The sequence below is a fragment of the Urocitellus parryii genome, chromosome X (genome assembly GCF_045843805.1).
Source record: "Urocitellus parryii isolate mUroPar1 chromosome X, mUroPar1.hap1, whole genome shotgun sequence".
Taxonomy (NCBI): Eukaryota; Metazoa; Chordata; class Mammalia; order Rodentia; family Sciuridae; genus Urocitellus; species Urocitellus parryii.
Genome location: NC_135547.1, coordinates 60,446,834 through 60,518,922, shown reverse-complemented (window position 1 = coordinate 60,518,922; position 72,089 = coordinate 60,446,834). Strand labels below are relative to the sequence as shown.

The 72,089-nt window shown below is 38.3% G+C and overlaps 2 protein-coding genes and 1 pseudogene across 2 annotated transcripts; 2 read left to right on the top strand and 1 right to left on the bottom strand.

Moving 5' to 3' along the window:
- Window positions 1-15,100: 15,100 nt before the first annotated feature.
- LOC113176344 (prothymosin alpha pseudogene) lies at window positions 15,101-15,430 on the bottom strand (annotated as a pseudogene).
- A 1,651-nt stretch (window positions 15,431-17,081) lies between these two features.
- On the top strand, window positions 17,082-27,889 carry Nxf3 (nuclear RNA export factor 3). Its single transcript, XM_077793627.1, has 20 exons — window positions 17,082-17,085; window positions 20,342-20,516; window positions 20,743-20,896; window positions 21,510-21,593; window positions 21,699-21,803; window positions 21,926-22,003; window positions 22,118-22,187; window positions 22,343-22,431; window positions 22,799-22,908; window positions 24,545-24,581; window positions 24,930-24,998; window positions 25,084-25,139; window positions 25,278-25,385; window positions 25,506-25,564; window positions 25,685-25,797; window positions 25,892-25,934; window positions 26,512-26,584; window positions 27,068-27,250; window positions 27,666-27,726; window positions 27,836-27,889. The coding sequence occupies exons 1-20, from the start codon at window positions 17,082-17,084 to the stop codon at window positions 27,887-27,889; spliced, it is 1,725 nt and encodes a 574-aa protein (XP_077649753.1).
- Window positions 27,890-35,595: 7,706 nt separating this feature from the next.
- LOC113175801 (protein BEX1) lies at window positions 35,596-35,973 on the top strand. Its single transcript, XM_026380141.2, has one exon. The coding sequence runs from the start codon at window positions 35,596-35,598 to the stop codon at window positions 35,971-35,973; it is 378 nt and encodes a 125-aa protein (XP_026235926.2).
- The last annotated feature ends 36,116 nt before the right edge of the window (window positions 35,974-72,089 follow it).

Here is a 72,089-nt window from a genome sequence, read left to right as displayed (position 1 = left end):
AAATGACACAAAAGGTAAGGATTCTCACTCTCTCTTTTTTTTTTAACTTTATTTTATTTATTTATTTTTATGTGGTGCTGACGAATCCAGGGCCTTCCACGTGCAAGGTGAGCGCTCTACTGCTGAGCCATAACCCCAGCCACTCACTGTCTCTTATATTGCAGGGGCTGTAGGTTGGTTTAATAGGGACTTGGATGAAAGCTGCCTAATATAATGCTGGTCTGAGACTCATAGGTAATATAAGAATGGTTGGTGTTTTCAGTGTAAAGACCTTTATATGTTTTCACATACAGTTGATAAAATGTGTACTGGAACCCAGTTCTGCTGACACCCAAGTCCTGTGCTATTCCTCCATATTAAGTAAGGTATCAGTCTACTCCTCCTCACTTCCATATCAGAGTTTGTTCACTTTGTGTTCCAGTGTTAGGAGGGCCATGCTCCTCCTCCTTGTTTCAGAACTGTACACAGTTATCTTAATCTGAGTTCATGGAATAGCAATTGCCAAATATTTTTGATTGTCAGTAAATATGGAAAAAGTATGAAAGAGAGTACCTCTTTTGAGCCTGCAATTACTCCTTTAGTAATGTATCCTGTTGAAGTGATTAAGCACATGCAAATGGATTTAGATACAGGATGTCTGTCCTTTCAAATTATTTGCTTCAGTCTTCTGGCAGGGAATGAGTTTAGAGGGAGAAGGACAGATTTCAGGGGGGAGAATTAATCAAGTAGGGTGACAGACACAAAGGGACCAAAGTTCACACACTCATGTTCTCTGTTTTCACAACTCTAGGATTCTACCAAGGGTTTTGTTTTGGATTAATGGGATACACTCATACATCAATTCCACTGAATGATTTTCACAGTCCTTGAAACACTATCTACTCAGAGGAAGGCTCAAACTCTATGTATCCCTCATCCTTCTTTTTCCTCATCAGAGGCAATGGTTCTACTTCTTTGAACCAAGCCCTAGTGCTTTCTGTAAATGGTTTACATTAAGGATGAAGTTTGGGACTATTTTAGGACTTTATAGGGATGATCTGTTGGAGCTCTGGTACAAGTCTATAGGTTTCCAATATATCCCAGCCTTTTGGAAACCCATTCATCTCTGTTTTGACAGCTACTTCCTACAGCTGCCAGAGTTCCAAATGGGAGTAGGAGGCAGTAAAAATAAGAAATGTTTCACTCATAATATTTAAAAATATTCCAACAACTTTATAATTTTAAACTATTATAGCTCACTATGAAAATAGCAATGGTCTGGGAACACTCAAAGAAATATCAGTAAAAAAAAAGGTGAGGGCATTCAGACCCATGATGGCTTGAGGATGCAATAGTAAAAAGCTGTAAAATAGCCGGGCATGGTAGCTCATGACTGTAATACCAGCAGCTCAGGAGGCAGAGGCAGGAGGCTCACAAGTTCAAAGCCAGCCTCAGAAACAGCAAGGCATTATGCAACTCAGTGAGACCCTGTCTCTAAATAAAATACAAAAATTAGGGCTGAGGATGTGGCTCAGTGCTCGAGTGCCTGCCCATGAGTTTAATTCCTGATACCACCACCCCCCAAAATAAAAAAGCTGTAGAGGATTGTACATTTTACTGTTGGACAAGCATTCCAAATGCTTTCCCTTATTTCCTTGACCTATCCTAATTCTTATATGCTGAAATAAGTTATGAATTTAATAACAGGTTACCTGAATAAAAGTTAAAATTAAAGAATATGCAATTTAGAGTAGCATTTGCTTACATTAGCTTTGGCAACATTAATTTCCTATCCTTCTGATTCCAGAGGAAGTATGGTGTTCTGTCTGCCACCTTAAAAAAACAGTCAATTTTTATAATCCTCATATTCATGTCTCTTGGTCCTAAGATGAGGATTCTACACTTGCACCTCTACCACCACCACTGCCACCACCACCACCACCATCATCAAAAGTGCTTGTTGAGTGAGCATCCGTGGGGGAGTGTAAAATGACCAGTCACTAAGATTTGCTGGTCAATAATTTCTAGAAGAGGTCTCTGGGTATATAAACATTCCTCAACCTTCATTCATAATCACCCCAGTAAGGAGGCATATTAGACATCTTTTTCTTTATAAACTCCTTTATGACTATATCATAAAATTTTAGATGAAGTTTTCCTTTGTAGTGACACAAACTACTATAATATTTACCATCCCCCTATCCTCAAGAATTAATTTTCAGACCTTTGAGGGCAATATTGCTCCTGTTGAGATTGCATGGTACATTGTGATGAATGCAAAAACTGGAACCTCATTTCTTCCATATACTTGCTGTGTAACACTAGAATACTTTCTTAGCCTTTATTAGGCTGCCTTTGGTCATCTCTAAAAGATGTCTCATGATTGTTCTCTTACACAACTATAGAAAGGGGTAAATGAAAAATCCTATATAGAGTAGATGGCACATAGTAGAATTTCAACAAATGTCCAGGATACCCTGGCCCACTTTTATCCCTCCCAGAGAAGTAATGACTGCTTCTTACACCAGTTAAACTGCCATAGAGGCCACCTAGAAATGAAGTAGTAAGATGTAGCATATACTCACATTATGAGTCAAGGACTAGAGCCATTTTTGTGTTGCAGGGTGAATTTGCTGGGGGGATTTTGGGAGTAAGAATATTATCATCATTGCATTAATTTAATTTAATTCTTCATCATTTTCCATCCCCTTATTTGATCTTCTAGAATGATGTTGGATAAACAGTTTCCCATTGAGCCCCAAATCAAAAGAGAGTGAAAACAAAGAGGAGGCAGGAATCACCAGTTATTTACCTTTATACCAGACGCATTACCTTTTATAGGACCCTGCACCAGGATTTCATCTGCATTATCAGCTTATTCTATGAGAGAAGGGTGAATACTCACATGGGAATGATGCTAGAAACATGGAATCAGGTTTTAAGTCCCAGAAAGCCTCACCTATAGAAACTGTTGGATGTCCTTGGGGGAGAGAGTTATAATACTGTTTCTTATGTTTTTGAATGAATGAATGAATGGGCATTTTATTGCACAGTAGCATTGAATGCTATTTGGAGGTTAAATCTAAAGTTAGCAGATACTATAAGGCCACAAAGCTCAGAGTTTCAACTCAACCCTGCAACTCCATACAGAAGCAGATCAGCAGGATTGACATTAAGTTTCTCAATAAGTCCAGTACAACCATATTTCCTCCACAGTACTTGCCTCCCTCAACACCCAGATTTCAGAAAGCCCTCTGCCCAGACTTATGACTTACAGGTACTTGCTCAGGGAAGAGTCTTATTTCTGATTCTTACTAGATGACTCTAAAAAAATTATTTTCTACCAGTGAGTTTGACTTTGACATCTGTAAAATGGGAATAATGATGCCTTCCACACAGTGTTATTTTGAAATATTGAAAATGTAACCACGCATTTTTAAGCTATGAATATATGTGATATCAGAAAATAGTGAACGCTTGATCATTTTTTCCTCTCTGAAAATAGTGTTTCTGAAATTTTTCTAATAAGGTAAATTTGGGACTATTTTGATATTATGAACCCTTGACTATTCTTGTATGTGGTGCCCAGGCTGGCAAGCTCTTTCCCTGGCTCTAGTAGTGGGCCTTGTGAGAAACCTCTTTGCTATGTAGCTGTGTGGTTAGGAGTATGTGCTTTATAATTACACACATCCATGAAACAGGATATTGATATCTCACTAGCAGGGTTTTTTGTTTGATTGTTTTTCAATTTTTTTGTAGTTGTAGATGGACAGAATGCCTTTATTTTATTTGTTAATTTTTATGTGGTGCTGAGGATTGAACCCAGTGCCTCACGCATGCTAGGCAAGCACTTTGTCCCTGAGCTACAGCTCCAGCCCACAAGCAGGATTTTTTAGGAGATTAAATCTAGCTAATAATGTGAGGAATCTGGAGCTGACTCTAAACAATCAGCTCCATAGATAGTAGCTGTCTTTTCTTCCTGCAGCAGGGAACTCATGTAGCAACTTGACCTGACCCTTTAGTCTGGGTCTCTTAACCAGATGAACATCAGAATCACATTGGGATTCTTTTCTAAACCCTCACCTGAAAATCCCTTGTTGGTGGAAATAGTAATTCTATATGAAGTGCCTTCAAGTTATTAAGCTGTATTAATTAATATGAGCCTCAGAAAATTGAAATGTTCTTTGGCACTTACAGTGTAAACTCTTAATTCCACCAGCAGTAGATATTACCAGCTTTTGCCTTTATTGAAAATCTGCTTGCTTATTTTCTACAGACCTGCCCCATTGGAATATTGCACTCAGAGGGTCATTAATCTTACAGACTCATAGCTCTTGTTCCTCTATAGTAGTTTGCATTTTAATAGCTCGAAGGGGAAAATATTTCTATGATTAATATGAAGGAAATTTGAAGAGAATCAAAATAATTTATTAAATAAAATTAGGCTGTTGATTCTTTTTGCTCCAGATGCAAAATCTCATAAATCAAGTGATGAGATGGCAAATGACTGATGATGCCTTATTCTTAATAAGACACCATTCAACTGGATCTGATAGCCCCAGTGTGGGCTCCTGGAGCTGCCTCTACTTTACTCCCTGAATCATTTTCTGTGGACTTAGATATGCTCCATCTGTGGCTCTGAGGGTGTGTGACTTCTGGGAATTAGTTATGGGGAGAAATGCTAGGAAAGTGCTGGCATATACAGAAGCCATGAGAGGATGGGAACTTGATGCAAAAATGAGTGAGAATCATGGCTCTAAATCAGATTAATGAATTATAAATATGATGACCAATAACAAAGGTGGCACATTTCCTCTCCTGAAAGCCATCTGGAATCCCTGTCAGAGGCTGATGCTGCCATGTCTGTGTGCCTTAGAAACTGGTTTCTGATACTGTGAGCAATGACAGCATTACTGTTACCTTCATATGGCTAAATTAGGGGAGGTCATGAGGGAAGGTTGACTCCTTTGAAGGGTACAGGTACTCAGGGTTACTTTTAAGACCTCACTAGGTCTAGGGTTGTGGCTCAGCGGTAGAGTGCTCACCTAGCACATGCGAGGTCCTGGGTTTTATCCTCAGCACCACATAAAAATAAATAAATAAAATAAAGGTATTGTGTCCAATTATAACTAAAAAATAAAAATAAATTTAAAAAACCCTCACTAATGGAAAAGAACAGTGTCCTCCAGCTGAGAGGAGGACAGGAGAGACATTTAGAGGGGTGCAACAGGTATCTCTTATAGCAAGAACCATACACTGATTCTTGGGCTAGACCATCAACACTGGCTGCATCATGCTGGCCTGGGGCTTTAGAGGATTTTAAATGCTTCCAATAAACTAGAACTAGAACTTGACTGGATCTGCTGAATCCCAATTCTGTGCTCTCCTCAAGAATTTTCCCAGCTTACTTTTTGAGGAAAAAGAGATTGATACCACTCCCTTAAAGGGGTAATTCTGAAAATGGACTACCATTCTGTGTGTGTAGAAAACAAGCCCCATGCAAATAAAACCTCATCAAGTTACTGAGACCCTTGGATACTTGGAAAATGGATGGATCGTGGAACAGATTGTCCAGAGCACAAAATGTTTGGTACATAGGCTGGGTTCATGGGAGTGGGGAGTCTTGGTCGCAAGAGGAGGTGGACTGTTTTTGAGGGTGTTCTGGAGGTATGATTTTTATCCACTTTTCTAAATAGCTCCAGCATTACCTGGGGCCTCTCTTTCTTCTAGGGGCTATATTTGGCTCTGAGCCTCTGTTGCTATGCAACAGCCTGCCTCTGAGCTCAGAGCATGATTCAGAGAAACTGGTCTAGACAGCCGTGTCCATGGAGTCCTAGAGAGGAGATTAAGTGTGGGGGTGGGGAAAACTATGGATAGCCATTGCAGGAGTGAGGTCTTGGGGTCTGGATGGCCTGCTTTGGGGGAGGGGACATCTATACAGTGTGTACATGTCCATCACACTAGTAAGGAAAGAATATAAATAAAGGAGATGGTCAATGAACAAAATATAAACAGGGAGTCAGCATCAAATGTAATGTAAATATGACTTTTCCAAATAGAATTGGCAACATGCTTTCCAAATTGTCTCATGAATTACTATAAAGTATAACATCCCTTTTCTCATTTAAAAAATTAGGAGTTTTCCCAGCAGTTTTGGAGACTGAGGCAGGAGATCATGAGTTCAAAGCCAGCCTCAGAAACTTGGGGAGGCCCTAAGCAACTCAGCAAGACCCTGTCTCTAAATAAAATATTAAAAAGGGCTGTGGCTGCGGCTCATTGGTTAAGTGTACCTGGGTTCAATCTCCAATATTCACCCCCCAAATTAGCTGTATTAATTCTTAAAAAAGAAAACCAAAAGCAAAATGGAGACATGGTCTTTTGTTGGTGACATCCTTAACTGCAGCTTTAGAATACTCAGATAGGGACCCAGCCAAACTCAGCCAGGAGGCAGATGGGGATCTAGACAAGGTGGTATAATCTATGGCCTTGCCTAATTTTATACCCAGTGTCAGCAATCCCTCTAAATCCATCACTTTTTGGCCTCTTTAAGCCCTGTGGTAGAAAAATCCACGCTCTGTCCAAGATGTAGAGAAAGCTGCACCTGTGATTATATATATGGGGTTGCTGAGGGCCATTACCAAGTAGGAATGACACATCAAAATCTCCTTGCCAGCGTACCCCATGCTGCTTAGAGGACATTCGATGGGACATTGCATGTATGCTTTAGTAAGATGACCCTGCTCAAGGTGATCGAGGGTGGATCCAGGTTTGAGGAAGTATCCTGCAGGTTTGAGGAAGTATCCTGGTCCTTGGGTTTAGGGTGTTCCTGGTTTAAGGCGTTTCCCGGTTTAAGACAATAGGGGTTTTAGGGAAGTTGGAGGTTGAAGATTATTGCTGCTGGGATTAGGGTGTTCCTGCTGCTTGTTCCCATTGAGTTCTCGTGAGGTTCAAATGGGATTTGGAAAAAGCCTCCTGGAGGAGGTGATTGGGGGCGGCGGCATATTGGAGATTTGGACAGAACGTGTTCATTGGAGGCCGGTGTGAGTTCAGGAATAAAGAATTGCTGTTTGAATCTACAAAGCTGTGTGGTGGCTCGTGATTCAGTGCCAGCGGAGACATTGGCATGGGGTTATAGAATCTGAGATCTAGCAACAGTTTTACTGTGGTTCAGTCATAGAAACACACACACACACACACACACATCTACTATATAAAAGCAATTATTTTAACGTGATTCTACCCCCAAACTGTACATTTTTCACATATTTCATAAAAAACAGCTGGGTGTGGCGGTGCACACCCATAATCCTAGTAGGTTGGGAGGCTGAGTCAGGAGGATCGTGAGTTGAAAACCAGCCTCAGCAACTTAGTGATGCTCTAAACAACTTAGTGAGACCCTGTCTCTAAGTGAAAAAATAAAAAAGGGCTAGGGATGCGGCTCAGTGGTTAAAAACCCCTGGGTTCAATCCCTGGTACCTAATAACAATAATAATAATAATAATAACAACAACAACCAAAACCAATAAGTGTGTATATGGTAAAAATTCTCTCCTTGACCAAACTTAGTTTCTTCTGAACCTTCTGTTTGACTAGATCTTATTCTTGGGTGCTCTCCTTGGCCTGCTGAAGCACGTCTTAGCACAGAAACTTGCTAAGTCTATCACTGTTTCTTGCTCATCTGATCATTCTTGACATATGATCCAGTTCCTCTTTCTTACCCTTGATACCCAATCACCTTGGCCTGCCTTTAGCAAGAATCTTGTTAAGTCAGTTTAGCAAGAATCCCTCTACCCCTCGTTCTGTCACTTGGCCAAAAATCCACATTTGCCTTTGTTGTATTTGAAATTGAGCTCATTTTTACACTGAAGGCTCTTTCTTGTATTGCACTATACTGAATAAATTCTCTTTACTAATTTTAACTAGATTCCAACTGTTTCTCTTTGACATGTACATTTTTCTCTGTTAATCAGTTTACAACTTTTCTCTCTTTATATTATTATCTTAATAATTTCCTGATTATAACATTTAAAAAAAATAAGGGAATATATTCATACAGTGTCCTAATATGAAGGTGTCCCTCCCACTGTCCTAATATGAAGGTGGCTTCTGTCATTAGATTGGTACATATTCTCCAAATACTTGGTTAGAAGTCCTCCTACCATTACATAATGACTTACTTTGATACAGATTTAGGTGATCAAAACACAGATACCACTTCCCTCCACATTTTTTTTGTTTTGTTTTTGGTACTGGGGATTAATTCCAGGGGCCCTTGACTACAGAGCCACATCCCCAGCCTTTTCATTTTTTTTTTTATTTTAAGACAGATCCTTGCTAAGCTGCTTAGAACCTCACTTAATTGTTTAGGCTGACTTTACACTTGTGATCCTCCTGCCTCAGTCTCCCAAATTGCTGGGGTTACAGGCTTGTTCACTGCATGCAGCTTCTCTTCACCTTTATACAAGTATTAACTTGTATTTACATATATACAAGTATATATTCACATTCACAAATTCTTCAAAAATTATAATCTCATACATAGTCATGTTTACCTTGCTTTATTGCTTACTATTGCCTATCTCAATCTTTACACTTTGTTACGTCTTATGGGTTTGGTATATTGTTTTTGTGGATGTATATTTTATGTGAATTCCTTTTTTTTTTTTTTTAGAGTGAGAGAGGAGAGAGAGAGTGAGAGAGAGAGAGAGAGAGAGAGAGAGAGAGAGAGAGAGAATTTTTTAATATTTATTTTTCAGTTCTCGGCGGACACAACATCTTTGGTGAATTCCTTTTTGCTGTCATTTATCCATCTCTTTCTTGGTTAAAAATGTGCTTCATATTTTGAGCATTTCAGCCTAATGTTTTAAAACATATTTGAGAATAATTTAGCCTGAGGTTTCACACAACTTTTACCTTTTATTTCAATTAGAAAGTGTCTTTAGCTGGGTGTTGTGGCTCCAGCCTGTAATCTGAGTGATTCAGGAGGCTTAGGCAGGAGGATCACAAGTTGAAGGCCAGCCTCTGTAATTTAGTGAGGTCCTGAGCAACTTAGTGAGAATCTGTCTCAAAATTTAAAAATAAAATAAAAATGCTTGGGGATGAAGTTCAGTGGTAAATCATCCCTAGGTTCAATCCCCAGTTCCAAAAGACAAGCAAACAAACAAAAAAGAAAGTGTATTTAAATTCCAATAATTTTTAAAATATATTTTTAGTTGTGGGTGGACATAATAGCTTTATTTTATTTATTTATATGTGGTGCTGAGGCTCAAACCCAGTGCCTCCACATGTGCTAGGCAAGTGGTCGCCAAAACCCCAGTCCATTCAATAATATTTTTATTTTAAAAATACAGTTCACTATAATAGAAATTGAGCAATATCCTGAGGAGGAGCAAGTGTCAAGACCCAGGAGGTTAGAACATGCAGAGTCCTAAACATATGGAGATTTTATGGGGATGGATGGAAAAGAGGGGACAGGGAGCCTAACAGTCAGAAAGGGAGCAGAGTGAGCTCTGAGAAAATGAACTGGACATTCCAGGATCTGAGAGATCAAGCTGTGGCCTCAAACTCTGATTGCAGTATTATTTGTTTGCTTTTATTTGTGATTCTACAGAATCTTGCAGGAAGTTTGTGTGAGATCAAATCCTTGCCAGACTGAGGAGATACTTGGTTGGAAGTAAGTCTTCCTACTATTACATAACCAGCTATTTTGATATAGATTAAGGTGCTAAGAACACAGATACTGCTTCTCTCCACTTTTATTTTTTATTTTTGTTGGGAGTAGAAGACAATGTCAAACCTTGCATGATCTAGGTTTGAAGTCAGCCCTTGAATATAGTTCCTGAGACGATGAAGGGCTCACATCTAATCATTACCTTTCCCTGCTCAGAGTTTAAAGAAGAGAGATAGCATAAGGGACTATGTATGCTGGGAAATTTTATGGTCATTAAGGGAATGAAGCCATTTAAGCCTTATTAACAGACAAATAAGATTAATAGAAACCATACTTACAATCTTAAGTAGCAGTTAAGCATTGGGCGGAGGGTGGGAGTTACAGGCAGGGATCAGAGGTATATAGATATTTGTTCAGTTCAGAGATAGATTCTGGGGCAAATTGTTGGGAGTGAAGATTAGTACACAGAATCCAGAGGTATTCTAAGGAAAGACACACAAGTTGTTTGGAAGTGGGGGTTGGAAAAGGACATCATTGAGGCCATTCCCCCTGGAGTTCTTTCTACATAAAACCTCCTTCTCCATCATCAAGGTGTATTGGAAATACATCTTGATGATGTGTCCATGAACTTGATGTTTTTGTATATGATAGACAAGAAGGGAAGTGAGCTATGGGAAATAATCCCTCCTTTTGGAGCTAATTTCATATGAAGTTTACAGTTCATTCTCCCTCTAACCCTATCCCAAGCAGAATGTACCGGGGCCCAGAAAACAAAGAGAAACTGTACACAAACCTTCCTTCCTGGGATTGACATTTGCTGCCTTCCATCTTAATCAGTCCTCCCACTCCATTCTCTGTACCATGCCATAATGCAGACAATCTATCTGTGCCTTGATTTAGACATCTATGGTAGACTCTGCCCCCCCCCAGATCTTTGATAAGCATGGATTGCAGATACTATGGAAATAAGATGTGCCATGACCCAGGAAACCCTGAATTGTCACCCCAGTGTGGCCATTTAATCCTGATGTCAGTGTTTCTACTCACAAGGCCACTAAGAACACACCTGTAGTTGTAGCCATCAAAGTTGAACTTTTACTTATTGTAAGAGGAAGAATGCACACCACTGAGAATGATGAAGTGCCTCAGTAAGAAGGTATTATGGGGGCTGGGGATGTGGCTCAAGTGGTAGCGCACTCTCCTGGCATGCGCGCAGAGCTGGGATCGATCCTCAGCACCACATACAAATAAAGATGTTATATCCGCTGAAAACTAATAAATAAATAAATAAATATTTTTTAAAAAAGTTCTCTCTCTCTCTCTCTCTCAAAAAGAAGGTATTATGGATGACATATAAGATTTGGACTTGTGTCAGGTGATTTTGGGATGGACTCAAGGAACTACAGAATTGCTCTTTGCTAAATGCTGGCAGGAAATAGGATTAATTGTATGATTTGATATCTTTAAATGTTGTACAGAAGAAAATAATAGAGTAAAACTAAAGCTGCAATTGTTAAGAAAGTAATAGTCACGTATTAGCCAGGATAAAGGAGTGTTCTGTCATATTATAATTTGCATGGTTGTGCGAGGTGTTTTTTTTTTTTTTTTCTCACTTCATCATGGGTCATAAAATGCTTTTGTCTAATGTTTTGTGTTATCTGGGAAGGTCTATGTTCAACAGGACAATGCCAGGACCCAGCTATAAGTGCAAGGCCATTTTGGATGGAGAATGGTTAAGTGAAGGGGAAGAGCATACTGAGAGACTATGAATATTCTTCACAGGACAGCCAGAGAGTGCTGAAATAGGCAAAGCTCAGTGAAGATGAAGGCAGTTAAGATGGCTAGGCTAGTTATATTGATTGATAAAGGACTTACATATTTTTGCTCATTTGAGTGCAAGGTGAGCAAATGTGAATACTGCCATGATAATGGAATGAGGGAATAAGTCTAGATTTGCCTTACCCCACTGTAATGCTCCTAACAGTTCCTTTTTCAATGAGACCAGCACAGGAGAAGGAATTCAGCTCATCCAGGGGGTGAATTTTATGTAAGGAAGTGAGACAACAAGTGAATCCTAGACTTCCTAGACTGTGGGCAGCCAAATAAGGCTGAGGACCTTAAGGTTTGGGTAAGTGAGATATGGCTGTTTATGCTCATAAAGTGAAATATCTCACACAACTGAGATTTCTGCAAGGGAGTACTACTCATGAATGGCATTTTCAACCTTTTACTTCTTTATGCTCAGTTTAATGTTCAATATTCTAAAGTATGAATACACGATTTTGTCAGTAGAAAGTCAATTTCCTGGGGCTGGGATTGTGACTCAGCCATACAGCGCTCGCCTAGCACATGTGAGGCCCTGAGTTCGATCCTCAGCACCACATAAAAATAAATAAAATAAAGATATTGTGTCCAACTACAACTAAAAAATAAATATTTTTTTTAAAAAATGAAAGTCAATTTCCCTTTTACTATAGACATTTGACTCTGTACTTTATCATCCTCTACTCATGTGTTCCACTCAACCATATATTTTCCCAGTTTCTAAAAATGGAAACTTAGTGGGATGACAGTATACTTATTTTGAGAAAGTAATGGATAGTGCTTAAGCTGTGTCTTGGTACATTACCAAATTAGTTAGGTTTAAAGATTTTGTTCAAAATTCCCATGAGTATAAACGGAAAAATGCTAATTTCAGCTTTAATTTCTATAGTTTCCGTTACCTATAAGCAATATGTTGTATTGTGGATTTTAATTGTAATGCTTTAAATGAGATTATTTAATTTTGTAAAAACAATTGTATCTGCCAGGTTTTTCAGGGTATATTGCAATAGTTACTTCGTTTTAAATAATGCATTATACATAGCTTACCCTCTCACTAGATATCTATATACTATGGTTTAAAACTGCATGATGTGGTTTTAGATTTGGAATTTCCTCCCAAATCCTCATGTGTTGAAAGCATGATGCCCGATGCAGCAAGGTTCAGAGGTGGGGCTTTTGGGCAATGATTGGGGCTGTGACCCCTTCAGTGGATTAACCCATTTTATATATTGATAATTTGAATGGATTACTAGGTGGTAATTGTAGCTGGGTAGGTATAGCTGGAGGAAGTAGGTCACTGGGGCATACCTTAGGGCACTATATTTTGTCCCTGGCTCCTTGTTTTTTCTTCTTTCTGCTTTCTGGCTGCCATGAGTTGAGCGTATTTCCTCCATCACTCTCTTTCACCATGAGGTTCTGTCTCACCTCAAACCCAGAGCAATAGAGTTGGCCAACTATGGACTAAGACCTCTGAAACTGCAAGCCCCAAATAAACTTTTCCTCCTCTAAGTTGCTATTGTCAGATATTTTGGTCACAGTTGTAAAAAGCTGCCTAAAACAGAAATTGGTACTGAGAAGTGGAGTTGTTTCTGTAATTATACCTGATCATGTGATTCAGAAGCCTTTGGAACTGGTTAAGGGTGTAGTTTGGAATAGCTTTTTTTTTCAGTGCTGGGGATTTAACTCAGAGTCTCAGGCATGCTAGACAAGCATTCCACCATTAAGCTACACTCCCATCCCTGAGGGTGGAGTTTTGAAAAGTTTGAAGATGTAGGTTAAAGAAGCCTTAGAATGTTTTAAGCATAGCTTAATGAATGACTCTGGTTGGAACTCAGAATACTGATAGAAATGTGGCCAGTAAAGTCCATGCTCATGAGGATTCTGATGGGAACTAGGACTCAATTTAGAATTAGACTAGAGGTCTTGCATGTTATATCCTGGCAAAGAATTTGTCTACATTTTGTCCATGTCCTGAGACTTTCTATAACATTTAATTTAATGGTGATCAACTAGTTTCAAGGAAACACAGCATTCAGGTGGTGGCATGGGTGTTGCTGGCGGATTTTAGCCAGGTTTACTGTGAGAATAAAGAGCAAAAAGAAGAGAGGAAATATTTTTAAAACTCACAGTATGGCCAGAAGTGTACACATAATATTGGAGTCAAGAAAGTCGTGGTGGCCAAAAAGATTACTGCCACTAAAAAGAAGCCAAGTACTTTGTACAGAGACAATAGGAGAGATGCTTTGAGGCATGTCAGGAACCAGAAAAATCACACCCACTGCTGGATTAAGAGTGTAAAAGTGAAAACTCATTTGAAAAGAGACTATAGGGGCACTGTGATTGCACAGGGGTGCCTAGGAAGTTGTTTCCCCAGGATTCATTTCACTGTACTCAGCTTCCTGGGCACTCAAGGCTGCTTTAGTCATGGTCCAAGAGGAACCACTTTAACTGTTGGCAGACCTTGGTATAGTCTATGAGGTGCTGGTATTGCAGGAATTTAGGATGCTGGAGTTAGTGACTCATGTAGGCTTCCATTGATAATATTGATATTTCAAAGGAAGGCCTGGGAGATCCAGCAAAGTGTAGTGGGTTAGAAACCCTGTGGACAGCCCCTGAGAGGGTGATATGTGAAACTTTGAGAGTGAATCCAGAGATGTAGTGGAGATTCCAGGAATTAAGAGAATGCCAGAAACATATTATCTGCCAAGGAAAACTTCAGGCAGTTAGAAGAGCCAGCTCAAGAAAGAGGCCATGTGGGTTGCAACTGGCAAAGCCCATAGGGGTTGGACTGGCTAAATTCTTTGGGGCTCACATCTCACCACCATGTGTCCTGGATGCCATCCTCCCATGAACTGAAAACTCTGAGTCCATGATCCAAAATAAATCTTTCCATCTCCAAGTATATTTTCCCAGCTAGTTTTTTTCAGCAAAATAAAATTCCGGTTTATTATTGGACAACATTTTTTTCACACATACATCAAACAGGCCAAAAATAAATAAATAAATAAATAAATAAACAGCAACTTCATAGACAAAAAAAAAAAAAAGGAAAAAAAAGAAAACTTTTTTAATCTTTGGCCTTTTAAACCATCTCATACAAACCAACTACTTACAGTATAGTTAAAGTATATGCACAAAAAAAGTTACTGTAATGCTCAGAATAAGATTGTTTTTGCTTTCTTTTACAAGGTTTTTTTTTTTTTCTCCTTTGAGATTATAATGAACATGGTCACATCACAAGTAAAGTCAGAAGTAGGACAGAGAATGCTCCAAAGGCTGGTTTGGTCATCTGAGATCATTAAAAATGGCTGACCCCTAACAATATGTACACAAATATAAAATGTAAATAAAAAATAAACAAATTTTCCTTTTTAAAAGTACTTTTAAGAAAAAAAGCAGGGCCTTGGAAGTTGTGGTTCTTTTTTCCTCCCCTGTTGCAAATTCACTTTGTGGTTTTGGTTGAGTGGTAAAGAGCACATGTCATCTGCGGGTGGCACTGCCCGTGGTGGGCGATCCTGTGGGCCTCTCTTCTGAAAAGTGACCACATTTAGATTCTAAGATGGGAAATGAAGGGTGAATAGGTCACGGTGGCCTTTTATTTTTATTTAACTTTTCCTTTTTTGCTGTCTAGTCATCCTCATCAGTCTTCTGCTTCTTGGTATCAACATCATCATCCTCGTCATCTTCAGCTGCCCGTTTGCCTGTAGCTGCCGCAGCCTCCTCATCTTCATCTCCATTCTCTTCCTCACCATCACCTTCCTCCTCCTCCTCTTCCTCACCACCCTCTTCCTCTTCTTCATCTACCTCATTGTCAGCCTCCTGCTCTCCACTTTCCTCATTAGCATTCCCATTACCAGGGGCGTCTCTTCCATTCTCTGCCTCCTCCACAACTTCCTTCTTCTCCTTTAAGTCCTTGGTGGTGATTTCAGAGCTAGTGTCCACGGCCCTATCTGACATGGTAGGGCATGCCAGTCCCAGCTGTTTTTTGTCACAGCAACAAAAAATTGACTAATACACTAGTGTACAAAAGTTAAGGGCTGGGATGTGTCTCAGAGGTGAGCACTTGCCTACCATGCATGAGGCACTGGGTTCGATCCTCAGCACCACATAAAAATAAAATAAAGACATTGTGTCCACCTATAACTAAAAAATAAATATGTTTTTAAAAGTTAAAAATGTAAACTCTTGACTCAGCAGTTTGTTTTTTTGATTGTGTGATTTTCTGTCTTATATTTCTGTTTTAGTCAGCTTTTTCACTGTTGCAACTAAAAGACCCACCAAGCACAACTTTAGAGGAGGAAAGGTTAATTGAGGGCTCATGGTTTCAGGTCTTAATCTATAGAAGGCCAGCTCCATTCCTTGTGGCTTGAGGTGAGGCTGATCACCATGGCAGAGTGTGTGGCAGAGGGAAACAGCTCACTGAGATCAGAAAGCAGAGAGAGAGAGAGTCTACACTCCGATATAAATATATATACCCAAAGCCATGCCCCAATTCTCACCTCCTCCATCCACACTCTACCACTTCAGTTACCACTCAGTTAATCCCTATCAGGAGATTAAATCATTGATTGGGTTAAGACTCTTAAAACTCAATCATTTCTCCTCTGAACCTTCTTGCACTGTCTCACACAGGAGCTTTTGAGGAACACCTCACATCCAAATGATAACAATTTCCTTCACCCAAATGCTTACACATTCTCATATGCAGATTTATTTTCAGCTCACTCAGGGGCTAGACTTCCTCTCTCAGGATATAGAGACCCAACAAAAGGTATAAAATTCTAGAAAAAATAATGGTTGATGCACTTAAGTCCTGGCCCTCCCTATTTTCCCTTCCTCTTACAAAAGCCCTCTGGCCTGAGACTTCCAGAACTATAGAGCAGTTAATCCAGCCATTTAACTACTTTCAGAACATTCTGTTACTTTACCCTAACTTAGGAGAGCCTCACATATTACATGACTTTAATAAAGCTGTTTATGGAGGGGTCACCCCCATTATATGGGTCTTAGTTACACTCTGTTTCTCCAGGTAGCATCTGAGTGACTCGAAACAAGCTCCTGAACCTGTTAAGTCTCAACAACTTTAGAAAGCTGGTGATTTTGAAATCAGAGCCCCTTTGTGAGAAATAGGTGGCAAAACAACGTGTAATGTAACAAGTACAGTGCCCATCCTACAGTGGGTACTCAAAGTTCTCTGGGTGCAGAATGAAGGAATACAATGTAATGTAACCAACACAGAGACTGGAATGCAGAGTTCCCTGTATTTGTAGCAACACATAGCTGGGCCTCAAACCTTCTAGTTGGCTTCCTCTGCAGGAGGTGGCTCAATTGGAAACAGCTCCCTGGGTGTGAGGCTGGTAGTAAACTCAGGAGGCAGTGAGAACAGGAAGTCAAGTCTCCTCTGGCCCCAGGGCTCTCCTCTCTACGCCCTTGGGGATGGAACTTCCTGTAAAGACTCCATCTTGTTAGTCTGGCTCTGACAAAGTGAGTTGGAGCTTGCTCTCAGCTTGCTCAGCAGCCTTCCTCAATCTTTCAGAGATTCAAATTGTCAGACGACACAGATTCCCTGCAGAAGGACCTCGTGAGGATTTTGGTGGCCAGACACATAATGGGTGAGTTGGTCAGCATGAGGCCTTGGTCTCAGGTCCCCAAGGGGTATTCTGGGCCCCTCCCCCATCCATAAGAAACCTTACTAAACTTTAAGATGCAAAGGGGATTGTGGCAAGGTCCCAGGTTGATATTTTTCATAAAGACAAGTGTCAATTGAGGTCTGAGATACTTTTTATGTTTTCACATGGAAAACCTCTCTTTGGCTTGGCTGAAGTTAATTATTTTGTCCTATTTGAGGGGAAAGTCCAGGGTTTGAGGAATGGAGAATGTCACTTGAAAGATGGGATTCCAGCTAATGGTGGAGGAGGGCCAGGGAAGCTACCTGTACCCTTGAATTTTTACACCAACCATTCAGGGTAGATTGTATTTATTCCCATAGAAGTTTCCCAAGCCTTGTTTTATGTGCTAGCAGATGACCTATCTGGAATATTATATGTGTAGCTTTTATGCGAATTCTTCCATATCAATTAAGTAGATTTGTTACCCAGATTTTAAAAATAATTTAAGATGAGGTTTAACTATCAGATTGGCTTTGAGTTCCTGGGCTTAGGTGATCCTCCTGCCTCAGCCTCCTGCAGTTGCTGGGACTGCAGGCATGTACTAACATGCCCATCTTGTTACTTATATTATTTAAATCTTCACCAAATAGGTGAATTTTTGTCTGCAGGCTGTATCTGTTATTCAATGAAGTGTGTTAAAATTTCCCCCAAACTGTGAATGTATTCATTTCACCATTTAACCAGTTTTTTATTTGTATATTTTGGCTCTGTGTTCATGCATAAAAATAAAAAATCTTTAATATCTTACTGTTGAATTGATCCTTTATCCTTATGAATTCTCCCTATTTTCTCTAATTATTTTTTCATTAAAGTGTAGAGCTATACAGATTTTCAGTTAGTGAATGGATAGAATGGTTTATTGTTTTTTTCATTACTTAAAAAAACATTTTAGACTGTGGATATAGCTCAATGGTAGAGCACTTCCTAGTGTGTGAAGCCCTGGGTTTCATTCCCTGTATTACCAAAAGTTGATATAATAATTGTACATGTTTATGTGTACAGTATTTTTTAGCTTAACTATGCATATACTTTATTATTCAAGATTAGTTTTTCAGAAATCTATATTTCTGTTGAGTTTCATTCCTATTTTTTGCTGATTCTAAGACAATCAGTAATTCAAATTTCCTTTTTAAAATAACTTTATTTATTTATTATTATGTGGTGCTGAGGATCCAACCCAGGGCCTCGCCTGTGTTAGGCGAGCGCTTTAGTGCTGAGCCACAACCCCAGCCCATTAATTCCAATTTCAAACATAAATTATTCTTATTTTTTCCTTGACAAAAAACAAACCTTACATACCACATATCTTTGTTTAGCAGAAACATAATCTACTTTTCTCATGTGCAGAGTTGTTTTTCCTTTTTCCTATTTTTATTTTTAAAATTTGATTTTTTTAGTTATACATGATAGTATATTTTCCCATGATATTTCATTGCATTTATACAATGTGTAATGATCACTTCAGGGTAATTGGTGTAGCCATTGCCTCAAATTTATCATTTCCTTAAGTAACATTCAAAATCCTCTCTTCTAGCTATTTTGAAATATACAATTGTCATCAGCCACAGTTACCCCACATTGCTATAAAACATTGGAAGTTATTACTTCTATCCAACTGTACCCCTGACCCATTAACTGTCCTTTCTCCAACCCCAGACCTTTGCACCCTTCCTAGGCACTGGTAACCTGACATTGTATTCTCTATTTCTATGAGGTCAACTTTTTTAGTTTCTACATATACGTGAGAATATTTTGCCATGTATTTATTTAAAAATTTTTATATCATGTTTCTTTTAAGGAAAATTTGATGAAATATTATGTAATGTGACTCTCTCCATATATCAATTTAGGGTATTTAATTTACTCTGCTTTTATGAAATTATAAGATATAATTTGGATCAAATAGACAATAATAATCTATATACACATTTGCCTGTTCTGAGTTCTTGCCCTCTTCTTTCCTTTGATGTGTTTAAAATTTGTAGCTATTAAATTTTTATAATATTTGGCTGAATAAACATTCTTTGGCCATCCTTACAGTGTTTGCCCTTAGGATTACAATGTACATCTTTGCCCCATAGTGGTCTAATGTAATAATTAGTTCTTTTGCAAATTCTCAAACAGTGCAGGGACCTTGGAACACTGTGATGTTATTAACCCTCCCTATTTATTATCATACATTTTAATTACGTATAGATAAAAAACACTCAAAAGAAATTATCATTGTATTATATAATCAATATTCACTTAGATTTGCCTCCATATTCACAAATGTCACTCATTTTCCTTCCCTGAATCAATGATCCTCCATCTGGGATCATATTCTTTTCTATATAAAGAACCTTTAAATACTTCCTTTGATTTGAGTCTTCTGGCCAATTTTAATTCAGTTTTTGTTATAAGAACATTATTATGAAATGTCTGATAAGCAATGTTATCCCTTAAAATACGCTTTTTTTCTATTAATGTTTTTATAGTGACTTTATTTGTTATTTCTTAGAAACTTCTTAAGGAAGATTTCTTCATATGCTGCTTCTCTATTGTTTCCTGATTTCTGGCACTCAAAGTAAACATGTGCTAGATACACTTACTACATCTCCTGCTTTCCTCTCTTTTACAATTCTCCATAATTATGTATAACTAATATTTACTCTGTATTCAATCTTATTTTCCATTTTTCTAGTTCTTTCAAGAAGGGAACTTGGCTTTTATCTTTGAACCATAACAGCAAACTTTCAGGGTAGATTGTTTTTTAATATCTTCATTTAGTTTTATATTGTGCTGAGGACTGAACCCAGTGCCTCACAACTGCAAGACACATACTCTACCACTGAGCTGCAGCCTCATCCCTCAGGGTAGATTTTTATCTATCTCCTCAAGAAGAGGAAGGAGATAAGAGAGATAATAAACAAATTGTCCAAATTACCCAAACTGAAAAGGGCAAAGTATGGAATAAGAACATCACAGATCACATTCTGGCTTATGATACATTCCTGTTTTCTTCACCCCACCCCTCACCTTGAGACTGGAATCACCTGATTTCACCTATGATTGGCAAGTGATCTATCATGGAGCTTCATCTCCAGACTTATATATTTCTTTTTAGATTATAAAATACAGTGATATTTCTTCATATGCTATTATATTTTCCCAGAACTTTTTCTGGCATTTACCACTGATGTGTTGTTTTCAATATAAGGTCACAATTCCCAAGCTAATACCCTTCAAAGAAGAGCAAGATGCTGGGGTATTTTTCGAAGGAGATTTCCAAATTGGTCTGAACCAGTCAGTGCTGCCATGAATATTTCATCCCACCAGCAGCAAGAAGGAGATTCAGCCATGAGTGATGCCCACATGGATTCTGGAGTTAGATAGTAAGTGACCAGTCATCAGTATGGCTAGAATAGACCATCCAGTGAAATATATAACCCTGTAGTTAAATATGTAATTCTTTCATGTCTCCAACCTGGAAGAGTGAGAAATGATAGGTTCAGATTAAAGGTTCAGCAAATTTTCATAATCCTGGTACCAAGCAGCAAAATATGTATGGAAAACTGTCTAAGCAGTAGGGATTATTTCTTTTTCTTCACTTCTCCACAGCACTCCCTATGTCATCCCATCCCATCATTGGAGAAGCAATTTATACAAACAAGACCAGACCCATGGTAATACGGAAAGGGTGCAAAAACCTCCAGAGCGAAGAACCGAGGGAAACAGGCAGAATGGAACCTTGGGGAGCTGGTTCAAGATCACAGTGAGTGTTGTGGCAAAATGGACCAAATATCCAGAAGAAGAATGGGGACAGTTGTATTGGACTTGTATCAGGACGCAAGGTTCATTTCTGGGTGCAGGGGAATTGGTAATTTATATTTTATCACTAAGAGTTAATATCCCGGGTCATGTAAGGGCAGATTAAGAGAGAGAATATAAAGGGGACAAGGTGACTGCAGGGAGAATAGAAATGGTTGCATATAAGCAAAGGAAAAAATCTAACACTAAGGAGATTGAACAATTCCACACCAGATTCTTGTTTGGCAAAAATTTAATGTGTGTGTGTGTGTGTGTGTGTATGTATGTGTTTGATTCGATTCTCTGGGGTCCTTGACAAGGAGGCAGGCCAGATCTGCCTTGGGTAAGATTTCTTGGGAATTTACCAAGTTAGTTCATATTAGATATCTGACATTTTTTATTTGAAGAAAACTATCTGAATTTTTAAAAAAGATACTTAAGAAGTCCATGTCTGATATAAAAGCTAAAAATAATGGAATTTGTCCTATCTTTAGAAATTATTTTAAAGCCTGAAAATGGTCTGAAAGAAACATGCTTGTATTTAAACTTAATGTTTCCATCTTTTTTTTTGCTCCTAGATTCCATTTGGCATAAAATATGAAGAGAAGTGGCTGCTGAATTTGATTCAGAGCCAGTGCAGTCTCCCTTTTACTCCGGTTGAGGTAAGAGATAAAAGTAAGGGGTATAAGAGGAAACAGGACAGAAGAAGGCTGGAAGAGCAGCAATTCTGACTTCACATTCTATTTTTCTCACCACTGTCACTGTAGTTTCACTATGAGAAAATGCAGGCCCAGTTCTTTGTTGAGAATGCCAGCATTGCCTTCGCGTTGAAGAATATTGGTGATAAGATTCGGGATGACGATAATGAAAAGGTATGTGTCAAGGGGATAACCAGAGCCAATCAAGGGGGCAAGAGGGCAGGCCAGGGGTGATACCTTGTTCTTGGGGTTCAAAGTTCTTGGTGCAGACCCAGCTCCTCATGTGTTATCTGCAGATATCAATCTTTGTCACTCCTTCTGAGGTACCCTGCTCTATTAAGGATCTGCAGTCAGAAAAGGTAGAGCAAGTGAAGGTAATGTAGACTCAAAACAAGTTGTGCACCAACAGCCATACCCCCTCTGTCTTCCCCGTATATTGCCCTACTACCTCTCCTCAGAGCTACTGAACTCCATCTTTAACTTTGCAGTTAACCATGAACAAACAATGTGATGCCTCCCATCAAGCTCTTGACATTCAGAGACCCCCTGTTGAACCAAGTATGGCTGATGGCTGTAATTCTGGGGTAGAGGAGGGCAGATGGGTTTGCCTGGGAGGGATATTTAGGGATTGTCACTTGGGGAAGTGTTGGTGTTGGAATTGGGCCAGCTGGTCTCCTCTCAGCCTTCTGATTCCCACCTCTTGCTTCCTGAAGACTTGATGACCCACGCTATTGAAATGGCACCGAATCCTAGAAAGCACATGGTTACTTCCTTGAATATTCCTGAAGAGAACAAACCCAATGTGAGACCTTAGGCTTAATGATGTTATTGAGGGTGGGAGAGGTTAGCTAGCAGCCAGACTGGTCTCAGATATTCCCCACTAGAGCCCTAACTCTAACTCTTTCCTCATCATAGCTTACCTTGCCAACCTACCAGCTGGTTGGCATGATGGATACTATGCCAAAGGATCTCAGTATTGAAAACCCAAATGTCTCCAAAAGTAAGGTAAGATGTAAGACTCAGATCACTATTTGAAGGAAAAGTGGAAGGACTCATCAGGGTGGTGACAAGAGGCAGAGAAGTAGATTGTTTGGCACAAAAGGGAGTTGGGGATGCAGGGCCCTTCACCTCTCTTTCCGTAGTTCATGTGTTCCTCCACATAATTACAGGTGAAGTCTGCAGGGAAGATGGACAGCGGGAAAGGGCTGGAACCAGAAGAGATGTGTGCAGACAGAAACTCTCTGTGCACCACCTTCCTGGATAAGTCCAACAACATGAAGTCAGTTGTAACCTTTGCTACCCACTGGGACTTCAGCTGCCCCTGATGTGTCCTTTTGCAGAAGGAGGCAGCCTTGGTTCTCTGGGAGGACCACAGGCTCCACCCTCTCCTATGTCTGTGTTCTCCAGCTGTGCCCACAGGTCTGCTTTGCCTCTTCTGACCTGCTTCCTTTTTCACCTGGTCTGGTGTATGTTTTCCACCTCTCTGCACCTGGCCTCCTCCAGCATGCTCTCCTGGGATAGGAGTAGTTTCCTTTCCTATCCTGAGAAGGTCCCTTCTTTCGCTCCACAAAGTTCTCCCCACCTGTCCCAGGCTGACATGGAGATTTCATGCCCTGTGCCAAGGGCCAAGGCTCTAGGTGGCTACCATCACAACATCTGTTCCTCTAGGTCATTGGTGGGAACTGTTTTCTCCTTGGGGAGAAACATGGGTTCCCTGAGTCAAGGAGCCAGAGGTGGGCCACTGACAGCGAGCAGAGGCCTTCCCAAGACAGGAGGGGAAGGCAGAGGGCAAAGGAGGGGCAGGAGGAGGAGGAGCACAGTCCGCTCAGGGGCACTGCTGCTCCCTCCCCCACTCCACATCCCACATTTAACCTGGTCCCTCAGAGCAGCCCTGGGTAGCCCAAGTCAAGATGCTTCCTTGGGCAAGACACTGACTCAGACAGGCACAGGTGCACAGGGACCACCATGAGGGAACCTGGTGCTCATAAGAGGGGGCCACAGACCCTCTGTCACATGCTGAGCTGGTGCCTGATTCTTCACTATTGGTACTGGGAATGACACTTCCCCTGGGGGCGGCTCCTTTTCCCATACCTGGCCCCCTCTGGGCCCACACAGGAGACAGAGGCTGAACTTGCATCCTGTGGGCCCCAGCCCAGCAGGTACATATTTGCATTCCTGCCTGGGGCCCCAGGGCCAGCCAGGGGCAGGTGAAGGAATGGGTTGCAGTAGGGCAGCTGGTTTCTTCTCACTTCTGCCTTGACCTCCAGCACCGGGGTGGAGCATCTTCCCCTACCATTTGCTTTGCTTCTCATTGTCTCTACTTTTCTTTGTCTCCCCCAACTCTCCCTCCCCTATCTTCACTCCTTTTTGGTCGCCATATCCCTTCCTTCCACTCCCTGCCTTATTCACCCCACTGCTCCAGCATTTTGTGGGTCAGGGAGATGACTTGGACTTGGCCTGGCCAGGTCATGCCACGCCCCACAGAATGCTGGATATCCAGCAAGATAGCAGAGCCCTGGGCTCCCACCTCATTCCCTGCTCCCTGCAGAGCCTTCCTGGGGATCAGGAAGAAGGTAAGGGAGGCATGGAGGGGAAGGAAGCCCTGGAGCCTCAATGCAGCTTTGTCGTGGCCCTTGTGAAATGGGTCATGGCAGTGGAGGTGGGAGCTCCCAGGGAGAAGGAAAGGGAGGAGAGCTAGAGGAGAGACAACTCTCTCTGTGTCAATCAACAGGAAAGGCAGTTATACAGTTTCAATTGTTTTTGTCTATTTTGTTTTGATTTTAAATATCTTTAGTCATTTATTTCAACTGACACATAAACATTTAATTTGCACATATTAATGTGGTACCATGTAATACTTCCATATACACATACATTGTATGACTTTTAAATCAGTTTATCTTGATTTTTGATAGCTCCATCCTGGAATTGTTTCCCAAGTTATTATGTCTGGTAAGTTTGCTCCTTTCTCATTGACTCCTCTAATGGGAACTTATGCTGTTTCCAACCTGCCCTGAAACCCTTTAGGTCTTGCCCAACTCATATTTTTGGATCTGACACTTAAACCTCAAAGGTATATGGAGAGGCAGTACAGACCCATATGGGAACTTTACAAAGGCTCTGACCTTTCTTCACACAGGGACCCATTGCCATGACCCTAGCTGTGGTTCTGTCCATATCATTTCCATGGCCTTTTCACATGGGATTTGTGACCTAACCCTCTCCTGGACTCATCCCTTTCTTTAACCATCCAACATCACTTCCTTTTCCTGTACTGATGCCTCCTCTTGCCTTCCCCAGGATGGGCAGGAGTCACCTAGACCAACTCTATGTGGCATTGAAGCTCACAAGAAGTTACCAACTTGCAAGGTGAAGAGAGAGGCTCATGCAGGGTTTTAGGTGGTACACAAAGAGCACATAATAGCTATGATCCCAAACGTTCATTTTATTCCAGGGAAGTTTCTTTGGATCTGACATACTGAAGAATCTGGTCCTACAGTTCCTACAGCAGTAAGTCCCTCTGAGGTTCTCTGGACTTGGGGGATGAGGGAAGTAAGGCCATATTATCATAGGGCTGCTTGATGAAACTTTTAAGTCTCATTTGGGGTCCAAACCATAGAAATAGACTATTCATTTGCTCCCCTGCAGGTATTACTTGATCTATGACTATGGAGACCGAAAGAGTCTCCTGGGCACTTATCATATTGAGGCCTGCTTCTCTCTGACCATTCCGTTCAACCCCAAGGATCCAGCCCTGTGAGTATCACAGCTCAGACTCTGGTCTATGGTAGTGTGAATCTCCAGCAGACATAGTCCAGCTCTTGGAAATATGTGCACCAGCTAGACCTACAACTCTTATTCCTCTTTTTCTCCTAGGAACAGCTTTTGTGAGTATTTCAAGTATAACAGGGATATAAAGAAGCTCAAGGATTCCTGTAAGTGTGTGATGGGGAAGACTGGGCAGCAGCATAAGGGGGTATGAAGGGGTCAGTCATGGGGGTCAGGGGCAAGGGTATGGCAGCCCCCCTCATCTTTGCTTGTCCTGTCCTCTACAGACCAGTGGAAGCAACTGAAGCACACAAAACATGACATCTTGGATACCCTCTGCGTGCTGCCCAAGACTCGGCATGACCTCAGCTCCTTTGTGGTGGACATGTGGTTCCACACGGTGAGCACCTGCTTCCTCCCTGGGGTGGGACCAGAAAGCTGGAGGAGGGTAGGAGGTTAAGCAGATCCTGAGTTCCTGCATTGCCCCCTTTCAGGAAACAATGCTCTGCTTCTCTGTGAATGGTTTGTTCAAGGAAGGTGAGTGTCTATACAACCCCCTCGGATCACCTGCTGCTCCCTCCCCTGGGTGGGCACCCTCTCAGAACTCCCCCAGCTTCCCTGATTCTGGGCCTTTCCTTCCTGTTCTTCCCTGGGGGCTCTTCCCTCGGTGCTCCCACTCTGCCCACAAAGCATCCTGGTCTGAACGTGGTCCGTGCCTGTCTGCCCCACAGCTCCGGTGTGTGTTAGGGACATAGGCTGTGGGGTTCCATGGCTCTCCTCCCAGGTCCTTATTCTGTGGCCTTGGACCAACTACTTGACCTCTCTTTTTTTGCCATTTTTAAAATGGGGCTAGTAGAACCCATCTCTTAGGCAGGTGTGAGATGAAGATCAAGTGAACTTTTGAAGTGGTTTTCACAACATATATTAGGGGACCCATTGCAGGGAGTAGACTGTTTCTACTATTGCCCTCCCATTTCTGCCAGAACTTTGTGACTCCAAGTGAACAATTTCTGGTTCTGGTCCCTTCAGCATAATACCTTCCCTGGGAAACACTGTGTAAGCTTGTAAATCACGTACAACTTTAAGGGGGTATTGTTGTTTGTTGTCCTTGAAGTGGAAGGAAAGTCCCAGGGCTCTGTTCGTGCCTTCATCAGAACCTTCATCGCTATTCCTGGAAGCAATTCCAGGTAAGTGCTATATTGTAAGTGGGAACACTCTACTGAGCCTTAGCCTGTAGGTGTGGGAATGTGGTGGTGCAGTCATTGAAAACCCAAAGTATAGTCAAGTGCTTCAGTTCTTTCCTGATGCAGTACTCACTTGCTGTGACTTTGGCCAAGTCATATGACCTCTCTGTAACTCAGTGTCTTTCTCTGAAAACGGTGATTACATTTTTCACTCCCTTCTAATATTGTAAGGGGCAAATGTGAGTGTAAAATTATTCCTGATTCATAGGTAAGTCTATAAATCATGTAAGCTTGTTGACAATCTTCAAAGTTGGCCTCTGGGAGAATGTTAAATGATACCAGCCAAAAAATGTTGGGCACAGTTGGGGGATATGTAAGGCATCTGGTTGCTGAGCAGAGGTAGCAGGATTGTTGTTGGGGAAGATTTTTGTTAGGGAGTGGGGCTGTACATCTTTCTAGTCAACTGAGGGTCTGCTTCTCTTTCAGCCTGTGCATCATCAATGATAAGCTATTTGTGCGGGACCCTAGCCCCCAGGGGAACCAGAGCCCCTTCTGCATCCCTATGGCCACATGTTCCTCCACCTCTGTGCCTGCCCTCTCCGAGGAGCAGCAGGAAATGGTACAGGCTTTCTCTGTCCGGTCTGGGATGAACCTCAGGTGGTCTCAGAAGTAAGTGCTGGGTCTACATAATGATTATATATTTGCTGGGTGGATCAGGGGAGTGAATTATGGAAACTTGCAGATAATTGGTTTTTGTTCTTTATTTCACTCAATATCATACTGAATGTTTACCTTCCATTACACAGTAAGCTACCTAGTTATTTTGAACAAGTTTATGATACTTCTAAATTCTATAGACCCTGTTCCTTTATTACAAGACATTTCACTTTTCAGGATTTCCAACTCCCCAGTGACATACTGTGACACAGAGGTTTTTTTTTTTTTTTTTTTTTTTTTTTTTGCTATACATGTTGCACTACACATGGAGGTATGTTTTTGACATGTAGATTAGAAATGTCATTGTGTTATTGGAGTATCTCCTCTTGGGTCCTAATGGATGTCTCCTATCCTTTCTCTACCCCAGATACCTTGAAGAGAACCACTGGGACTACATCAGAGCTACACAAGTTCTTACTATGCCCAAGGTGAGGTTTGAGGATTCAGGCCAAGTGAGCAAAAGCCAGGTGGCCTGAGGATGAGGCCATTGACTTCTGGCTCTGCTGATCACCAAACTCCTTTCTTCACTTCCTGTAGGTAAAGGGCATGGTCCCAGAGGAGACCCTCAAAAAGATTGATCCTGAATCTTAAGTACAAAACCCTGAGAGGAAATTCCTGGGTGTTGTCATCTTTATCTTCTTCATCTTTGTTGCATTTGTTGTTCTAGTATGTGTTTTTCTCTATGACTGACCTGGTTGTGACTGAAAGCCAGATTCTAACTTGTAGGGCTAACTCTCATGCATCCAAAGAGTCAAGTGTTCCATGCATTTGCTCCACCTCCCAGGATGCCTGTTTATTTTCTTAATAAGAATGATGTTGTCCATTAAGTTAAACCTGCAAAAATCCATTTGAGACAGGCTTTACTTTCTAAGTTCTGCAGAGAAAGAAACGGATACTCAGAAGGAGCAATTCCTGGGAAGGAGTGGAGTAGAGACTCAAATTTTGGACCCACATTTAGACCAGAGCTGTGCCCCAAAGAGCTGTGTGGCTTTCTAGGCTGGAAGTGCTCTCTAACACTGTTAAACTTGGCCACTGGTGTTCTAGGTCCCTAGTGCATTAGTTAGATAGTTTTATGCAGAGAAGTATTAGTTTCTTAGCCATACAAATTTAAGAACAACCCCTTTCAGGGGAAATGGCATTAAAGAGCACATGGAATCCTATGAAAAAAAATGCCAACATATAAGAACTGTCATACTGTTAATATCCTTGATAAGTAAAGAAAAGGCAGAGAGAAAGGTAACTGACATTAACCTTGAATTGCCATTAGAAGCAACGATAATAATCACAAAATCTATGAAACTCTGTTCAACCATAAAACTATGAAAACATTAACTGTGAATGTTAAGATACTAATTTAGAAAAGGAAATTAAATTGCTATTTTCAGAAAAATACATTGCATTTGTATGTATGTATGTACATGTGCAAGCATGTATCATATATTTTTATTAGTTTTTTTAAAGCTGCTCTAATAAAGTACCATAAACTAGATGGTTTAAAGCTACAGGAATTTATTTTCTCACAGTTCTGAAGGTCATAAATCCAAACTCAAGGTGTAAGCAAGGCCATGCTTCTTTCAGAGGCTCTAGGGGGAATCCTTTCTTGGCTTTTCAGCTTCTGGTTGTTAATGGTGATTTTATAGGTGTGGTAGCATGATTCATATTTCTGCCTCTATCTTCACATGACATTCTCCGTGTCTTCCATTCTTCTGTTCCTTTAAAGATCACCTATTATCAGATATAGGATCTACATTAATATAAGATGATTTAATCTATTAATATCTAAATAAGGTCACATTCTGAGGCTACATATGTGCATATCTTTTGGAGATCACTTTTCAATACCCTCCATTGTGTCCTCTGGCCTGTGAAAATTCTCATCTGTCTCATGTGAAAAATGCATTCCCTAAATCCTGCCTTATTTGAAAGTTCATACATTTTGGTATCAACTATTAAGTAAAATATACCATCTAAATATCAACTAGGGTTGGATGTGTAGTTCAGTGGTAGAGCACTTTCATGTGCAAAGTTCAGGTTTGATTCCCAGCACCACAAAAAAGTAATGGCTTCCGAAGTCCCAAATTGCATCATCTAAAGTATCTAGATCAGGTTTGGGTGAGACTCTATCATATATGAAGGGGAACAATTCTCCATCTGTGCAAGTGAAATTTAAACCAGAAAATTCTGGTTATGAGATTATCAAGGAAGGATCTGTCCACTGATGGAATAGGCATAGGATAAACACTCCCATTCTAAGAGGGAGAATCTGAGAGAATTAAAGAATTCACTAGTCCCAAGAAAGTTTTAAATCAATCCAGGAAAATTCTATTAGGTTTCAAGACCCAAGAATTATCCTCTGTGGCTTGATGCTTTGATTTCTGGGATTGTGGAGATGACCCTCTCTGACCTCTGCCTTTATAGCTGTAGCTCTGGTCTGAGAGTAATCCTTCCTTTTTCTTTATGTCTAACAGCCTTCCTTTAATTTGTCCTCCTTTCAGGTAAGGTTAGTAGTGTTTTTGTTTTGTTTTGTTTTGTTTTGTCTTTTGGGGGGTGGGTAACGGGGAATTCAACTCAGATATTTGACCACTGAGCCACTTCATCTTCCCTATTTTGTATTTTATTTAGAGACAGGGTCTCACTGAGTTGTTCAGCACCTCACTTTTGCTGAGGCTAGCTCTGAATTTGCAATCCTCCTGCCTCAGCCTCCCAAACTGCTGGGATTACAGGAGTGTGCCATGTACCTGTCTAGTAGTGGTTTTGGTGAGAAAATTATTCTCAAAAACCTTGTAAGTCTCTAGTATATATCAAGTGGATACATGCCATCAGATAAGAGGGTTCTCCACAGATCCTTTCCAGATAATTTCCTCTTTATTTCTGGATTCTGCTGAGAATGTGCCATTTTGCATTTCTTTTTTAAAAATCTTTTTAGTTATAGATGGACACAGTACCTTCATTTGATTTATATTTTTTAAACATGGTGCTGAGGATTGAACCCAGAGCCTCACACATGCTAGGCAAGCACTCTGCCACTGAGCCACAACCCTAGCCCAATGATTTTACATTGCTTATACATCCTTGCCAATATTTAATGCTGTTGTTTTTTAGATCTTGGACATTTTAATAGGTGTGTAGTGGTATCTTGTTTTCAATTTGCATTTTCCTGATGATATATTATGTGGAGCATCTTTTCATGTTTACTTGTCATCTGTACATTTTCTTCACTTAGGTGTTTAGGTCTTTGGCTCATTTTTATGGGGTTATTTTCTTACTGCTGAGTTGAGTTCTTTGAATATTTTGGATAATAGCCCTTTATAAGATATGCTTTACAAGTTGTCTACTAAGGAGTGAAATTGACTTCAGACTTCCAAAATAAGGAAAAATATAAGGACATAAAACATGGTAATGGTGGCTTTGGGCTGGAAAGAATGGGGGGCAGTAAAAAAATGATAGCAAAAATACACGGGGTTTCTCATTGAGGTGAAGAAGTTATTCTAAAATTGACTATGGTGATGAGAAAATATATTTATGAATATACTAAAACCAACTGTCTTGTACATTTTAAATGGATGAATTTTGCAGTATATGTTATTTTTCCACAAAGCTTTTGAAAAAAAAGATATAAAGAGAGACTCTTTTAGCTTTCCATCATTATAATAAATACTTCAATAATGAATTTATAAAAAGGGTTATGTTGGTTTTTAGTTTTGGAGATTTCATTAAATGATCATGTAGAACTGTTGTTCTGAGGGAGAACATCATGGGGGGAGTGCATGGCAGAGCAAACATGCTCAGATCATGACCAGAAAGCAAAACAGTGAAAAAGGAAGAGATCAGGGTCCCATAATTCCCTTTGAGGGCATGTTCCCAATGACCTAACCCACCATTAAGCCCCATATATTGAAGTTTCCACCACCTTGCAATACTACCACACTGGGGACCAAGCCTTTAACACATGAGTCTTTTCAACATTCCAGATACAAACTATAGCAGAGATTTAACTGGACTTCCTTTTAATTGAATATGAGGGACAACGTAGAGGGATACTAGAATGATGGCCAAGTTTTTGGGTTGGCCAACGGGGGGACTGTAAGATGAAAAACAAAGGGGAAAATGAGTGTAAACTGGGAAAAAGTGGAGGGGGGATATCACCTGTAGATCAGGAACACTGAAAGTTTCTGAGGGGTGAGAAATCACAGTATCTCTTTGAGAATCTGCCAAGAAGTATGTTTCTTAGTTTCATTTTTCTGTCAAAATACCTGAGATAAGCAACTTAAAAGAAGGAAGGATTTATTTTGGTTCATGGTTTCAGAGGTTTAGTCTATGGTCACTTGGTTTAGTTGATCCTGGGCCTGTGGTAAGACAAAGATGTAGAGTATGTGTTGGAGCAAAGCTGCTCACCTTGAGGTGACCAAGAAGCAGAGAGAGGTGGGAGGAGGGAAGGGAAAAGGGCCTTGGACAAGATATACCCTCTGAGGGCACACCCCAGTGGCTTCCTTCTACTAGGTCTCACTTTCTAAACCTTCTACCACCTGCAAGTAGCACCAACTGAGGACCAATCCTTTAATACATGAGCATTTGGGGACATTCCAGATCCAAAATATAACAATCCCTCTCTCCCAAAAATGTAAATATACAATTGCTCCCTACACACATAATTCTGAATAACATTTAAGCAGTTCCATAGACTTCCAGGTCGAAAGAAGGCCAAATTTACTCAGGCTGACCAGCAGGCAGTATTCCTTGGGTCCTCGCATAAACATATAGGGGTATGCTGGTGGGTATAAGCACTGGTGGATAATAACTCTGCAGCAAGACTAGGCTCTTCCTCAGTGACCCAGAGGTAAGGAAGTTAGGGTGAGGGTCCCAGGAATCTCCACCTCCACATCCAGCAGGAAGTTTCCAGAAAGTCTTCCAACTGGGGTAGGTGAAAAGGGGGAGAATATCAGGGACAATGATGCACATGTGTAATCCCAGATACTTGGGAGGCTGAGGCAGGAGGGTCATAAGTTTGAAGCCAACGCAGCATCTTAGCAAGAACCTGTCTCAAAAAAAATGGAGGGATGAGAGTGTAGTTCAGTGGTAGAGTACTCCTGGGTTCAATCACCAGTATTGCAAAAACAAAACAAAAGAGGGATAGGCAGACTTAGGAGCTCCACTCTCCCCAAACACTTCTGTACTCTTCTTGTTTCTTGGAAACTCACTACAGAAGTGTACATGGGAATCATTCTGTTTTTTGGTTTTTTTTTATATGGGAACAAACCTCCCATCTATGCTAGTAGGTCACTAGGTGGGAATTTGGGGAAGAAATGAAGAAAACAAAGGTATTTACTAAGGTCTTATGTCCATTGATATTTTTAGAGTAAGCAACAAATTCAGTAGCTTTAACATAGGAAATGATGAAAAAAGTCAGGGATCACCATGGTTGGACAGAAGTGAGGACAATTAAATAAGCCCTTGGACACAATAAATTATTACCCTTTGTAGCATGGCATGTTGCTTCTCTATCCTTGTACTCTTTTCAATAAAACTCATTTTATGAGACTGTGATAAAACCACTGAAACAGAATGCTGGCACAAGACAAAGTACCTGGTGAAAACTTAGCACATAATACCTCTAACATGTGGGTTAAGATAATATGTTTGCCGAGGTTACCTTTCAGGGACTTGAAGGCCACTTTTGCTGAAAAACACTAACTCTTCACTTTGGCCTAGAGATGTCTGATGTGGCACTATAATGGGATGAAAGGCCTGATATCTCTGCCTTCATATTATGTCTGAACCCTTTGTTGCTGTAAATTTTAGTTCAGATTCTATTCAACTCTTTTTTTTTTTTTTTTTGGTACCAGGGATTGAACTCAGGGGCATTCAACCACTGAGCCATATCCTCAGCCCTTTTTTGTATTTTATTTAGAGACAGGGTCTCACTGAGTTGCTTAGCACCTTTCTGTTGCTGGGGCTGGCTTTGAACTCGTGATCCTCCTGCCTCAGCCTCGTGATCTGCTGGGATTATAGGCATGTGCCGTCATGCCTGGATGTAGACATGTTAATTGACTGATAGAGCTGGTATGTGTTTTCTTTATCCTTGTGCTTTTTCAGCAGCTATAGCAGCCCAAGAACCCAAAGTCCTTCAGCCTTATCATAAGTCCCAAATTGAGCTACAAGGTCAGAATGTTTGCATAGGATGATGGCATCACCTACACATGTAACTCAACAGTTCCCAGGACAATTTGACTGTGACTACATGGTGGTACAAGTCTCATGCAAGAAGAAACATCTTTCAGAATTACGACCCTGGCCAATGAAAAATTGCCAAACTTTAGCCCATCCAAGAAAATCAATAAAAACTTGAACCTCCCTTGATTCAGGAAGGAGCCTGATTTCTTGACCAAGTTTTCTCTCTTCAGTTGAAGCCCCAATTAAAGCCCTGTCTGTATATGCACGCTAACTTAATTTCATTTCTATATTCACCGAATCAAATGCTTCAATCTCCTATATCAATCAGAGGCTCTAAAATGTAAGGGTAGGAGAAATAGCAGTTTCCTAACCTTTTGTGAACCAGGGATGATTTGACTGTCTCTGCATCCTTCAACCTACCTAACCTCACAAATCTTCTTTGCTTAGATCATCATAATCACCCATAATAATAGCCATTAATTTTCAGCAGTTGATGTCAGTTGTCAGCAAATATTTTTCTGCATTTAATGAATGTTCATTAAAATAGAATAAAACAGAAACATTTATTAACGATTGAAATTTGTCCCAGAAGGAAAATAAAATAGATTATTTACATAAAGTGCCCATAATCTGACTACTGAACTTCTCCCTGAAATTGTACTTAACAGATGATTTTAGAAACACAGATTGTTAGGAATATTCCCTCTTTTTTATTTTCCAGAATAATTTCAAACACTCTAGAGTGTTCTAAAAATGACAGTGAGTGGAACCCAGAAGAAAACATCTTATGTGTGGTACAAATGAACATAAACAATGAATTTTTATTTTTACTTCCCCTAGCAAATCATCTCTTTCAAAAATAAAATTCTCTCATTTCCATTTTTTGAGGCATTCTAATTTTTTTAAAAGAAGGAAACAAAAATTATTAGGAAGCATATATACAGCTAGGAGATTAAAGCAGAACAGGCCAAGGCCAAGCTAAGGGGTGGGGGATGCAGGGGGAAGGGAACAGATCCTCCCTGGTAACTAGAGAAGGGCCAACTCCAACCACAAGATGGTGATGCCACTTGTGGGGCCTCAGATTGGAGAGGACCTAGATGAGTGACACAGCAGTGCGTGTGGGGGCACTGCTCACAGACAGGAGGGGGGTGTCTTGTTGACTGCCCACCAGTTGGTGTTGGGGGGATTGGGGGGAGGGTGAGCTCTGGTGACGTTCAGCCTTCACGTGACCCAGAGCTGCAGAGCGACGCAGCCCAGGGTGCAGTCGTCACTCGCGTCTGGCTACCAGCTCCCCGCTGCCCTGCGCACGGCGGGCTGGCAACGGGCCCGGGGAAAGCGGAGCAGGTAAGGGCCCTGGGGCCCGCGCGTAGCGGCCAAGCCAGCAGCATCTTGTAGGCCCAGCGCGGGTGCAGGAGGACAGCGCGGCGGAGCCCCCTGCCTTCTCCACACCCCAGCATTCTAGAGCACATAAGTAGTGGCGCCCTGGCGTCGGGGTGCAGGGCGGCTGAGGCTCGGGGGAGGGGCAGCAGAGCAAGTAAGAGCAGAGGGAAAGCACTCTGGAGTCCTGCGAGGAAAAATGGTGAACGCCGCGGGGGGGGCGGGATGGCGAGGGTACCCGGGGCGAGCATTTGGCTACAGCAGCCCCCTGTGCCCCCACCTCGGTCTGCAGGTCTGCGGACCAAGAGTCGCGGCGGCGCAGCCGGCGGCGAGAATCCGGAGGAGCAGGAGGAGACGGCAAGGATAGGCCCAGGTTTGTGCGAGGGGCACTGCTGGGAGGCGGGGGGGGGGGGGAGGAAGGTGTGCAAAGTCAAATTTTAGACCCCACCCCCCAATTTCCCCATCCCTGCTCCTCCATTTTACTGCCTGCAGAAATCTGGGGATAGATCAATAGGGAAAATGGTGGTTTGGGGGGACGGGGGGGGGGCAATAGGGAGAGGGGAGGGCTTACATTGGAGGCCCCCTAGAGGACAGACAAAGCCTTTCAGATGGGAAAAACGAAATTAAAAAAATACGTCGATATCCAGGACACTGAATAGTGAAAGATGAGCAGTTGGGGACTCTGTCCTCGGTGCTGAAATGTCCATCATAAATTCATGAATTTTCTTGCCTTTTATCTTCTAGGAGTAATGGAATCCAAAGAGGAACAAGTGGGAAAAAATACCAACATGGAAAATGCCCCAAAGAAAAAGGAACAAAAGGAGCAAGATGATAATAAAGGGGAGCCCTTGGCCCTCCCTTTGGAAGCTGGTGAATACTTTGTGCCTAGAGGAAATCGTAGGCGGTTCCGTGTTAGGCAGCCCATCCTGCACTATAGATGGGACCTGATGCACAGGCTTGGAGAGCCACAGGCAAGGATGAGAGAAGAGAATATGGAAAGGTTTGGGGAGGAGGTGAGACAGCTCATGGAAAAGCTGAGGGAAAGGCAGTTGAGTCATAGCCTGCGTGCAGTTAGCACTGACCCCCCTCACCATGACCATCATGATGAGTTTTGCCTTATGCCCTGAATCCTGATGTTTTCCCTGAAGTCAATAGGGAGACCCTTGCTTCCTAAACTAACATGTTGTGTTGTACCGCTGTAAGCCTTCTGATGTCATTAATTCTCTGGGGTCTCCAGTTACCAGCTTCTAATTGAATGTTTGTGTTTTTGACGCAGTCTGTAAGATTTTTGTCAGCAGAATTTACCTATTGCATGGAAAGATGCTCATTATATATTGTGAAGTTAATAAAGCAGTTTAAAAGCAAACAGTGTTTTTTTTATTTTAAAGCTTATATGTAATCTAATTACATAAAATGTATAAAAATTAAATATACAAAAGGATTAATACAGGAACTTATTGCTGTGAGATGGGTTGATGTGGCTTTTTTATATTTTGTGTCCTTTGAAAAGAAATGAAAACAATTTTATTGACCTTATGAGAATACTAGGGTTACTTCATAAATGCACATTGACTGAATTTGGATCTCTCTGCCAGATGAATAAATTTAGGAAACTTTTTTTTATGAATTGGGATGCAACTGGCTTCACACAACTTAGACAAGATCATGAGTGTGTGACCTCTATTTTTCTGTTTTCACCCATTCTCTATTATTATGCAACTCTCCTATCAGATTTTTCCTTTCAGATACTTAACAGAGTGCCCAAAGATGAGTCTTAATAGCCCAGCAAACCTATTCCCCTCACAACTACAATATCTGCTGATCATCCTGTGATTTCTGCCTGATAAGAAATAAACACTTAAATAAAATAAATAATGACTGAGTTAGGATCTCTTAGTTCTTAGTTTAGTTCCTAACTAAATAACCATAGATATGTAACTTCCCTATTCTAGAAGACACTCCTTGCAAATCCTAAAAGAAAACTGGTTTGATTCAGTAATATCCTAGCATTTCTAAAAGTATGCAAATCTTCCATCTGTTCATGAATCACCTGCAGACATTATTGAATTGTGGATGTATACGAAGATCTATGATCCCACACTAGGCCTATGAATGAGGTTCTAGAATTTTCATTTTTAGAATATTTCCCTTGGGATTCTGATGTACATCCATGTCTAAAGGGCTAGTAGTGTATGTGTGTGTGTGTGTGTGTGTGTGTGTGTAAAATCTCAATTCTTAAATAGTAACTATAATAACAACAACATACAGGTGATTATGTAAATTCAGTTGAGAAGCACTAAAATACACAGGATGTGTACATTAAATAGACCTTTAGGTTTTATACTTAAAATTTTAAATTTAAAGTATGTACACTAAGAAGTCAACAGTGGTCATTTCTTGTGAGGTATTGAGTGATTTTTTTTGTAATCAACTACATTTTTAAAGAAAATGAATTACATGTACAAAAAAGAAATACATACTAATAACAGGTCCAGCCTCAAAAAACTTTTCAGTGAGCTACAAATGCAATGAAGACACTTAAAAATTCTCATTCATGGAACTCAGACATATAGATTTCACATTATCCTTAAGAGTGGTATTTAGGTCCTGGTTTAATTACCTCTCCTGTAGAGTATAGGGACATTCTTTCTCTCCCTCCTTCCCGCTCTCTCTCTCTCTCTCTCTCTCTCTCTCTCTCTCTCTCTCTCTCTCTCTCTCTCTCTTTTGGTTGGTACCAGGGTTGCTTAACCATTGAGCTACATGCCCAGCCCTTTTTATTTTGAGACAGGGTCTTGCTAAGTTGCTTAGGACCGCGTAAATTTGCTGCAGCTGGCTTTGAACTTTGGCTCTCCTGCCTCAGCCTCCCCAGCTGCTGTGGTTACAGGCTTGCATCACCATGTCCAACAGAGACAATCTCATAAGTCTTGCTTTCTACTTAGTAGAATACAGCAAAAAAGTAATGGGATGTCACTTCTGAGATTACATTATAGAAGATTGTGATTTGTGTCCTGCTAGTAAATTCATCTCTCTCACCCATTCTCCTCACTGCCTTCTGCTGGCTTTGATGAGACAAGCTGATGTTAGAGAGGCACACACAACCAACAAACTGAGAGTGTCCTTCAGGCTACAGCCAGTGAAGAATCATGACCTTCATTTCAAAAGCCCTCAAGGAACTGAATTCTGCCAAAACAACAAAAGGTATTTTGGAAGCAGATCCTTTCTCTCTGTAGTCTTCAGATAAAACCTTGGCCCTGGCCAACATCTTAATTGCAGCCTTTGTAAGACCTTGAGGCAGACTACCCAGATTAGCCACATCCAATCTTCTGTCTCACAGAGTCTCTGGGATAAAAAAGGTATATTTTTAAGCTGCTAAATTTTGGGGTAATTTGTTACACAGCAATATATAGTTAATACACTATCTATAAATGATAATGATGTTTAAAAAACAAAATCATAGCACTGTTTTCACACATTAAAATGGACAGTAACTTAATGGCCAGTGTTCAAATTTTCAATCGTCTCGTATTTTAATCCCAAACTGTACAAATTAACACAAAATTAGATGTCTGAGCAACACCATTGGTCTCATCTTGTAATAAAATTATAGGACTAATCTGATATAAAGCTGGAAAAAGTGTGTGTGCTTGAAAAAGAGCCTCATATGTACAGTCCTGGAGCCACTACTCTGAAAGTCTAGCAAATGCTATGAAAAAAGCTGGTCTCTATTACAGCAAATTATATTCCAAGATTTTATAATTATGTCTAAAGAAATTTAATTGTCAGATGTAATTTAAAAGAACCAATAAAAATAAATAAAAAATAAAAAATTTTATTCTATGGATAAATAAAATTACCTGTGAATATGGTAATGAAAATGTTGCAGATATCTAGTAGTCCAATTAACATAAAAAAGCTAGTTTGCTCTCTTCAATGAAAATTGACAGTAGTGTGAGGGCCAGGGAAGGGCAACTCACACATAACACACGGAATGAATAAAAATAATCATTTGATATTCTTATATATGATATGCTCGAATTCGGGACCCCCAAAAGACCATCAGAGACAAGATCTATGTAAGCAGCAAAGAGGTGTTTATTGCTAGCTAGCTCGGTCCTCCACATGCACACAGCAACTGGTGATGCTGAAAGACCCCGAGCCCAGGGTTTGCAGCAGTTTTATACACTTTTTGGGGAAGGCAGGGACTTCACATACATCCTAGCATCTCTTAGCAAATAATCACACACCGCAGGAAAATCATAAAACAACTCTAAAACATGATTAGTACAGTCACTGGTGGGAACAAGTTGCGTAGGGGTTATTGGTTAGTACAAGAGGGGGATTCATTTGAACTGATTTTTGGTTTAAGCCACGAGGGGAGTATTGCTGAACTACATGGTTTCCCAACATGTTATCAACCACCATAAACTACTGGGAGGATCATCTGGCATCTCAAGTATTTTTCCTGACTCATGCTGATTGGTGGTTGCTAGGGGGTTGCTATGGGTCCTCACCTAGCCTGACTGAGTCAAGGACACCTGGTGCCACAATCTCTCCTGCTATCTGCAGACAAACAACTCTGCAGGGTGGGTATGTGCCTAGGAGTGCTCTGTGGATTTTTCCAAGGATAAGGGCTATGCTCCCTTCCTTGGACAAGCATTGCTCTGAGGTAGAGGCTGGTTTTTCAAAAATAGAGTCACATCAGTTTCTCAATATCAGCATTTTGAAGAAGTCTTGAAAAAAACAGCTAATTATTTTTAATTAAATTTGTCACAATAAACTGTTTAACTCCAGAAGAAAAAAAGTCTACTAGGGGCTGGGGATATAGCTCAGTTGGTAGAGTGCTTGCCTCACATGCACAAGGCCCTAGGTTCAATCCCCAGACATACACACACACACACACACACACACACACACACACATCTGCTAGAAAAAAATACTGCCAGGCTGAAAATGTTGGAAAGATGATGATATAAATCATAAAATTACCAAAAACTTTCATGGGTAAGGGTGGGTAAGTAAATACTTTCAATAAAAAGGAATATTTCTATACTATTAAAGGGAATTTGAGACTGAGACCATAGGATGAACCAACAAGCATATGAATCCATTTCATTATCCAATTGATTGAATGTGGCATTGTGTATATAACTAATAAAATTTTTTTCAAGAAAGCCCAAAGTTAATGGATTAATATAAATGGGTGGAGGATATAATTTGTGGGTTCCATGGACCTCGAATCTTAGAAATGTGAAAGTGCTCTGGGAGCTATGAATTGGTAAATCTGATAGACAATGTACTTGGTTTTCCATTTCTATGGATAAATAAAATTACCTGTGAATATGGTAATGAAAACTTTGCAGATATCTAGTAGTCCAATTAACATCATCTGGAAGTACTCACATGGAGGCACAGCCAAGAAAATGCTGCAGGGAAGAAAATGATAATAACAATTTGCCTGTGTTAACAGGATCGTGGAGATCTTTCAAACGGCTTGAGGTTGAAACAGAAGTAGAAGTCCATGAACAAATTTACAAGATTATATATAGAGAAACTATGACATAGAAGGTACACATATAGTGTAAGAAGCAGCATAAGAAAGAAGGAAAGAGGCAAGAAAAGCACAACACAGAATGAGTTAGAGATTCTGACTATAATATTCAGATTGCCCAGTGAGGAAAATAGATACAGAGCAGATATTAATTAGTAGATGTTCAAGTTAATAAAATATTAAAAAATAATTTCAGGCAATTGGGAATTTATAGCATTGTGTCCTAACAAAACTAGAAAATAAAAGTGTCATTGGACTATCAAAGGAGTAAAATTCACCACACACATTATGACTCAATGTAATCAGTTATTGGAGTTCATGTCAAAGTTTGGTTACAAAATATAGTTTTTACAGCACCAAAGGAAAAATAATAGATGGGAAAATATAAATGCAAGTTTAAAAAAAATATTTGTTTTTTAGTTGTAGTTGGACACAATATCTTTATTTTATTTATTTATTTTTATGTGGTGATGAGGATGGAACCCAGGGCTTCACACATGCTAGGCAAGTGCTCTACTGCTGAGCCACAACCCCAGCCTAAAATGCAAGTTTTTAAAGCACTTTATAGCTATGATCAGACAGAAAAAAAATCATATGCCTGAACAATGAGTGACAAAGGCATTTTTGTACTTATAAATGCTTAACAACTTGGGTTTTCAGTAAACAACTGGTAATGTTAACCTATTTTACTGTGCAAATATTCCTACAACAGTTGATTCTCAGTTACCCACATGATGTCACTTAATGAAGACTTAGGAAGAAATGTGTATAATTGTCCATTGAGAGCACACCACTGCCTTAAAGATCTCCCTCATGAAGTTCATTAAAACAGGAATAATTTCATGTAGGGAAAACAAAAGTGAGGAAAGAAAATAACTGTTGCAAAGGAGATGTAGGATAAGCATGAAGGAAGACCAGATGAAAGAAAAATAGACCAAGACAGACAGAGGCCAGATGTATGCAGTAATCTTGTGCAAAAAGGAAATGTGTGGGGTTTTTTTTTTTTTTTTGTGTGTGTGAGAGAGAGAGAGAGAGAGAGAGAGAGAGAGAGAGAGAGAGAGAGAGAGAGAGAGGGAGGAAAGAAAGGGAAATTGGTTGATTGTCTAGACATGGATACTCACAGGCAGTTTAAAGGAGTGTTTGTAAAAGCATAGATTTTGGAGTCAGACAGACCTTAGTTCAAATTTTGGCACCATCAATTACAAGTTCTTTGACCTTGAATAAAGTTGTTTAACCTCTTCCCTTAGTTTTATTTCTCTCATTTGTAAAATGCACAAAGTGTTTAGCAAGATTCTTATTACATATTAAACTCTCAGTAAATATTAGTTGTTAATGTTGTAAAGTATGCAAAATGAAAAAAAGTTTTGTTTTACTAAAAGTGAGTAGTCTAATATTTCAAAGTTAAGAAAATAAATGCATTTAAAAATGTATTTGTTGATCCCAGAGGTCAAAATTTGGCATGGGAGAAATTGAAATTTTTAAGCACACAGTTTTTTTTTTTTTGCTTCATAAAATACTGCACAATTTCTAAACCATTGCTAATATTCAGTCATTGATAAATAGCACAGGAAAATGCAGATTTTAGACTTCCCTGAAAAACTAGGTCAGTCAACACTGAGTTCACATTCCAATGTTGTGCCAATTGATTGAAGGAAGTTTAGTGGTGCTTTCAACACTTTCGAAATACATGTACTTCAATCCCACATTTTTTAACCCAGTTTTAATTATTCACATTATCTATCACCTTTCTGGCCTTTAGAGACACTTCAATTTGTAGTCTCTAATTTTTATCAACTGCATTTTAAGTGAAGTGATGGTTTACCAAATGATTGAGATTCAGACCAATTTGAGATTCAAGACTATTGTGTTTCATGTATGCAGGTGTAATAAAATAACAATAAGTCATATGTGGTTTTAAAAATTGGAAATGTGACAAATGCAATTAGAGATGTGCTAGATGTGTAAAATACATGCAAAATTTCAAAGTCATAGTACAAATATTAAATGTAAAACATATTACCAACAATTTTTAAAGAAATATTTTTAGTTGTAAATGGACCTTTATTTTATGTATTTATTTTTACGTGGTGTTGAGGATTGATCCAAGTGCCTCACATGTGCTAGGCAAGTGCTCTACCACTGAGCTACAACTCCACCCCCTGTTACCAATAATTTTTACTTTGATCATGTGTTAAACTAATGGTACATTGAATATTTTGTGTTAAACAAAATATATCATTAAAATTAATTATCTTTTTTACTTTTAAAATGTGTTTATTACAAAACTTAAAATTAGATATATGGTTCCAAATATACTTCTGTTCTATAGCATTATCCTAAATCACTTTGATATATACCATGGTTTTAGGGGCTGGGGTTGTGGGTCAGTGGTAGAATGCTTGCTTAGCATATGTGAGGCGCTGGGTTCAATTCTCAGCACTGCATATAAATAAATAAAATAAAGGTCCATTGACAACTGAAAAAATATTTAAAAAAAATGTATACCATGTTTTTGGGCTGGGGCTGTAGCTCAGTGGTGGAGTGCTTGACTCGCATGTGTGAGGCACTTGGTTCAATCCTCAGCAACACATAAAAATAAATAAATATATTGTATATTATATACATATATACACATATATACATATATACACACATATACACATACACATACATACATATATACATATATACACACATATATACATACATATATACATATATACACACATATATACATGCATATATACATACATGTATACATATATATTTATATATACATATATATATGTCATGTTTTTAAAACCAAAAGGTATTTTTAAAAAATTCTGTTAGTTAAAAGCACATATGTTTATTCATATGTTCATTCACAAAGAAGCATAAGGAAGGAATAAAAAAACCTTAATCTTACTAAACATAATTAAATATTACTGTTATCTTTTCTTTTAATTTTTTCAACATGAAACATTCACAAATGGACTCTTGTTCTATAAGAGATTAAATCACTATGTATATACTTATTTCTATGCTCATTTTTAACTTAATTTTTTGGTGCATTATAATTATACACCATAGTGGAATTCATTATGCTATATTGGTACATGATCTTAACATAATTTGATCAATCTCATTTCTCTGTACCTTCCTTTCCCCTCCCCTACTCCTTCTGCCAGATCCACTTGTTCTACTCTATTGATCTTCCTTTTATAATTATTAGCAGTAGTATTTTAGTTAATGCATTATAATTATATATGAAAGAGGGATTCATTGTGTTTTATTTGTACATGAACATAGCAAAATTTGATAGATTTTATTTCCCAGAACTTCCCCATATCCTACCCTCCTTCCTCCCTCTCAATCCACTTTCCCTAGTCTGTTGGTCTCCCTTATATTTTTGTTAGACCTCTTTTTTATTCTTTTTTTCCCCTTTCTCTTTAGCTTCTCTATGAGAGAAAACATTCGACACTTGACTTTGTGGTTCTGGCTTATTTCACTTAGATGGATTTTGTATATTCCTCTAGGTGGATTTTGTATGTTCCATTAACCAGCAAATGACATGCTTTCATTCTTCTTTATGACTGAGTGAGCCTCCATTGTGTATGTGTATGTGTATGTAGGTATATGTGTTTGTGTGTGTGTGTGTGTGTGTGTGTGTGTGTGTGTGTGTGTGTGACATTTTCTTTATCCATTCGTCTGTGGATGGACACCAAGGCCGGTTCCATAACTAGGCCATTGTGACTTGTGCTGCTGTAAACATTGGTATGTATGAATCACTATAGTATGCCAATTTTTGTTGTTTCTAATCTTTGACCCACTTTGAGTTGACTTTTGTGCAGGGTGAGAGATAGGGATCTTGTTTCTTTCTTCTACACGTGGGTATTCAGTTTTCCTGGCACCACTTGTTTTAAAGGTTATCTTTGCTTCAAAGGATGCTTCACTTAATAATCTCAGATAATATTTTCCCAACATCTGTAATTGTTTGAAACAAAGTTGTTAAATGGATTAACAAATTGAATACAATAATAATAGAACTGTGAGAAGATATAGTTGACTATAAATAATGCTAAGACATTTCTCAGCATAGAACAAAATTAAGCAGAAAATAACTCATTTTCTTACATAAAAATAAGCTTATCTATAGTATAAGTAATCATGGTTGAGTTCTGGTGAGAGCTTTCTTCTGGGTTTGTGGGTAACTTCCTTCTTGCTTTATCTTGATAGGCAGAGAAAATCATTTCATGTCTCTTTCTCTTTTTGTCAAAAAAGAGGCCCATCAAGAAGGCCTCACCCTCATGAGTGAATCTAGTCTTAATTACTTACCAAATATAAATCCCAGGCATACATCCAAATATAATCAATTGGGGAATTAAGGTTTCAATATATGAATTTGGGGGGGATACATTCAGTCCATATGAATCAATAATCAAGAAAATTCAAATTAAAACAAAACATTTTAAATTATCAAGTTGGCAAATAATTTTATTAATAATAACAGACAACATTTATTGACCACTTATAATCTACATGCTTTATATGCTTTATCTCATTCAATACCCTAATCACACAACTTATATACCGATACTATTATAAAGAGATTGATCTATATAGCCAAAGCCACATCACTATTAACTTGTTTGTGGAGATGGAATTTTAACACAGTCTGACTTCTGAGTTCATGGTATCATTAAAAAATTATACCTAGAATTGAGGATTCATAAAAATGGGTACTCTCAGATATTGTTGGTGTGAATGAGAATTGGTTCTATTTTCTTAAATGTAGTTTGTGAATATGTACTAAAATCCTTAAAACAATTTTATAACCTAGAAATTCTATGCCTATCACTACATCTCAGGTGAAAACTCATACACATGATCTGTATATGAACTATGAAAATAACAAAGTTTGTAAATACGTAAATAATGGAATAATAGGATGTTCACTTCAGTGTATTTGAATCCCCAAAAAACTAGGTAATACCTTAATACATATAAATAAGAGAAAATATACATACATTAAGATGAAATAATACTTTAGAAAACTATGCAGCCATTATAAGAAACGTATTTATTCTGACCAAATGAATTAGAAAACTATGAAATATTATTATATCAATTATAAATTTGAACAAGTAACTTTAGCTATATGTGAAGGATAATTAATTGCCTGAAACTGGATTAAACATTAAAGAAGTTTATGATGTCCCATAGCAGTAGGAGCAGAAGTAAGTTGGACAAGTCTCAGGGCTGAGTCAGCAACAAAATTATGTCACCAAGGACCCAGGTTCCTTCCATTTCTGGTTAGCCTCTGCCATGCTTGGTACCAGCTTCATCTTAAGGCTGTATGTTACCACTAATGTTAACTGGCACTGATCATGGTGATTGAAGCTACTTTCCTTTTTGTTTCTTTCCCCAGAAGAGGGGAAAAATCATTCCCAACCATGGAATAAACAGCTATGTCTTTGACCTCAGTGGCCACTGTAAGATTGTTGGCTGTTCTTAACCAGTATCTGTTCTCAGGTAAATTCCCAGTCATGACAGGCTTGGAATAATTAAGATCAGTCCCTGAAGTGAGTGGTGAGCTGGGATACAAAGATGGAGGGATTTGCATGTTTGAATTTCTATTAAGGACAAAGGAAGAAATTGATATTAGGTGATATTAGGTATCATATACTACACTGGGAGTCTCACAAATACAAATTTCTCAGGACTCTGTGAACCTTCAAGAAGTTTTTCATGGGAAGTGAAAGATAGCAAGAAGATACAATCAATAACCTTTGGAAAGAAGGGAAGCAGGACATAAATAATTGTAGTCCAGAAAGTGCCAACTCTGTGGGATGGGGGAAATAATGAATATGATTCATCAAAAGTTCCTCAAATGAAAGAAATCTGAGGGATCTCTGGTACTCTTGGGTTAAAAAATAAAACAAGGGGTAGTTTCTCCAGGGTCCAACAAGTTCTTCTCAGTAGAGCTAAGTGGATGTTATGTTGGTTTGTGCCTATGGGGGTGCCCAAGAAGGAAGCCAGTATGGAGCAGAACTAAGTGAAGAGAAACCCAAAGAGATAAATTGGCCTTTATAGACTTGCCAATATTGTCACATACATGGAACCTTTCTTCCTAGAATCTTGCCTTGCTCCATGGACCTGTACTGGATATGTTGGGTTCATACTTTCATCTGGGAGTAGGTAGAAATTTGGCATTGAATGTCATTGCACAACATCCCTGAAAAGCAAACATTGGTGTCTCATCTTCAAATATGGCAGGGTTTTCAGGCACTTCCACTGACATTGTCTGTTCACTTTATAGCTCATGATATCCACCCTAGTCAGGCTATTCTCATTCTTTCTTTGCCCTTTTCATAATTCCTCTCCCTTGAAAGACTCCAATCCTACTATCTAAGAAGGTGTAACTCAGATCTTTCTTTTCCCCAACAGCTTCTCTGGATATATAGATCCTCTGCTTCTCTGACTCCTATTGAGCCAACAGGACCTCATAATTTTTAAATATATTTTTCCCAGAAGTTGTTATACACAATAGTGGACATGTCCAGGAACTTCATATTCTCTACCCTCATTCTCAACCCCTGTTGTCTTGAATCATGTTTTATAATTGTTGCTTTAGTCAGATTTTTTTGGTGCTGCAACCAAAAGACAAGATCAATGAGAGGAGGAAAATTTTATTTGGGGGGCAAACAGTTTCAGAGGTCTTAGTCCATAGACCACCAGCTCCATTCCTCAAGGCCCAAGGTAGGACAGAACCTCATGGAAGAAGTGTGTGATGGAGGAAGGCAGCTAGGAACATGGTACCAGGAAGCAGATCTGGAATGATCCCTGGAGAATTTCCCTTCCTATCTAGTCCCTACTTATCATTTCACAGCTCAAATGAAACTTCCTTCTTAAAGCTTTACTGACAATTTCTAGTTCCACCATTGGTGAGAACTTTCCTCTCTTGTTTTCTTCCAAGGCATATCCTTCAAGTATGATGTTCTGATGCAGGTAGTATGAAGACTTTAAGGAAAGAATACTTAATATCAACAGGTGGCAAATGTGTGTGCTAGAATCTTTTGTGTCAGTAAAATTTCCTATACACTTTACTGCATACATGTCTATGTTTATTATATCACATTTAAAAGTAACCGTTGGGGAGAATATTGAAAAACAGGTACTTCAGTAAACTATCGGGGGGCTTAAGCTTCAAAATACTTTCTGAGGGCCAACAATATTCATGGAACTTGGAGCTGGGGTTGTAGCTCAGTGGCCTAGCATGTTTGAGGCACTGGGTTTGTTCCTCAGCATCACATAAAATAAATAAAATAAAGGTATTTACAATGAAAAATATAAAAAAGCATATTCATGGAACTTGATGGGGATACTGTTGATGACTGTGAGATTTCTTTAGAAGTACAAAATTCCCAGTGTGTTTCAACAGGAGCAAATTGGCATTTTGCAAGGGCAAATTCCTGTGATGCATAGAACATGTTTGTTTCCAAATCTTAAAAATCACTTGCCATCAGCCAATTTTGGTATGGTGATTCTGTGGAATGCTATGTAGGCATTAAATGAAAAAAGGTGCTTCTACATATGTATAATTTATGGGTGAATCTGAGATGATAATAAAGTAACTGTTGAGGAGAATGTTGAAAAACAGGTACTGTTTTTGCACCATATTTAACTATCACAGTCATTTTTATTTTTGCTTCAGTTGGAAGAAAAATCTTAAATAATTCATCCTGACATTACCAAATAAACTGCTTTTCACAAGGGAGGAATAAAAATTCTTTAAGGGAATCTTACTGTTGTGGGGCAGGTCACTCAGAAAACACACCAAGACCCAGTTTTGTCCAAATTGAAGAGTCTATTACGACCAGCCAGGACTGCTTCCTACAGGACCAAGTTGTCTCTGCAGAAAACAGACTTGAGCCTCAACATTTTATGGTATTTATAGGCAACTACCACATCCAGGTTGATGTAGCTGCAAACAATAAGATATAGAAGCTGAATTGGGCAGTTAGTGAGACAATGCAATGGGTACATTGGTATTTCCCATGGGACTTTCCAGGTTGGCATAGCAGCAAGCAAGCAGAAGGGAAGTGGTCAAAATGACCCTAGTTCAGTACAAGTTAGAGAATGGTTACTAACATGTAGACAATCAATCTCTGACAGAGTACATTGCCCAAGAAAAATGGGAACCAAAGAGAGAACAATTTTACATTGTATAAGAATTATCATTTTGTGTTGCCAAGTATGCTATGTTAGGTAATTATTAATGGGTACAGAGGCTTGGCTTTCCCATCAGAGAAGCATTTCTTACATTATAAGGAGTCTCAGGGCAAAATGGATTCTGTTTGGTCATTGCCCATATAGCCTGGCCCATAATATTACCAAGCTTTGAACTGAATATGTTACATTAACTGTTACATATTTTAAAACACTGATAGCTTTCATAATTACCATTGTTTTAGGGCTTCTGTTGACCCACGGATAATGTTCCAAGTTTTAAATAAATGCCACAGACACACACACAAAAATAAACCTAACAATAATTTTAAAAAGAAATAGTAACAAAAGTTTCAGCATTAGAAAATTTCTCATCTACCACAGAAGTATTATTAGGTTAGTGAACAATAGTTTCTTATACAAATAATATTCTGCTTAGGAGCTACATATATAAAAGTCAGTGAAGAACCATATAAAGCATGTTATTTCACTAAAATATGTAAAAACAAATGTGTATTTTGCTGTGCACACAAATTAAGCTATTCTGTTTTACTTCCTATATTTATAATATTTGCATTTAAAATTAAACAAAACCAAGCAGCTGATAAAGATAACAGCAATAAATAATGTGTCAGAAAAATTTTACATGTGATGAACTGAGATTTAAAGAAATATTTATTAGCTGACAGTAAGTGAATACTTTTTTATATCTATCCCAGGTTAGATTTTTCCCTAGCTTATTTTTTTTGAGACCAGTCTCCCTATCTTTCCCAGGGTAGCCTTGAACTCCTGCACTCAAATCATCCTCCTTCTTTAGCTTCTTGAGTAGCTGGCACTACAGGAATGTATCACTGTGCCCAGCTGAAATGTGTTTCCTTATTTCTACATTTTTTGGTTCTGAGGATTAAACCCAGTGTCTCATACACATTAAAAACATGCTCTATCACTAAACTATGTTTCCAACCCCATAACTGATTTTAAGAATTGCCTGAATTGGCTCTTTTTTGGAAGTGGGTAATGGGGATTGAAGCCAGGGGCACTTCACACTGAGCTACATTCCCAGTCCTTTAATTTTTTTTTTCATTTGACAGTGATTCATCATGTGGCTGAAAATCTCACTAAGTTGCTGAGACTGGCGTCAAATTGGTGATCCTCCTGTCTCAGTCTCCCAAGTGACTAGGATTACAGGTGTCTGCCACCATGTCTGCTGAATTGACTCTTAAGAATGCACATTTAAATACCACACCCCAGACCTACTAAATTAGCAAATCCAGAGAGGCAATCTGTGTACCTGTTTTTATTTTGGGGGTGGGTGGGTATTGGGGATTGAACTCAAGGGCACTTAACCACTAAGCCACATCCCCAGTCCTATTTTGTATTTTATTTAGAGAAAGGGTCTCACTAAGTTGCTGAGCATCTTGTTTTTGCTGAGGCTGGCTTTGTGCTTATGATCCTCCTGTCTCCATCTCCCAAACCACTGGAATTATAGATGTGCATCACTGTGCCTGGTGACTGTGTAACTTTTTAAAAAAATTGTTCTAGTACATTGATTTTGCTGAATATATTTGTTGGATAATTTCATAAAGTAATAATAAGTGGTGAAAAAAGAAGCTTCACTAATCCTTCTAAATATTGGATTCCTGAATTAACAATGATGATGTTGCCTAAAGCAAGAATAGAATTCCAATGAAGATTTGCAGAGTGTGTACAAATGATCCATTCTGCACCCTTGTTCAAGAAGCCCTAGGACACAATGTCAAGTTTCAAAACTCCATGAGCTCATCATTCCAAGGAAAAGAGAGAGGAATGAAATCAGTCAGTTGTGTGTCCTGATGGAGGTGAGACCAGGGGTTCACAATAGGTCTCAACCAACAAAGCAGATAGACTGGGAAGCTAGATTTAGGGAATGGAAGGAGGAAGGTGAGAAGAGGTAAAATATCCATATCTCTCTTGCCCTCCTTAGAAATACCCATGAGATACTTCAGAAAAACATGTGCCTTCCAAAGCAACCCTTGGCAGGTCTGTCAATTGAGTAAACTGAAAAAGGAAAACAGTATTTGAGTTTTGTAACATTTTCTAATCAGAACTTAATTTAAATAATTTTCAGGAAGAGAAATCCGTATATTAATAATATTCCCCAAGTCCTGAAGCTTTGAGAGAGGAGTTATCTGTTGTGTTTCATATTTGCACAGTTTGAAATATCCTTGCCTGATGAAATAATTAATGGGAAAAATTAATGGGAAAAAGCATGAGAAAATTAATGGGAAAATAACTAAATAATTTCAACCAGTGTGCTTCTAAATGAAATTACATTCTTTGTCTCAGCCCACCCCACTATTTATGTTTCTGAACTGTAAATGGCATAAAGCCCTCCAAAATGAAGAAAATCTCCCTACTTGTGTTTATTCTTAATAAATATCAATTAATATATAAGGAAATCATGCTAAAATATTGTGTGTGAATAAGTGTGTATGTATGTGTGTGTGTGTGTGTGTCTGTGATAGAGAGAGAGAGAGAGAATGAATACATGTATAAATCCATTAGCTTATCCATCTTTTCAAAATCACTTGTAGAAGGCCTAAGGATCCATGAAATGTACTTGCTCTTTAATACCAATGGGATAGACCCTGTCTACAAGGAAAAAAGTTTTAATATTCTCAGGCACCTAACGTCTTCAATCCTTTGTCTCTTAAACTGGAAAATTTAAGTTATATTCCCAATCTAAAAAGAGCACTAGGAGGAAAAAATGAGCTAACAGAAGTAAAGGGGCACTAAGTGAAAGGAAGACCTCTTAGTTCACTAAAATTCTTCAAATGTGTCTGGTTTTCCCTGTATGATTTTTTTTATTCTGCCAAATTTCCTGCCATGACCCACTGGACTTTTATTGAAGAATAATGAAGACAAGTGCTTGAGTTCTTACAATGCAGAAGTTTGTAATATCTATATCTTTAATTTGGTATGGTAGTGATCTCATTACCTCATACTTTACTTTGCACTATAACAGTCTAGAGTGGCATTTTACTCCACTCTACTGTAAGAGAGAATAGCAGAGAAGACATAACAAACCCAAAGTGCTGTGTACTGAGATGTCAGGCACAGGGCACAGGTCACTATCATGCCAAGGTTCTAAAGCCATTTTGCTTTTCAAACCTTATATTTCTGGGGATCAAAGGCCATATCATTCTACAAAATTAACCTAAAATATTTGAAAAGGAGGGATGGGATGAGGAATGCATGAAAAAAAGCGAACAAGATATAATTATTGTTTTTACCTAAATCATATGCCACTTGCTTACATGGAAATGGTGCTTTGAATTTCTTCCTCTACACTAAGTCATGGTTCTAACTCCCTCTAATACAGGGTTGTGGTATTGAATCCAATCTATAATGGAGAGTTGCCTTATTTTCTTACTTATTACAACATTTCCAAATGTTTCTCTACAATTTTGTTAAAGTATGTCCACAGCATTTCTTTTATGGAAGGGAGTGCAGGAAATAAGAAGGAAACTAGCATAATTTGGGTGCTACCCACATTGTGCCAGATACTGTGTTGGCCACTTTATAAATGATTACCACTTCACTTCTCACTACAATCCTCTTCTGTATGCAATGGTCTTTCATTAGAAGAGTTTAGTCAGGCTCAGAGAGATTAGAGTGTTTTTTTCCATGGGTCATTCTGCTCTTAATATGCTGAACAGAAATTCAAACCCATTTTTGCTTAACTCTTAAATTTATGTTTTCCCCCTGTATCTTTATCATATCTTTTTGTTCTCACATAGTATTCTTCCAACTTTAAGGAACTTGTTGAGCATATAAAATCAGGGGTATGTGACATTATTATATTGCTCCACATAGATATGTCTAGTCAATGGATGGCTCTGGAGCTGAAGATAAGAACAGAAATCTTGGACAGAGAGATGGGTTTGGGCTGCTATTGCCTGGTATACAACAGAGAACAATAAATAATTATTAAATTAGCATGAAAAAAGAGAGAATCAAAGGTAGGAAGACAGAAGAAAAGCATGGAAAATTTAAATAGATCAATTTTAAATAAAAAAATTGAAGATGCCATCAAAATTTAGCAAAAAAGAAAAGCCCAGGACCAGATTTTGGATTCTCAGCTGAGTTCTGCCAGAACTTTAAAAAGAACTAACACCAATCCTCCTCAAATTATTTGATTAAATAAGAAAGGAGGAAATTCTTACAAACTCATTCTATGAAGTTAGTATCTCCCTGATACCCAAACCAGACAAAGACACATCAAGGAAAGAAAATATCAGACCAATATCTCTGATCAACATAGATGCACAAATTCTTAATAAAATATTGGCAAATTACATACAAAAACATATTAAAAAGGTAGTGCCCCATGATCAAGTAGGTTTCATCCCAGGGATGCAAAGTTGGTTCAGCATACAGAAATCAACAAATGTAATTCAATACATAAATACACTTCAAAAGAAGAATCACATGATTATCTCAACACATGCAGAAAAACATTTAAAAATACAGCATCCATTCATGTTTTAAAACACTAGAAAAACTATGGATAGTAGGAACATACCTCAACATTGTAAAAGTTGTATACATCAAACTCAAGGCTAACATCATCCTAAATGGAGAAAATTTGAAAGCATTCCCTCTAAAAACTGGAACAAGACAGACATGTCTTCTTTTACCACTTCTATTTAACATATTAGGCAAAAGAAATAAACTAAAGGGATATACATAGGAAAAGAAGAGCTCAAACTATTTCTAACTGCTGACAACATGATCTTATATTTATAATATACAAAAACTTCCACTAGAAAACTACTAGGACTCATAAAAGAATTCAGCAAAGTAGCAGGATATAAAATTAACACTCATAAATCAATTGGTTTCCTATGCACCAATGATGAATAAGCTGAAGTAGAAATTAGGAAAACTATCCCATTCACAATAGCCTCAAAAGTATTGAGAATCAATCCAACAAAATAAGTGAAAGACCTCTACAATGAAAACTAAAGAATACTAAAGAAAGAAATTGAAGAAGACCCTAAAACATGCAAAGCTCTCCCATGTTCCTGCATAGGCACAATAAATATTGGCAAAATGGCCCCACTACCAAAAGTGCTATACAGATTTAATGTAATTCCTATTAAAATTCCAATGACATTCTTAATAGAAATAGAAAAAAAACAGTCATGAAATTTATTTGGAAAAATAAGAGGCCTAGAATAGCCAAAGCAATCCTTACTTAGAAAAGTGAAGCAGGAGGCATCATAAGACCTTAAATTATACTACAGAGTTTTAGTAACAAAAAGAGCATGGTATTGGCACTAAAACAAGCATGAAGGCCAATAGAATAAAACAGAAGATACAGAGACAAACCCACATAAATACAGTTAAACTAGACAAAGGTGCCAAAAATACATTGGAGAAAAGATAGCCTCTTCAACAAATGGTGCTGGGAAAACTGAAAAATCATATGAATCCGAACATTCAACTCAACTTAGGTATTAGAACAGGAACTCTGAACCTATTAGAAGAAAATGTAGGCTCAACATTTCAACAAGTCAGCTCAGGAACCAACTTCCACAACTAGGCTCCTAAAGCATAAGAAGTAAAACCAAAAACCAATAAATAGAATGGTATCAAACTAAAAATTTTCTTCATAGCAAAGGAAGCAAGAGTGTGAAGACAGAGCCTACAGAATGTGAGAAAATCTTTGCCACACACACCTCAGATAAGGTGTTAATCTTCAGAATATACAAAAAACTCAAAAAGCTTCACGTGCACACACACATGCACACACACACACACACACACACACACACACACCAAAACAAAAATCCAAATAACCCAATGAATAAATGGGCAAAAGAAGAAATGTGAAAGATCAATAAATATATATAAAAATATTAAACATTCCTAGCAGTCAGAGAAATGCAAATTAAAACTACACTGAGATTTCATTTCACTCCAGTCAAAATGGCAATTATTAAGAATACAAGTAACAATAAAGATGTGGGGGAAAGGATACACTCATACATTGCTGGTGGGACTGCAAATTGGTACAATCCCTCTGGAAAGTGGTATGGAGATACTCAGAAAAATCTGGAATGGAACCATCATTTCACATAGTTATCTCACTCCTTGGTATATACCCAAAGGAATTAGAATCAGCATACTACAGTTACACAGCCACACTGATATTTACAACAGCTCAATTCACAATAGTTAAACTATGGAACCAACCTAGGTGTTTTTTCTCAGTGAACGGATAAAGAAAATGTGGCATATATACACAATAGAATATTATTCAGTCATAAAAAGAATGACTTTATAACATTTGCAGGTGAATTGTTGGATCTGGAGACTATTATGCTATGTGAAATAAGTAATCCCCTGAAAACAAAGACTGAATGTTCTCTATGATATGGGGATGCTATCACACAACAAGGAGGTGGGAAGAGAATAGAAGTTCATTGTATTAGAAAAAGGGGAATGAAAGGAAGGGAGGGGGATAGGAATAGGAAAGATAATGAAATGAATTTGACATAACTTTCCCATGTACATATATGAATATATCACAGTGAATATATTCATATATATTCACGACCCGACATTATGTGCATCCACAAGACTGGGATTCTAATTAGAATAAGATGCACTCTGTTTTTATAAATATGTCAAGACAGACTCTACTGTCATGTATAACTAAAGAAAAAAATGGGATTCTCAGCCTTTTTCTGTCTCACAAAACAATGCAAGTATACTTAACTATATTTAGAGATAAAATGTAAAAAATAATATATAAGTATCCTATAATTTTATCAAATGTAAATACTAACTTTAATATTTTGTTATAATTGTGCAATTGACTTTTCCACAGAACACACGTCCATATTTACATATCTGGATCATAATTGTATTGACTTTTTAAAGTTAAGATGAAATCTTAATAACAGTATAAACATTTATAACAACAGTAACCATTTAAAGTATAGACTTTTGTTTTTTCAGTGCATTAAAAATGATATGTAATCATTACCTCTCTTTTTGAAACTTTTAATCACCCCAAACAGAAACTCTTATCCATTAAGAAATTACTCTGCATCCCATCTTCCCACAGTTACTTGTGACTTCTAATCAACTTTCTGTTTCTATGAAGTTGCCTCTTCTAGATATTTCATATAAATAGCATCATATATTGTGTGGCCTTTTTTGTTGTCTAATTTTATTTGTGTTGCAATATACATCAACACTTCATTACATCCTGTAATATAGACATACCATATTTTTATCCATTCCTCAGCTGATGGACATTTGTGTTGTTTCCACTTTGGGGCTGTTATGAATAAAGGTACTATGGATATTCATGTATTGTTGTGTTTGAACATGTTCTTTCAACTTCCTTAGGTATATACCTAGGAGTGTAATTGCTGGCTCATGTGATAATTCTGTGAATAACTTTTTGTAGAACTATATAATTATGGGTTTTTTTGTCTTTATCTGTCCCAGAATCAACCTGATTCCTTCTGATCACTCTGATGTGATCTCCTCACACTGTTCCCTCCAATGCTCTTCTTTGCAGTCCCTCAATTCCATGAAATTCTCCCCTGCCCTACAGCCTGACAGGAACCCTTGATGCCTTCCTCATCTTCACTCCCATATCTCAATAAACATAAAGTCCTATTGATTCCATCTCCAAGTGTTTCTTAAATCCATCTTCTTTTTCCACCTGTGTTGCTTTCATTCAAGCTCAAGTCATCCTCATCTCTCACCTGGCACTCTACAGCCTCCCAGCTGCTCTCCCTGCTACTCTCACTCTTTATACTATAGAGTCTGTTCTTCCATAGACAGTTAGACAGATGCTGTGAAAAAATGTAATTCAGCCCCAATTAGAACAAAATCCAGGCTTAGTGCCCGGGCCTACAGGGCACTATATGATAAAAACTTTCTCTCCCCATTCACTCTGTTCTTTTTCTTTGCTACTAGAGATTGAACCCAGAGTAACTTTACCTCACAGTTACATCCACTGTCCTTTTTTATCTTGTATATTGAGACAGGGCCTTGCTAATTTGCTGAGACTGGCCTTGAATTTGTGATCCTCCTGCCTCAGCCTCCTGAGTTACTGGAATTATAGGCATGTTCCAACACCCCCAGTTAGAACTACATAACTGTTATGTATATTGGCCGCACCTCTTTAAATATACACAAGCAATGTATGAGGATTCAAATTTCTCTACATTTTTACCAGAGTGAAATCTATGGGAAATGTACTAAATTCTTACTTGATCACAAACAGTGGAAGATTTTTAGATCAAGTTCACAAAAGTCTAATTTGAATAATATAAACAGAATTATATTCCCTCAATCAATTCTCAGATTTGAGCCAGTTTACAAACCCAGAATGCATTGAGTGAAGGGGAGGCCAGGGCCCCTTGAGGAAAGGTGCTACTGCACTGCCAAAAGTTATACTATTAATCTTTTTCTAAGCTTTCCATACAGGGACCTGAAACCTTTTACTAGGGTTCCTGTTCATTTGGCAAAAGAAAATGATCAGAACTCTCAGGGATTATTGCACGTTGAATTTGAAATGACAGTTATTTTAGCACATCTGAAATATCACTGTGAGTTTGACAAGTCAGATTAAGGGCTCATGGAGGTCAGGTGATCAAAGTTTTTTTTTTTTTTTTTAATTCAAGGCCATCTCCCACTTTGTCCAGTACGTCCTGGAAGCCATCTTGTGGTACTTATCAGTTCTAGAATGTATAAATGAAATAGACATACTAGTATCTAGAATAATCCCCACATTGGCTCATTGACCTGTGGGTGAAACTATTATGATGGAAAGGCCAACTAGAAAACACTAGAAAACACTCATAAACTACAGCAATATTGTGTTCCTAGAGGAATTGAAAATTTTAGGGGGCTGGGGATGTGGCTCAAATGGTAACACACTTGCCTGGCATGTGTGGGGCACTGGGTTCGATCCTCAGCACCACATTAAAAAAAAATTAAAGATGTTGTGTCCACTGAAAACTAAAAAATAAATATTAAAACAATTCTCTCTATCTATTTTAAAAAAAAGAAAAAGAAAAATTTAGTGCCACTATCAAGGACTTGAAGGATGCAGGGGTGGTGATCCTTACCATATTTCCATTTGACTCACCTATTTGTTCTCTGTAAAAGACAGATCTTGCATAGCAACAGAGGACTATCACAAGCTTTACCAAGTGGTGACTCCAATAGCAGCTGCTGTACCAGATGTGACTTCATTGCTTGAGCAAATTAATATACCTCTGGTATCTGATATGAAGCTATTGATCCAGAAAATCTTTTTTTTAAATTGAAGCTTGTTAGTAAAACCCACCTAAAGCAGTTTACTTTTAGCTTGTGATATCAGCAGTATACCTTCCCTGTCTTTGCTCAAGGATATATAAATTCTGTCCAGCCCTATGTCATAATTTAGTTTACAGGGATCTTGATCACCTTTTCCTTCTACAAGAGATCACTCTGCTCCTTTACATTGATTATATTGTACTGATTTGACCTAATGAACAAGAAATAGCAATATTATAGATTACTGGTAAAATATGTGTGTGTCATAGGGTGGGTAATAAACAAAAAAAAATGTTAAGGGGACTTCTACCTTAGTGAAATTAGTTGATACTGTAGGTCTCTAAAAGTCAAATTCTGATCACTGCTTTGACTACTGTCTATTACAAGAACCATACTCACTGCTGAGGCTGACCTGGAACTTGTGATCCTCCTGCCTCAACTTCCCATCATGGAATGGTCAGTATGTTGTTTTTACTGGTATAGACACTTACTTGATATGTGGATTTGCCCTCTGTGTATCTAATGGGTTTGCCAAAACTTCTACTTGTAAACTTATAGAATGCCTTATCCACTGTCATAACATTCTTCCCAGCATTGCTTCTTTCATGATAATTCACAGCAAATGAAGTGTGTTAATGCATACCTGCAAATGGAATCCCCTCCCCTTTTTTTTGCTATGTTCTTGACCTCACTGAGGCATCTGGCTTGATAGAATGGTGGAATATTATTTTCAAGATGCAGCTGTGGTGCTAACTAGAGAGTAACACCTTATAGCTAAAGAAAGAATCTTCAGAAAGCTGTATGTGCTCTGAATCAGCATTCACTTTTTTTTCAATGTTGTTTCCTCCAGAGTCAGGATTTATATTTTCAGGGACAAAGGAGAGGAAATGGCAGTGAGGCTATTTACTATTATCCCTGATAAACTATTGGCATTTTCCCCCTTTCCCTTCCTATACCTTTTGTTTTGCTGGTGTAGAGATTTAAAAGTGAGAAACCTTTTCAGTATAAGAAAGGTTTATTCCATTGAACTGGAACTTAAGATGAACTCCCACCCCCTCCCCACCACTTCACACTTCTCATGTCAAAGAAAGGAGTTACTATGCTGGCTGACTTTATTTATTTATTTATTTATTTTTTATTGGTCGTTCATAACATTACATAGTTCTTAATACATCATATTACACGGTTTGATTCAAGTGGATTATGAACTCCCGCTTTTACCCCGTATACAAATTGCTGTATCACATCAGTTACCCTTCCATTGATTGACATATTGCCTTTCTAGTGTCTGATGTGTTCTGCTGTCTGTCCTATTGTCTACTATCCCCCCTCCCCTCCCCTCCCCTCCCCTCCCCTTTTCTCTCTCTACCCCTTCTACTGTAAATCATGTCTTCCATTTGTATTCTCTTGACTTACTCCTCCTTACCTCTTATATGACATTTTGTATAACCCTGAGGATCGCCTTCCATTTCCATGCAATTTCCCTTCTCACTCCCTTTCCCTCCCACCTCTCATCCCTGTTTACTGTAAATATTCTTCTCAAGCTCTTCGTCCCTACCCTGTCCTTGTTTACACCCCTTATATCAAAGGAGTCATTTGGTATTTGTTTTTTAAAGATTGACTAGCTTCACTTAGCATAATCTGCTCTAATGCCATCCATTTCCCTCCAAATTCTATGATTTTGTCATTTTTTAATGCAGAGTAATACTCCATAGTGTATAAATGTATGCTGGCTGACTTTATTGATCCTGATTACAAAGGGAAAATTGAACTGCTATTCCACAGTGGAAGTAAAGAAGAGAAGAGTATGTCTTTGTTTTAGTCAGCTTTTTCATTTCTGTGACCAAAAAACCTGACAAGAGAAATTGCAAGGATGAAAAGTTTATTTGGGGGCTTACAGTTTCAGAGTTTTCAGTTCATATATGGCTGACTCCATATAGACACACCAGAATGTGTCAAAAAGATTCTGAAGTCAAATTGAAGGGGCTCCCAATGGACAAATTTAGACTAACATGAACATCAAAAAATATTAATGATTAAAATTGATTAAAACATATCAAAGACAGAAACTTTTAGAGCTCCTGATAACACTCTAAAAAACACACTATTGTCTATTTTTTTTAGTACCAGAGATTGAACTGAGATTTGCTTAACCACTGATCCACATCCCTCGCCCTTTTTAATGTTCTTCATTTTGAGACAGGGTCCTTATAAGTTGCTTATGGCCTTGCTACGTTGCTGAGGCTGGCTTTGGACTTGTGATCCTCCTGCCTCAGCCTCCTGAGCCACTGGGATTACAGGCATGTAGCACTGCACCCAGCTATTCTCTATTTTTATGAGACACCTTTTTAAAATTCTACATAGGAGTGAGATAATGTGGTATTTGGTTTATTTCACTTAATGTAATGTCCTTCAGGTTCATTCACGTTGTTACAAGGCAGAATTTTCTTCTTATGGCCAAATAGTATTCCATTGTGTATATAAAACATATTTTTATCCAATCATCTGTTAATGGACACTTAAGTTGATTCCATATTTTGTTTTTTTTATAAATAATGATGCAATTAGTGTGGAAGTGCATTATGTGTCTTCAACATACTAATTTCATTTCCTTCTATTGTATACTCTGTAGAGGCATGGCTGGGTCATATGATAGCCCTAGTTTCAGTTTTTGAGGAAACTCTGTTGTTTTCCACAATGGCCATACTCATTTACATCCCCACCAACACTGTATAAGGGTTTCTCTTATTCCACTTTCTTGTCAATACTTGTTATGCATTCTCTTTTCATTATAGCCTTATCTATAGGAGTAAGGTGATGTCTTCTTGTGGTTTTGATTTGCATTTTTGCATTTCTCTAATGGTTAGTGATATTAAGCCTTTTTTTCATATACTTTTTGCCCATTTATATGGTTTCTTTGCATAAATGCCCAAATGCCTATTTAGGTGGTTTGTTCATATTTTATTAGATTATTTGAGGTTTGTTTTAATTTTTTTTCTAGTTGATATTAAGTTGTTTCTGTTCCATTCTGGACATAACCTCTTTATCAAATGTATAGTTGGCAAATATTTCTCTTATTCTTTAGATTTTCTTTTTACATGGTTGTTTCTTTGCTGTGCAGAAATATTTTACTTTGATACAGTACAATTTTTCTGATTTTGCTTTTGTTGAATATAAGTTTTGAATTCTGATTTTTAAAAATTCTTGCTAAACCACTTTCTTCATAGCCAGGAAGTTAACCAGAGAGAGAGGGGGAGGGGTAAGAGGTCGGTATCCTACTCTCTCCCCATCTCTTAAACTTCCGTCATCTCCTCATAGCACATAGCACTAAGCTGGGCACCGAGCCTTTAACACATGAACCCTTGGGGAATACTCTAGACCTAACCTATAACAAGGGGGATGTGCTTTCCTTAAGTTAAAAGAAAGTGAACAATTCAGAGATAGTACAATTAAATCCACAATGATATATCACTACATGCCCACTAGAACAACAAAATGAAAAAGATGGAGAGACCAAGGGTTGCCAAGAATGTGGAGCAAGTGGAACTCTCACATACTGTTGGTGAGAATATAAACTGGAAAAAAAAAAACACTTGGAAAAACTGCTTGGCAGTACTAAGTTGAACATATACATGTGCTGGTGGCAGGCCTTCCCTGGCCCCTGGGGCTCAGCCCCGAGTTTCTTGTTCTGCATGTCAAAGTGGCCAGCTCACAGGGTTGTGATGCAGGCTTGCGGTTTCATGTTTATCTGCCTCAGACATATGTGCCTTTTTGGGAACATCTTGGCCTTCTCGGAGCTTTCTGATAAGGGACGGTCACGGTAATCCAAGAGTAGCAGGTGTTATTCCTCCCCTGTTTTGGCTAAATTTCCACTGCAGTTATAGAAAGTATATAAGGGAAAAAACTTGGATAATAAACGGCACACATGCCTCCTCCTGGATGAAGAACCTTGGTGTCCTGTGATTTTTTTTTTTTTTTTTATTTTTTAACCTCGACGTCTCTCGCCGGACTCGGTTCCCGTTAGCCGGACGCGGCATACATGAATCTATAAGTCAAAATGATACTCTTAACTAACATGCCTCTGATAGTTAGCTTTACATTGTTGGGACTAAAATACCTGGCAAAGAACTTAGAGAAGGAAAAGCTTATTGGGACGGCTCATGGTTTCAGAGGTTCACTTCATGGTGGGCTGACTCCATTGCCCCGGGGCCAAAGGTGAGTCATAATATCATTGTGGAAGTATTTGGTGAAGGAGCACTTCTCCACTTATGGTGGCCAGGAATCAGAGAGGGGAAGAAGAAGGAAACACAGGGAAGATTAACCTTTCTAGGGTGTGCCTCCAGTAACCCTCTTCTTCCAGCTGTGCTCCACCTGCCTACTACTGTCACCACCCAGTTAGTCCATTCTAACTAGGATGGTGTGATTAGGTCACAGCTTTCACAATTCAATCACTTTACCTTCCAAATATTCTTGCATCAACATAGGAGCTTTTGGAGTCATCTTATATCTAAACATAACCATGCCAAAAATAAATAAAAATGCAGCTGGAGCTGGAGCTCAGTGGCAGAGCACTTGCTTAGCATGTGTAAGGCACTGGGTTTGATTCTCAGCGCCAAGTAAAAATAAACAAATAAAATAAAGGCATTCTGTCCATACACAACTACAAAAAAAAAAAAAACAAACTAAAAGAAAATTCATCCAAAAGATGTAAACAAGAACATTCATGCCACCCTTATAAATCATATAAATCATAAATAAAAAACTAGGAAAATACCCAATATCTTATGAAATATCTAACAATATAATACTTTACAAGAATTAGAATGAAAACATCTATGACTCTATACAGGTGAATGTTAACCTCATGCCTATTTTATTTCTTGAAAGTTGATCTTTCTTCTAATCTCTCAATAAAGTTTAAAGTAGAAAATTATATGAATAATCCCTATTTTTTTCTTTTAAGATACTTAGTGTATCTGTTATCTGTAGAATAACCTCATAGAAGAAAAAGAAAGTTTCCTTGTAGACCTTAAAAAGTGATTAACTATATTTAAAAACCAAAAGACAAGATAATAGCTGATGGTCTGACAACTGGATGTGAGTGATTAGGCAAGAATTCTAAACGAATGTTCAGTCTATACCAAATCCCATAACAGTCACTTAGTCACCATGGTAATTATGCTGGCCAAAGAAAAATGGGAAAAATAACCATAATTCAGATTTGGTTTTTAGTAGGCTCTAGAAACTGAAAATACTAACTGGACTACTGGACTTCAGTTGAGGCTGGAATCTCACTAAATCTGTGTGTCCTGATGCTCCTAGGTATCTCAGGCTCTAATTTCCCTGGAAACTTGCATTCCAGGAAATACTTTATATATGATACGCAAGTTTAGGCCAGGCATGGTGGCAAATGCCTGTAATTCCAGTGGCCCGAGAGACTGAGGCAGGCAGGAGGATCGCACATTCAAAGCCAGCTTCAGCAAAAAGTGAGGAGGCATTAATCAACACAGTGAGACCTTGTCCCTAAGTAAAATACAAAATAGGGCTATGGATGTGGCTCAGTGGTCTAGTGTACCTGAGTTCAATCCCTAGTACACCCGCCCTCCAAAAAAGATGTACGAGTTTCTTTTGAGATATATTCATTTAGTAAAATAACCTGTGTTAGTCAAATTTTCTCTACTGTAACAAATACCTGTGATAATAAGCTAATAAAGAGAAAATATTTATTTTGGTTCACAGTCTTGGAGGTTTCAGTCCACAGGGTGGCAGATCAATTGCTTTTAGGCTTCTGATGGGTGGGCAGCACATTATGGGTATAGAATGTCATATAGCGAACCATTCATCTCATGGCTGGGATGTGAAAAAGAAAGAGGAAGAGACCACAAGGTTTCACAGTTACCTTTGAGGGCATGACCCAAGTGACTTAAATCTTCCACTAAGTTCCTCCTAGGTTGTTTGCGTCACCTCCCAATAGCACCATACTAGGGACTAACTCTTTAACACATGTGCCTTGAGAGACATAAATCTCCTTAACTTCTCCAAACTTCTCCTCGCTATGAACAGAGTGGTTTAGCAAGAATATTTTTTAAAATATATTTTTAGATGTAGATGGACACAATACCTTTATTGTATTTATTTCTTTTTATGTGGTGCTGAGGATCAAACCCAGTGCTTCATACAAGTGAGGCAAGTGTTCTACCACTGAGGCACAGCCTCAGCCCCTTAGCAAGAATTTTTTAAAATCAGAATTCAAAACTTATATTCAACAATGTCACAGATTTAGTGACATTCCTGGCTCTACTAGTAACTAAGCCATTTTTACAAAGTACTTTCCATGATTTCCTTAATTTCTCCAAACTTCGTTTAACTGGATCTAAATTATAAGTATTAATTACAGGTTACTTGAATAAAGGTTAAGATTAAGGGAGATATAACTCTCCAGCACCAAATTATAGCATAACCCAACTTACTAAGTGAGTATACATGAATTCATACTAATAAATAGGGTGATTGGAGAAAAACTGTCTTTATAAAATAATTATAAATAATATGTATAACTACCAGTCCTCCCTGAGGTCAAGCTTAATTCTGCCTCCTATCCTTGACAGCATAACTAACTTAGTGACTCACTTTTATAAAACAAAGTAGGTGAATGGGAAATACTGTACACTGAAGAAACATGACAAACAGCACAATAATCAAGGGACAAAAATTATTAATACTGGTGACATCATGTGTGTATCTTGTAAACACAGATCTGATGGTAAACCTCAACACTGGTATTCTTTCTCAAAACACATAGCCAGATGTAATCATGAGAAAAACAACAGACGACACTTTACTCATCAGGGTCAGTCTGGCAGTCTTCAAATGGTGAAAGAGAAAAAACATATGACCTAGTAATTCCACTCTTGGTACATACCCAAAAGAAATGAACATACCTGTATACATAAAATCTGTAAACAAATGTATGTAAAATCATTATGCTTATTACACAAAAAGTGGAAATAACCCAAGTACTCATCAACAGATGAGTGCATAAAGAAGATGTGCTATATCCACATGATGTATTTTTTGGCTATTAGAAGGAATGAAATTCTGACATGCTACAACATGGATGAATCCTGAATACATTATATCAAGTAACAGAAGTTAGAGAAAAAAGATCAAATGTTGTATGATTCCATTTATACAAAATATTCAGACATACATAAACAGAAACCATATCTGCAGTTCCTCGAGTGAGGGTGTGTGTAGGCATTGACAGAATTGTGCATTCAAGCACAATTGGACCACTTTGGAGTGACAGAAACATCTAAAATTGATTATCATGATTGTTGCAGTATACATTAACTGAAATGTATCATACTGTACCATCAAGATGCATGAATTAAAAAATTTATTATATGTGTGTAAGGTGTAAAACATGATGTTTTGATGCCCATGTACATATTGAAATATTTATTATAATCTTGCATCATATTAGCATATCCTATATTACCCAATTTTTTTGGAACAAGAGCACCTAAAATATAATATTCCAGCAAAAATATTAAATATAATACTATTATCTATAATCCTCAGGTTATACATTAGAGATCTAGAATTATTTTGGCTGCATATCTATGACTTCCTACACTTTGACTTATATATTTTTTTTATTTCTTTCACTCCATAATATATAGTTTAATTGTCCATAAATATATTATAATTCTTAAAAATACATGATACTGCCAAGCACTGCAGTGCATGCCTGTAATCCCAGTGGCTGAGGAGGCTGAGGCAGGAGCATTGCATGTTCAAAGCCAGCTACAGCAAAAGCATGGCACTAAGCAACTCAGTGAGACCCTGTCTCTAAATAAAATACAAAATAGGGCTGGGGATGTGGCTCAGTGGTCGAGTGCCCCTGAGTTCAATCCTTAGTCCCCTTCCCATAAATTCTGTGGGCTTCCCTTAGTATCAAAACAGTCCATTCTAAAGGGAAGAGGCTGAACTGGTGATGTAGATCAGTGGTAGAGTGGTTGCCTAGCATGTGTGAAGCCCTGGGTTCAATTACAAGCAATGAAAAAAAATTAAGGGAGAAGCTTATTGGTGGATTGATACAAAACTAGAAAATCTCTTTTCCAGTGTCCTGGTTGATTGCAATAAAGGCAGACATCTCAGAGTAAAGAATTTCTTGTTCTAGGATCTCTTGTTTGTAGTTTAGAATAAGGATGAGAAGGCCCATTTGATCTTGACCACTGTAACTGTTATAACTGGAGAGACATACATACATATGTTGACCTTTTATTTTTTAATATAATTTTAGTTGTAGATGAACACAATATCTTTATTTTTATTTATTTATTTATTTATTTATTTTTATGTGATGCTGAGGATCAAATCCAGGACTTCACACATGCAAGGTAAGCACTCTACCACTGAGCTAAAACCACAGCCCCAGCCTTTTATTTTTTTCTTGTTCTAGAGTGGTCTCAAAATGATCACTTAAGGTCAAAATTATATATATATATATATATATATATATATATATATATACACACACACACACACACACACATACACACATACATAAAATTTATAATTTTATATTTATAACAAATAATTTTATATTCAGGACTTAGCCCTACAATTTTCTTGGAATCTTCTCTTATGTGTGAAATACATAGATAGATATAGATAGATATATTTTTGTATCACACTTAACTGCCTGGCATGGTGGTGTATGTCTGTAATCCCAGCAACCAGGGAGATTGATGCAGGGGGATTCCCCCCACCAGTACCAAAAAGAAAAATACATAAACTAGAATAAATCTGTAACTTCTCAGCTTTTTTTTTTTTTTTAAATTAGGAGACTGAACTCAAGACAAAGATGGAGTCAATTTATATGGAAAACATTTTACAACAGTTTCAGTCCTTACAGGGAGGACTGAAATATGACTGGGAATATGTTATATTTCAAGTTCAGGATATTTTACAAATATCTTTAAATAGACTTTATCATATGAAGCTGGCCCAGCATTTTCTTTTCCGTTATTGTGTGTGTGTGTGAGTGTGTATATGTATATGTGTTTAAGAATGTGTAATTGTAACTCATGTAATCCCAGTGGCTCAGGAAGCTGAGGTAGGAGGATATCAAGTTCAAAGCCAGCCTCAGCAATTTAGTGAGGCCCTAAGCAACTTAGAGAGACCCTGTCTTAAAATAAAAATATTTAAAAAGTTTTGGCAAAGTCATTCAGTGGTTAAGCGCCTCTCTGGGTTCCATCCCTGGTACAAAAAATGTATAATTTACAGATTACTATTTTATAGAAAAAAATTTAGGAATTGAATTTAAAAAGTTTTCATTAAGTCTTCTAACTTCTTTTGCCCTTCTCATGAGGAGGTTTTAGAGAGATATTTAATAGTTTCCTCAGGATTGTCCCATTTTTCTACTATCATACATTTTCAAGATTTGTCAAGCCCGAATATCATATGAACAAATTGGGAATGGAAATCCTGGATTGTAATCTCATATGAGCATTTTAAACATCTCAGTAAATTTTTTAGCATTTTTTTTTGTTTGTGAAGTCCTTTATAATGGCCCTAAACTCAGTTTTAGGCTACAGAGTAAAGGCAGGACTTCATGATCAGAAGGCCTCATTTTATAAGGCATAAGTCTAACTTATCTCTTTTTTGTCATCTTCAAGATGGAGTAATTGAGCCAAAAATTTAGTGGTTAGAGTATTAAGGTAAAGATAGATAAACAGAAGGAACAGATAATCTAGTTAATGTATAGTCCTTTTTCCTAATGTCCTGTTTGTTATTTAAGCTTTTCATTTAAGGAATCTTTTAGGGAGGCAATTTTTTATTGATTCAATCTTTTTAAAACCTCCTGCTTACCAATTAAACATTGCATTTCAATCTCTTTTCTTTTCTAAAGTCCTTTAGGTCAATTAAAACTTCTCCTTTGTGGCTACATTAATTCGAAACGGTCTCTAGGAAGATTAACCCATTTCTCTAAAAATACACACATTCTGGGCCTTTAATTCCTATACATGAAATTAGCTGGAGCTCTAGGAAGTAAATCCTGAACTCCTTGGATTGAGATAAACCCATTATCAATAAGGTACCTACCTGAGGGCTTTAACTGAATCCAATCCAGTTAATTATCAGATCTAATCTGATCCTATACCCAGTGCAGCCCAAAATTGCTCAAATAAATTTGGAACACTCAGAACACAGATTAGTGGGGCTCAGAATCTGAGTGAAAACTCACCCATGACCTCTAATTGCAAACGAGAGAGCAATGAGCATAACAGATTTTGCAGGTACCTTTCCTGTTCACCTAGTGTTCCTAGGGGCCATTGGAATTTTATTCTGAATCCTCACTTCTGACACAGAACCTATTAAAAGAAAAGCTTCATACAAATGAAATTTAATAGAGTTTAATTGAATAAAGAACGAATCATGAATCAGGCAACCTCTCCAAACAGGACAGGTTCTGTAAGGAACTGGGGCTTCTTAACATTTACAGAAAAGGGGAAGTGGCATGCAGACAATGGAAGTGAGGGACAAAGATAATTCAATTGGTTATAACCTGGCATTTGTGTTATTTGAACCTGTTTTGACTGAAGGTTGGCCACTGTGATTGGTCACAACTCAATTTTGATACAAAGGCAAATTTCCAAATGTAGGTTTCAATTTGTTTATATACTGAGTTTAGTTTCAATTGGCTACATAAGTACTGCATAAGTGTGTGAGCACAATGGCTGTCTTAGACCAAACATATTTTGAATAAGCATTGCCATTTTGCAAAAGAATATATACTGTATATCACAATGATTAATTAAATGCTAGTGTATTATGTGAAGAGAAAAATATGGAGAATAGATACCAACAGATTGATAGATTTTTGTATTATGGAGTAGGGAAAAGAAGGGGCTAAAAGAGAGGCAGAATATTTTTAATTTATAATATACATTTTGATTGTGTTTGATACATCTTTAAAGCAAGAAGAATTAATTGGTAGTATGATAGAATCACTGAGATAAAATTTTGTAAATGAACAAATATATAAACTGAGTTACAATAATGTGCAAACACATTTATTCAAGATAAAGTTCATATGCTGTTGTGTGAAAATAACACATCTTTTAAAAGTTTATTTGGTGATTCAGTGTAGGCATTGGGAGAAGATTGAGGATTCTTTTGTTTTATTGATTGATTGATTGATTGATTGATTGCTAGGGATTGAACCCAGGGGCACTTAACTACTGAGCCACATCCCAAGCCATTTTTTATATTTTATTTAGAGGCAGGGTCTCACTAAGTTGAGTAGGCTCTTGCTAAATTGCTGAGGCTCGCTTTAGATTCGCAATCCTCCTGTCTCAGCCTCTAGAGCTGCTGAGATTATAAGTGTGCACCACTGCATCCAGCATATTATTTTGTTTTATAAAGTTGCATTTCCCCAGCATTTCGAGTATGAAATCTTTCTTGTTTAAAAATGTCAAAAACAGAATAATTGTGAAATTATTGCAAATATGATACCAATGTAGTATTTGTTTCAGAAACATGTTCACAGTATACTATTTTATGTGTATAAAAGAATCAGACCAAAAAAATATGATGATGTGTCTGTATGTGCAATTATCCCTGTGTTTCTATGTCTCAATCTTCTTCACAGCAATTAGTCACACATCAAATCCAGGTGCTTTCTATACAGCTCACACAGGGGTTAGACTTCCAATCCAAGGGTGGACATAAAAACATCAGGATCACTACCAAAGTATGGAAATTTCCAAAAAGCTTTGGCCTATACAATAGATTTCATGTATTTCTCTCTCTCTCTCTCTCTCTCTCTCTCTCTCTCTCTCTCTCTCTCTCTCTCCCTCCCTCCCTCCCTCCCTCTCTCTCTCTCTCTCTCTCTCTCTCTCTCTCTCTCTCTCTCAAATCCCTTACCTCTTATCAGGTCTCATAGTTGAGACTTTCACTACTACAATTCTGACTAATCACCAAAGGGTATCACTCTACCTTTCCTATAGGTTCTTTTTCTCCAATTCAGAAGGCATACTTTTTATAAGCATGTCTTTCCTCAAAGCAGACTATAAAGCCATAAGAACAGTGTAAATTCAAATATCTTTTAAAATTGTATGTATAAGAATAATGAAAATTTCTGTTTCTTGTTACTCCTATATCTACAAATTCACATTAATATAAAAATCTGAAAAGAAATATACACTATTGTTTCCTGCTCACTCCTACATGTAATTAATTTATGAAATCAGGTAGGTGGTTTACTTTGTGCTGGGCACCTTCAGTCCAATTCTATATGTGCATCCCACACATTTCTCTATTTCAAGATCTGTATGACTAGAAATGTCCACTGGGAGAAACATAGACGTTGCAGCTGACCCCATGGTTTGTGACCTCAAACTGATTCCATTCCAGGCTAGTTTAATTCAACAGTTACCCTGAGTCCTGGAAAATCAGAATCTAAACAGGAAATGATGTGACCTAGTGGAGAGAGGTTGTACTGTGGGAAATAGAGGTGCTAACAGTCTAGCTTCTCATGACAAATTCTCACTTACAGAGAGTGAAGGACGAAGTAACCCTTGTGTAGATGCAATCTTGGTTCTTGTCATGGGCAGAGAAACACAGGTTTTTCCTTTTTCCTTTAGCCCTTTACTAGGTCAGAGTAGTGAATTTCTGATCTGTCTTTGTGCCTGTCTACTTCCCCTTCCCCTTCTCCTCTTCCCCTTCTTCTCTTCCCTCCTCCTCCTCCTTCTTTTCCTCTTCCTCTTCTTCTTCCCTTTTTCCTCTTCTTTCTTCTCCTTCTTTCTCCCCTCCTCCTCCTCCCCCTCCTCCTTCTTCTTTTTCTTCCTCCTCTTTTCCTCTTCCTCCTCCTTTTCCGTCTTCTACTGGGGATTGATCTATGAGGGGATTTATCATTGAACCATATCCACAGGCCTTTTTATTTTTTTATTATGAGACAGAGTCTCACTAAATTGCTGATAGCTTCACTAAGTTGCTGAGGCTGGCCTCAAACTTCCTATCTTCCTGCCTCAGCCTCCTAACTCACTAGGATTACAGGAGTGTGCCACCACACTTGGATTGTCCCTCCCATTTAATCTTCTGAGGTTATATGGAATTTCTACTCTATGTAAGTCCTCCTTTCCCATTTGGGGAAGTGGATCAAGATCCACAACAGATAAAAAAATAGAGACCAAATTCTGAAAAACAAGAACAAGACTAAGACTTCTGTATGTACATGTAATTATCTTGATTTGGTGAAATGGCTTTCACAATTTCTCACATGATATTCACTTCCCCTCAATGTTTCTCTTAAATAATCTGTAAGTAAATAGGCATTCTCATGAATTTTTTGGAGCTAATGTCAAATGGTACAACCCCCATGGAGGGGATTTGGTGCTATATAATAAAATTATATAGGTATTTACTCTCAGAACCAGCAATAGCTAAAATAGATATTCTATCTTATATTCTATTAACTATCCAAAAAACAATGCAAAAGACAAAAGGCACAAATAAGTGCAAAATTATTTATGATAGAACAATTCACAGTAGCAGAAGGCTAGAAACATGACAAATGCCCGCCAATTATAGGCTGGTTGAGTAATCTAATATGCATCTACATCCTAGAGTATTATGCAGGTATAAAAAGCAGGGAGGACTCTATATATACTGATATCAGTGATCTTAAGGATACATTGTTAAGTAAAAACAAGATATAAAAAGTGTAGAATTGTGTCTTTCAGTATAATAGCCACTAGCAAAAGCAGTAATTTAAAGTAAATTATAAATCAGTTCTTCAGTTGCACTCACCACATTTTCACATACTCAACAGCTGAGGCAGCTAGTGGTTACTCTGTTGGACAGTTCAGAAGCAGAACATTTTGATTTCATCAGAAAATTCCACGTGTATAGCCTATACACTTATAATACTTGCTTATATTTTTAAAAACTGGAAGGTTTTAACAAAAATGATATATAAAAAACAATTAGAGAGGAGCCACACAGTATGAAAGCAGATGATGCTTATTCCATTAAAATATAATACATATTTACTGGTTCCATGAATGGAAAACAGCAAGAAACAATGACAACCCAGCAGCAATGAGCAAATCTAGTCCTCAGATTGAATTTTCTGAAACTGTA

Coding starts and splice junctions, on each gene's coding strand:
- Nxf3 (XM_077793627.1), top strand. Junction 22,004..22,117: donor AAAAGGTAGAGCAAGTGAAG/GTAATGTAGACT, acceptor TTAACTTTGCAG/TTAACCATGAACAAACAATG. Junction 24,999..25,083: donor AGAAGTTACCAACTTGCAAG/GTGAAGAGAGAG, acceptor ATTTTATTCCAG/GGAAGTTTCTTTGGATCTGA.
- LOC113175801 (XM_026380141.2), top strand. CDS start 35,596: ATGGAATCCAAAGAGGAACAAGTGGGAAAAAATACCAACATGGAAAAT.